The following is a 72,089-nucleotide window of genomic DNA, read 5'->3' on the forward strand; positions in this document are numbered from 1 at the left end:
GCCTTCCAGGCTCCTCCGTCCATGGGATTTTCCAGGCAAGAGTACTGGGGTGGGGTGCCATCGCCTTCTCCGAGGATACAGTACATAGAAAGGCAAAGATCAGAAAGGACTGAAGCAACTGAGCACCCAGACACAAGGTAGTTTTACAAGTTCTGAGGAATTCTGAAATGGGGACATCTGTATTTCTATTGTAAGGGCTCCATTGTATGGATGTGGTTTGATTAAAGAAGCAGCCTCATCCTAAGAATTCTGGTTAGAGGTGTTTTCAGTTGGAAAAATAGTAACAAGTTGATGACTTCCTGTGTGAGAATTCTAACCATTTAAAGAAACTATGATTTCACTAAAATTTTAGTAATAACAGATTTTCTTCTTCTTTCTAGAAGTGCTGAAAATTTGAGTATTTTTATTTTATTTATTTATTTATTTTTATTTTATTTTACTTTACAATACTGTATTGGTTTTGCCACACATCAACGTGAATCTGCCACAGGTGTACACGTGTTCCCAATCCTGAACCCCCCTCCCACCTCCCTCCCCATACCATCTCTCTGGGTCATCCCAGTGCACCAGCCCCAAGCATCCTGTATGCTGCATCGAACCTAGACTGGCGATTTGTTTCTTATATGGTATTATACATTTTTCAATGCCGTTCTCCCAAATCATCCCACCCTTGCCCTCTCCCACCAAGTCCAAAAGACTATTCTATACATCTGTGTCTCTTTTGCTGTCTAGTATATAGGGTTATTGTTACCATCTTTCTAAATTCCATATATATGTGTTAGTATACTGTATTGGTGTTTTTCTTTCTGGCTTACTTCACTCTGTATAATCGGTTCCAGTTTCATCCACCTCATTAGAACTGATTCAAATGTATTCTTTTTAATGACTGAGTAATACTCCATTGTGTATATGTACCACAACTTTCTTATCCATTCATCTGCTGATGGAAATCTAGGTTGCTTCCATGTCCTGGCTATTATAAACAGTGCTGCAGTGAACATTGGAGTACACGTGTCTCTTTCAATTCTGGTTTCCTCGGTGTGTATGCCCAGCAGTGGGATTGCTGGGTCATATGGCAGTTCTACTTACAGTTTTTTAAGGAATCTCTACACTGTTCTCCATAGTGGCTATACTAGTTTGCATTCCCACCAACAATGTAAGAGCATTCCCACCAACAATGTAAGAGCATTCCCTTTTCTCCACACCCTCTCCAGCATTTATTGCTTGTAGACTTTTGGATCGCAGCCATTCTGACTGGTGTGAAATGGTACCTCGTGGTTTTGATTTGCATTTCTCTGATAATGAGTGATGTTGGGCAACTTTTCATGTGTTTTTAAAGTATACATACATACTTCTGATTTGTACATTGTTTCTTTTTCGAACCAGATGATTAAGAATAATGTTACTGACCGTAAACTAAATGTGGAAGCCATAATTAAAAACATTAACACAATTTCTTTGGAGCTAAAGAAACTGAATGGTAAGTAGTAATCACTGAATTAAAATGTTTGCAACTCATTGTTATAAAAAGTAGTCAATTTGTGCTTCTGCTGGGTGTAACTGAATTTTGCCTATTCATTAGGATTTCTCTATTTCTTAAGCCATGTTTACAATGTAGTATGAACTCTGAAGATGCATTATGTTTGAGCACTGACCTGAAAGATAGCAGACTTGAATTTTCATCCCCAACATTTTATAAAAAGCTTCAGTTCAGTCACTCAGTCATGTCCGACTCTGCAACTCCATGGACTGCAGCATGCCAGCCTTCCCTGTCCATCACCAACTCCTGGAGCTTGCTCAAACTCATGTCCATGGAGTTGGTGATGCCATCCAACCATCTCATCCTCAGTGGTCCCATTCTCCTCCTTATAGAAACCTTATGATGTCTAACTAACCCCTTTAAATTTACTCCTCATCCTTCCCTTCAACAAACTATTACACAGTGATGTCACAGTCTGCAAAATTCAGTATCTTTATCCACTAATCATTACTGAGTCTCTAAAGTTCCTTCTAAGTCAAAACTTGTAAGTTTGCTTGATTGTGTGAATTGATGATTCTAGTAGGATTAGGCCTTATAGATCATGATATTTAGACACTCACCTTACAGACATATTCTGTAATTTTATTCCAGGCATGTAGAATTTTTGTGATTGAATATTTCATCTATTCTTGACCAAACATTTCCTGTGTTGAGAAAAACTCTCTCTGTGTTGGAAAACTCTCTCTGTTACCAGTCTATTCTATATTACACAGTGTTTCATCATAGACTAGCTGAAATATTTACCCTATTCCTTTCACCCATTGGTCATTTTTCTAACCATGAAAATCACTTAATATGTAGTTATTCTTATGACAACTCTTGATATATGAAGACAGCCTCTGTGTCAATTAAAAGACCTTTCTACAAGTAACAAAATACCAATTACACTGATTATGCAATAAAGAAATAATAATAAGATTCAAGGTTGGGCAACCCCAAAGTTAATTCAGGGTTTTAAAGGTTCATCAGGTGTTAGGTTTTCATATTTTCTGCTCTGTTATATTCACTCTGTTTATCACTTCTCATGGTCATTACCTGCAAACATGATCATATACAGACATTCTCTCTGCCTGTGTCTCTTAAATAATCCTTTCTCCAGATTCCTCTAGCACATTTTCCCTTTCCTTTCATTGGCCAGATTTGCACCACATGTATATCCTACAGCAGTTACCACCAAGGAGACTAGGACTGCCACAACCAGTTTAGACCAGTCAGAACATACTGCTGAAACTGGGGAGAGGATCACCTCAAGTGCAATCAAGTTGTGCCCCAGGAAGAAGAGGGAAGTGGCTGTTAGTTGGGCACCAAGTAGGGAGTGCCTGTTATGTTTTTCCATGTATTCTCCTAAGCATTTCCCACATTTATGGCAGAAAGTGAACAAAACTAAAGATACTCTTAATGAAAGTGAAAGAGGAGAGTGAAAAAGTTGGCTTAAAACTCAACATTCAGAAAACTAAGATCATGGCATCTGGCCCCATCACTTCATGGCAAATAGATGGGAAAACAATGGAAACAGTGACAGATTTTATTTGGGGGGCTCCAAAATCACTGCAGATGGTGACTACAGCCATGAAATTAAAAGATGCTTGCTCCTCAGAAGAAAAGCTATGACCAACCTAGACAGCATATTAAAAAGTAGAGACATTAGTTTGCCAACAAAGGTCCATCTAGTCAAAGCTATGGTTTTTCTAGTAGTCATGTATGGATGTGAGAGTTGGACTGTGAAGAAAGCTGAGAGCTGAAGAATTGTTGCTTTTGAACTGTGGTGTTGGAGAAGACTCTTGAGAGTCCCTTGGACAACAAGGAGATCCAACTAGTCCATCCTAAAGGAAATCAGTCCTGAATATTCATTGGAAGGACTGATGCTGAAGCTGAAACTCCAGTATTTTGGCCACCTGATACAAAGAACTGACTCATTTGAAAAGATCGTGATGCTGGAAAAGATTGAAGGTGGAGGAGAAGGAGATAACAGAGGATGAGATGGTTGGATGGCATTACCGACTCAATGGACATGTGTTTGAGTAGACTCCGGGATTGATGATGGACAGGGAAGCCTGGCATGCTGCGGTCCATGGGGCCACAAAGAGTCAGACACTACTGAGCGACTGAACTGACTGAAGCATTTCCCAAGCATTTCATGGACTGATCCAGGAATACTGCTGTCTCAGGTGATGTTAATGGATATTATAAATGGAATCAGTGAACTGATGATCAAATAATTTTGGGAAGGGCTTTATGCTAAATAATTCTGTCACAAATTCACAGTACATATTAACAGAGGCTGTGAGGAGTCCAATGTAAAGAAATAGGGTTACCTTTGCTTAATTCATCATCTCTCAAAAGCAATCTCAACAGCAAGGATTACCTTTCTGAAATATAAATCTGCTAAAAATGCTCATTGGCTCATCATTATCCTCAGGACTAAGTCCAGACCTCCTAAAATGGACTATAAGACCTGGAGATCAGACCCTGCCTACCTCTCCTTTCTGTTACCTCATTCTTCATTCCCTACACATTCCAGATTCCAGCCACATTGAACTATCTGCATATCTACATGTTTGCTCTTTTTTTGTGGCTGTGCATTAATTATTACATGCATCTTCTCCTGAAGTGCCCACTCCACCTCCACAGGTTGCCTCCCCACCTCCACCTCACCTGGTTCAGTTCAGTTCAGTCACTCAATCGTGTTCGACTCTTTGCGACCCCATGAATTGCAGCACACCAGGCCTCCCTGTCTATCACCAACTCCCAGAGTTCACTCAAACTCACATCCATCAAGTTGGTGATGCCATCCAGCCATCTCATCCTCTGTCGTCCCCTTCTCCTCCTGACCCCAAACCCACCCAGCATCAGAGTCTTTTTCCAATGAGTCAACTCTTTGCATGAGGTGGCCAAAGTACTGGAGTTTCAGCTTTAGCATCAGTCCTTCCAAAGAATACCCAGGGTTGATCTCCTTCAGAACGGACTCGTTGGATCTCCTTGCAGTCCAAGGGACTCTCAAGAGTCTTCTCCAACTCCACAGTTCAGAAGCATCAGTTCTTCAGTGCTCAGCTCTCTTCACAGTCCAACTCTCACATCCATACATGACTACTGGAAAAACCATAGTCTTGACTAGACAGACCTTTGTTGGCAAAGTAATGTCTCTGCTTTTGAATATACTATCTAGGTTGGTCATAACTTTTCTTCCAAGGAGTAAGTGTCTTTTAATTTCATGGCTGCAGTCACCATCTGCAGTTCTTTTGGAGCCCCCAAAATAAAGTCTGACACTGTTTCCACTGTTTCCCCATCTATTTGCCATGAAGTGATGGGACCAGATGCCATAATCTTAGTTTTCTGAATGTTGAGCTTTAAGCTAACTTTTTCACTCTCCTCTTTCACTTTCATCAAGAGGCTCTTTAGTTCCTCTTCACTTTCTGCCTTAAGTGTGGTATCATCTGTATATCTGAGGTTATTGATATTTCTCCTGGCAATCTTGATTCCAGCTTGTGCTTCTTCCAGCTCAGCGTTTCTCGTGATGTACTCTGCATGTAAGTTAAATAAGCAGGGTGACAATATACATCCTTTACGTACTCCTTTTCCTATTTGGAACCAGTCTGTTGTTCCATGTCCAGTTCTAACTGTTGCTTCCTGACCTGCATATAGGTTTCTCAAGAGGCAGGTCAGGTGGTCTGGTATTCCCATCTCTCTCAGAATTTTCCACAGTTTATTGTGATCCACACAGTCAAAGGCTTTGGCACAGTCAACCAGGTTAACTGCTACTTATAAGTCATAGTTACTTACATTGGAAAACTTTTTTTGAAGCCAGTATGTCATTTCTTCTACTTTTTCATATCACCTATCATACTATATTGTAATTGTATGTTGCTTACTTATCCCATCTCTTAAGGTTATTCCTAGCACTTAACCCAGTGCCTTTATATAATATGCTTTTGGCCAACATTTATTAAATGAATAGTTGATTTTGAGATGCTTGCACTTATTTAAAACAATTAGAGAAGCTTTAGATTCTTCTCAAACTAGATTGGCTGTTCTAGTTTGGCAATTATTCTTTCATGAGGTAAAATAGAATAAATATGATCAATGTTTTCCTGAAAAGTTGTGGGATAGGCAGGCAGTGAAGATACAAAGGACTAATAGAGCCAGACTAGGAAGGTAGACTTCTGGTAAATATGGAAGATTAAACAAACACTCTATTACCCCCACTTTCTCCCAGAAGTATTAATGTCAATAACTAACACTTACAGCATCTACCATAATTCAGATACTCTTCCAAGAGCTCTACATAAATGGACTGAATTGCTGTAACAACCTTATGAGGTTGGAAATATTACCATTGACATTTCAGTTCAGTTGACATTTACAGATATAGAAATAGATATAAAGGGATTAACTAACTTTCCCAGAGTTACACAGCTGGTAGACCTGGGACTTAAAGTCTCACAAGTTGAAGGAAATAGTAGTACTAAAAACAAGGGTCTTAAGACAAAGTTTACATATTGACTTACAAAATCCATAAGACTTTCTTACATAACCCATTGACTTTCTTTCCCCACTTGGCTACAAAACGTTGGCAGCCAGATTTATACACTCAGGCAGATTTTCCTTTCAGGAATCTGATAAGCCTAAGAGAAAAGACCTAAAGATGCTCAGAACTGAGTTTCCTCAACAAAACACCCAGCCAGATCGCCACACAATAATTGCCACGGGAAAGAAATTCTAATTGTCTTTTTGGAACGATAGTCTTAAATATGAAAAGACAACTATGGAAAAAAAGATGTTTGAGGAAAACATCTAATATGAAAAGCAGAGACGGAACCAGTAAGTAGATTCAATCAGTGAGGAGAAAAAGATTACAAGTGAAAATTAAAAACTCTAAGAAACTATCATTAATATCCACAGAGAAGTAAAAGAAGATGCTACATTTATGAAAAAGGAATAGGATACTATAAAAATATTTGGAGAACAAAATTAAAAGTGTGACAATAGAAATAAACTCTAGAGAATGGTTGAAAGATTAAATGAAGAAAATTCCCTTGAGTGTAGAGCAAAAAAAAACAGATGGACAAGGAAGTCTAACATTCTATAAGTAGAGTGTTAGAAAGAAAGAACACAGACAATGAATGAGGAGGAATTCATTAAAGAAATAATCTGAGAAAATTTTCCAGAGCTGAAGGATATTTTTTTACAATGAAAGAGCCCAGCACAGTAGATAAAAATAGTCTTATACTAAAATACAATACTACAAAATTTCAGAACACTGGAAGAACAAAATGATTCTTAAATCTTTTAAAGAGAAACAGTGACTAAGAATTAGAATTGTATGAAATTTGCCCATAGAAACACTGGAAGCTAAGAGAAAGCGCAGCACTGCCTTTGGAAATCTAAAGAAAAGTGATGTCCAGCCTAGATTGCTATAACCAGTCAATCTATTAAGCATTGGTGTAGAGAGAGAAACTTTCAGACATATACATTTCCCTACCTTAGAAAGTTACCTTGGTTGTATTCCACCAAAGGAATAGACCAAAAAAAAAAAAAAAAAAAACAGAGAGACATGAGATTCTGGAAGAAAGATACTCCACACAAGGGAGGGGTGAAAAGAGTCCATTGGATAGTGGTGAAGGGAATTCCCAAGATGTGAACTGTACAGCTTTCTAGAGAGCTGTCAGTCCAAACTAGAGCTGATGAGAAGGCTCTAGGAGAGGAGAGACTTTCAACAGTAGAACAGTAAAAGCTCTGGACTATACAGGGAGGAGATTTACCCAACTGCGGAAACTTGGAATACATCCATGGTAATTAAGCAATGAAAAAAGGAAACAATTATTAACTGTGGTTAGGTGGAAGCTTGCAGGAAGGGAAATGTCCTACAAGACTCAACTGTAGAGAATGTATAATAAAAAAATTAAACATTAAATACTGAGCTAAGAAAAATTATACTCAAATATATTGGATGAATAGTGATAAATGGAAAGAGCTATATTTTATTCTTCTGTGGGCAAAAGCAAATACCTAAAATTGAGAAAAAAACATGACTATCATTTAGAGATATGGAGGTTAAATACCACCCCTCCCAAAATAAACAAAAATGCAACACACACACATACACACACAAAAACCCACAAAAACAAAATGAGCTCCAAAAACATCAAAAGTGGTTGCCTCTGGGAGATAGGAACTGCTCTTTTTGTAACATGCTTTATTTGATTCTTTATACTGTATGCATGTATTGCAGATAAAGCTAGTAATTTAAAAAAATACATAAATTTGCATAAATCAAATTGCAATGTAGTAAAACATCTGACAATTTGAGCTAAAGAGCCCTTCTAGTAAGCTTCTATATCATGTTTATTTTGCAATGTATAAATTTGACTCTAAGTCAAAATTTGGCACATCTAAATTGTGGTTTAAGCAATAATCACTTAAAAATTAAATTAATAATTAGAAATAGCAACTTAAAGCAATAATAGTTGCCTGTGACATATGTGTTACAGTATAGTGACTTATATTATTAATTTTTTTTTCTTTTACACAGAACTCTCCCAGTTACTGCTTTGTGACCTTACCCTACATTTTAGTCATCCTGTGAAGACAGATGACTTAAAGGAAACAGAAAGAAACAGCCCCCACTTTGAAGAGTCTAAAGTGCCAGATGTATCCCTTGCTTCTGATAGTTTTTTAATCTGATCTTTTATTTATTTGTTGTAAATTTGTGAATTTTTATTGTTGAATCAACCCATTTCTAGGAGAATTGAGTTTACTAATATATTCAATTAAAAAAAGAAAAATGTGTTGAATTGTAAATAATCATTTCATGCTCTTGTAGGCTTCTCTTGTTTTAATGTTCTAAGAAATGGCTAATTTATTTCACCAATGGCAAGAGCATTGCATAGGAAGTTGGTCATGGAGCACTGCTCATCCTATCCTCTGTGCTTGAATTTGGCTTAGATTGAAAGAGAGCTACTAAATTATAAATGTATGGTATAGTTAGAGTTAGTGTTATTGTTAGTCGCTCAGTCGTGCCCGACTCTTTGCGACCCCATGGACTGCAGCATACCAGGCTCCTCTGTCCATGAGATTTTCCAGGCAAGGATACTGGAGTGGGTTGCCATTTCCTTCTCCAAAATTATAAATGTATGGTATGGGTTTATATTAATCAGGTGTCTCCTGGTAGCAAGTGTCAAAAACAACTCAAGCTAGCTAAATCATTTATTAGGTCATGTGTCTTGAAAGTCCATGGTTGGGATAGATTTCAGGGCCTTCACTAATTCATCAGATATCTCTGCCCTGGTTCTGTTTCTGTGCACTGGTCTATATCCTTTCCTATTAAAAACTCATCACTTCATGTAACAGGTAGAAGAGAATAGAGGTATGGTGGGTATACAGCATTGTCTTTTGGAGACCCCAGAGAAAAGAGAGAACCTTTGTCTTAGCCTCTGTGTTTAACAATCCAGAGAAGGATCTTGACTGGGCCAGCTTCAGTTAAGATGGGTTCTGAGCAGCTGTGTTTGGTGAGGCTGGGACACAGGCCAGGTCAGTGGAAAAGGAGCACTGCATGCCTGCTCAGTCACGTGTCCGACTCTTTGCGACCTCCATGGATTGTAGCTCACCAGGCTTCTCTGTCCATGGGATTTCCCAGGCAAGAATACTGAAGTGAGTTGCCGTTTCCTCCTCCAGGGGATCTTACCAACCCAGGGGTCGGACCTGCGTCTCCTGCATTGGTAGATTCTCGACCACTGAGCCACCTGGGAAACCCTCTAGAGAAAGAAAGGCCCCACCAAAAGAACAGAGTTGCCATGGGCTGAAGCAGGGGAGGAAGAATGCTTGTCATAAAAACATCAGATCCTCACAACTCATTTCAGTTATTGCAGTGGAATAGGTTTTCTACCCCTTTCCACCAACAGCAACTTAAAATAATAAGCATCTGTTTACCTTGTAAACGTTATTCACTGCAAAATAGTTGCCTTGAAATCTACTGTGTTCTTGATTTTAGAAATTTTTGAACATTAAGTATAGAATACCACAAAGCAAGGCACAAGGTCAGCTCACTTCGTACCAGAACCTGTAGAGTTTTCTATGCTCACTACCCAGCACCCAGCTCAGTGCACAGAATAACCATGAAATAAATGCTCACTGAATATCCTATTGAATAAACATGTTGTAAATGATGCAGGTTTTTCAGTTTTAGAGTTCCTGAGTTCTGGGTCCTGATTTGAGAACTTCTAGTTTGTAAGGATGAAGTTTTGTTAAGCATCTTGTCTATCATCATTGATTAAAAGTCTCCACAGATTCTTTATCTTGGCAAATCATTACTTTTAACTAGATGACTTCCAATATCTCTTCCAGTGGTCCTTCTAGAAGTTCATGAAAATGAAAATATAAGATATTATTTGTGGCTTATAAAACTCATAGATAAAACCAAGAAGACAAAAAAATTTGTTATTAATACAAGCTGTGGAATGACAACCAAGGCCTCAAAAGGGAAAACTTAAGTGAATGTGAAGTTTTTGTCTTGTGAAATTGCTTACCATTTTTTATTAAATGGGATATGTAAGTTGAAGGAAAGAACTGGATTGCTTTGAAGAATTTATAAAGCCTTTGGGGGAAGGGTGAAGATAATGGCTTTATAACAGATGGCAGGGGGGATAAAAATAGAAGAAAGGTATCTAATTGGAAAGTCTGATTAAACTTTTCCATGTATACATAAATTGCTCTTTCATCTTCCCAGGAAGACGTTGGTAAAAATCACATCACTTGATACTTTCAGAGTTGGGGAGAGGTGGAAGAGATAGGATGAGGATGTCAGATGTGGTGAAATTAAATCTGGTGTATTTGATGCCAAAGCCTTATTCTAAATTTAAAATGTTTTCTTTTGGTATTTGTAGCTTAAATTTGCTTTAAAATAGGAAAATAACAGTTAAAAAATTAAGTCAATAAATTGTTTTAGGAATCAAAAAGTGAAGCAGAAGGCAAATTAATTTTAATTCCAGGAAGTTATTCCAACATGCATTTATCTTTTCCATAAAAAAAGTATACAAAAAAAACCCTACTCTCCAGCAAAAACATGAACTAAGAAAGGATGAAATGCTTTTGAAGCTTCTTAAATTATTGCTGCCAAGAAATTCAATTTTAGTAATTTCAAATTATACATATAAAATTGATGATTGCTTTTGACTGACAAAGGATTGGCTAGTTTAAAAATCAGTTTCATGTGTTACCAAAATCTGTTACCATTTCAGTGTTTCTAAACTTGCCCCAAATTGTCTCTATAGGTGTGCAAACTAATGTACTTGGACATGGGTATTCAAAAATACACATGTTTTTAAAATGAATCATTACAGTGCACTGTTAGACTTCAAGTGTGAACATTATTACTCATGCACTTTACAAACATTGAAGAAAAATAAATAAATTATGGGATATTTGACAGTCTTCATTTCAAATACTTTCATAAGTGAAAGGACAAAACCCTTATATTCACGTTGAAGGGGTTCAATTCAGTCCTAAGTGTTTGACTGTTCACCAAGGTTGACTGATCTTCCCATGCTGGGACAGAGGCAGGAGGAAGATTTGTTTGCTTGGCTAACTTGCTAGGGATAACCTGCAGCATACGTTAACGTGCACTGGTATCTGGAACCTCGGTTTTTCCCATCAATAAGCAGAAGCGGCATTTTTCTGAAGTAGTCGATAATATCTGACACAGACAGAAAGTCCTGAAAGATTCAAAATAGGAAGAAAATCAGCATTGGAATGTGTAGCATGAATTTTGCAGTTTTTTTTTTTAATCTGCATAACATCCTACCTCTTGTACTATGGGGATTATCAATCTATATAAAATTTGGCAAAGATTTTAATGATTTCTGCTATGGAACTTTGAAAAAAATTCCTCACCAACATTCAGCAAACTATGGATAAAAGACAAGTATGTATTTATGTATATGTTATTTAACTTCACGTAGGGGGTTATGGCACCCCATTCCGGTACTCTTGCCTGGAAAACCCTATGGACAGAGGAGCCTGGTGGGCTGCAGTCCATGGGGTCACTAAGAGTCGGACACGACTGAGCGACTTCACTTTCACTTTTCACTTTCATGCATTGGAGAAGGAAATGGCAACCCACTCCAGTGTTCTTGCCTGGAGAATCCCAGGGACGGCGGAGCCTGGTGGGCTGCCGTCTATGGGGTCGCACAGAGTCAGACACGACTGAAGCGACTTAGCAGCAGCAGGGGGTAGCAGCAGCAGGGGGTTATATACATTATATACAGTGAGAGATAGAGGGAGAGTCTAATTATGATAGCTTTACCTTAGGATTGTGCTTTTTTATTTTTTATTTAAGAACAGTTGATTTATAATGTTGTGTTAGTTTCTGATGTATAGCAAAGTGATTAAGATATATGTATATCTTTTTCATATTGTTTTCCATTATGGTTTATCATAGGCTACTGAATATGGGGCCTCATCGTTTATCTCCCTCTTTTTGTAAGGACACCAATCATTGGATTTCAGGAGGATTGTTCTATTTGTGACTTGGTTTTGGTTTTTGTGTCCCTCCTCTAAGTCACTAATAATGTTAGGAGACACAAGGAGTCAGGAGGTCAGGCAGCATCTTGCTGTCTGAAGCTATCTGCAGTGTGGCCTAACAGTTCCCTCATGGAGTCTGCTGTGTTCCCACTGCTGCCTCCACACTCACAAGAGCTCTGTAGCGAGTCCTGTCATTCATGACCTGTATTACCCTTTCCCTGAGGGCCAAACTGAGAAACCCCCATCTGCCCATTGAGAAATGAGTCAGATGTTACCGAGGTGCCCCAGACAGAGTTGAGCACCTCCTCCAAGACTGCTCTTCCAGGTGCCTCCCTCCAGGGCAACGGCAATGAGAGGTTTGCAGTTGTGTGCTTCCACACAAGCCCAGTAGAGATCCTGGAGAGCAGACATCTTTGCTTCTACGGGACCAATCAGCTCTGCTGCTGCTGCTGCTAAGTCGCTTCAGTCGTGTCTGACTCTGTGCGACCCCATAGACGGCAGCCCACCAGGCTCCCCCGCCCCTGGGATTCTCCAGGCAAGAACACTGGAGTGGGTTGCCATTTCCTTCTCCAGTGCATGAAAGTGAAAGATGAAAGTGAAGTCGCTCAGTCATGTCCGACTCTTAGTGACCCCATGGACTGCAGCCCACCAGGCTCCTCCGTCCATGGGATTTTCCAGGCAAGAGTACTGGAGTGGGTTGCCATTTCCTTCTCCAATGCATGAAAGTGAAAAGTGAAAGTGAAGTTGTGTCTGACTCAGCGAACCCATGGACTACAGCCCACCAGGCTCCTCCGTCCATGGGATTTTCCAGGCAAGGGCACTGGAGTGGGGTGCCATTGCCTTCTCCGATGCAGCTCTACCCACCCTGAACCAGTGATTCAAACATATGACGAAAATCATGTGTTTTTTCTACTGGTTTACATAATCAGAACTTAAAAATATTTGGAGTGAAGTAGAAGTTATGGGTGAGTTGTGTTTCCTTCTGGAAATGTTTGATACAGCTGATCCTCCTCCTAGAACTTTGAACTTAAAAAAACACATTTGAAGCATTAGGTTTAGCCACAGTTTCCTTTGCAAAAAGCAGCCCTGAAAGGTTTTCTTTCCACCATTCTCATTACTACCCCAAAAGGGACTAATACACACCTTGGGAAAACAGAGGGAAATGTTTTTGGCAATTTGCACAGCTTCATTGGGCTAACCTCTCTTTTTAGGGAGAAGTGACCCAAGTCATTTTTCCAGATGTTTATTTAAGACACGGCCTTATAAATACACTGTACCCTTACATCAAAATCATGTCACAGAGGTGACTTTAACTCACTTCTGTGTCACAGAAAGGACTTGCCTTTGGCACCATCTAATGATATTTTTAATTTACACATTTTTTAAGTTACACATGTGATTTTAGACTAGCTGGAATAAAAGACATAAAAAAGACACTGTGGCAGAGGCAGATGCTGTTAACATTTTATTTCCTCCCAGTAAATGCAGGGTTTCACTAATGCAATTCAGCTCTAAAGTTGCCAGGCAGTGTGGGCCTCCAAAGAAGGCCACAGCCAGGTTCTGTGCAGGTAGGTGTGTAGAGAGGCACACGCAGAAAACTGGGGGAAGTTTGACAACCCTTACCTCTTTCCCTCGGAGTCCAGTTCCCAACAAGTAAACTTGGCTTTCCTCCTGATAACGGATTTGGATGTTGTAAACTTTATCTTTGTACAACACCATGAGAACGTATGGATTGGATATTGTTTTTTTAGAGCTGTCTCGAACCAGGAAAGTGCCGTCCTAAAAGGATAAACTCTTGTTATTTTGGAAGTAGCAAAAGTCAATACTTCTGTTGCCTCTAAGAGCAGCAGACAATCCTCTAGAGATCGTGAAACCTACCAGCTGACAATGTAATGAGCAGTTAGCTCCCCAAACAGCAGTAGTCCCATGTCTCATGGATTTCTTGGTTGTCAAGAAGCAAGCAGCAGAGATTATATCAGAGAAATTCCCAAATTTCAAAGAGATCTCTTTGAAGGCTCTCAATGAAAAAAGAATCTCTTTTACAATAATAAAACAAATAATAGGTGGTTGAGTGGATACAGGGCCAGCAAAATAAGGACTTTAGTGGTTAACTAAAGATATCTCTTCCTGCTCCTGAGAGTTAATTCTATGCACTTTCTTTCCACGGTCAAAATCAGAATACACCCAAATACCTAAGAGATGTACCTATTTTAAAATCTCATGGTGCCCAGATAATGTGTTTCATCATCAAATACCTGAAAAAAAACCCAATGTGGATCATCCTTTTTTCCTGATATTTACCAAAATAGTGTGGTGATCTGACCTATCCTTTAAAATTTCATTTCATAAATTAGCTACATAATATTATAATAATACTATACAGATCTAATATTAAAATAGAATGAATTAAGAAGAACTCCTTTAAATTGCTCCTTCTTCTGTGTATTGAAATCAGGATGATCAATTTGCAATAATGTCTTTGCTTTGTTCTTTTCCATCCTAGGTTGAATGAGTAAATTCTAGTCAGAACATCTCTCTTAGACAAATAGACCTGTAGAGTCATAGCTCTGGCTTCACTTTGGAGTTTCAAGTTTTGAAGATTTCCAGAGCCCACATAGCATCCCTAATTTAATTAAATTAATTAATTAAATTAATTAATTGACTAATTAAATCAGAATCTCTCCAGGTAAAATCAGAACTTTTTTTTAATGCTCCCCAAGTGATTTAAATGTGCAATCTCCTGGTGGTCCAGTGGTTAAGAATGTGCCTACCAGTGCAGGGCACATGGGTTCAGTCCCTGGTCTGGGAAGATCCCACGTGCCTCGGAGCAACTAAGCCCATGTGCCCCAATTATTGAGCCTGTGCTGTAGAGCTGGGGAGTGACAGCTGCTGAGCCTCTACGCCTGGAGCCTGCGATCCGTGGCCAGAGAAGCCTCTGCAGTGGGAAGCCTGCTCACCGCAACTAGAGAAAGCCTGAGCAGCAGCAAAGCCCCAGCACTGCCGAAAATAAAGAATGTTTTTAAAAGATGGGGAGATGAACATTAATCTCTTCATATCATTAAAAAATAAAAAAAGCGCAGCCAAGCTTGAGGCTTGAGGACTTTTGTTGTGGTCTCGAGATGTGAAGAATGTGAAAGATGGAGGATCTTTGATATATAGGTTTAAGATTAGTGTTCAATACCGGAAGACAGGAAATCTGGTTTAAGACCTTTAATATTAAAGGACAATTGGAAATTTCGAGGGAAAAGGACAAAAAGTTGCTGTTGTCTGTCTCAATATGGGTTCCTCCACATTGATATGGACGGCAATTGGGTGTCAGGAGGAAGACACAACTAGTAAGATGTCGGAAATTTGGGGGAAAGAGTTTCCTTTTGATGCTGTGTGATTCCTGTGAAAGATGGACCATTTTCATGAATAAAATCTCCCAAGATTCCTCCAATCAAAGACTACCTTAATTAAAAATTTTTCCCGGGGTCCTAGGAGTCATCACTATGGAGATTAGTAGGTGAGAAGCTGGCACTAATTGGTACCCTTTGGTATAACAGCATGAATGGCACCCAGCAGAATTCCTAGCCCATAATGTACGTTCAGTCTGTCTGACTCTTTGAGACCCCATGGCCTGTAGCCCACCAGGCTCCTCTGTCTATGGGAGCTTCCAGGCAAGAATCCTGGAGTGGGTTGCCATTTCCTCCTCCAGGGGATCTTTCTGACCCAGGGACAGAACCCAAGTCTCTGTGCCTCCCGCATTGGCAGGCAGATTCTTTACCACTGCATCCGCTGGGTTTTGTTTTATTGGATGATACAAACTGTAGGAAGAGAAGTTGTAAAAATAAGAATCTGTCATTAGTTGTTAGCAGCTATGAAAAGCAAGCTTGGAGCCAGTATCTAAAGCCCATCATTGGTACTCAGGAAAAGTCAGTCCCATTTTGTTTCTTCAATCTATACTTAAAAAAATAAACTTGTAGCACAGTACCTGGTTTATCTTTCTAAGAGCTGCTTCTGCCTCTGTGCGGGTAATATAAGAAACATACCAGTCTTCATTTAATGAATTCTGAAAATGCAAATTTTAAAAAATGGAATAAATTTTGTAGTTACATAAGTAAGTGGAAAAAAAAAAAGCCTCCAAGTAATCATTTCCATAAATCACCACCTCAGTTCCATGAAGTTTGAAACACTTGTGTTATTACTTTGAATATAGAATCATTCAGGTAAAGCTAAATAGAAGCTATTTTGTGTGAACTGCTTTTTATCAGAGGCTCATTCTCAAGGTAGAGGTAAATAAGCATTCATAGATAATCGAGTCTCTAATCAGGAAAGATTTAGATGTAATAATTTCTTCAGTTTAGACTAATAATATATTTAATGAGAAACACTGGGTTAATGAGCAGTTAAATGACTTATGCTATGTCATAAACTAAGAAATAGATGAAAAATAGAATTATTTTTCTGTTTAATGTGAAACACACATTTGCCATTGGAAGAGGAACATCAAGGAAAAAGAATATTTTTCAACTGAATTCTCCCCTCAATATTTTTCACTAAAAAAATTAAGAGTAAAAGAAAATAAAAGTATAGGAGACTATTCAGTGGAAGATTCTGATGATTCGTTTGCTGGTGTAGAAATAAAATAGGAACATATGCCTTATTACCTGTTCTTCCCCAGGGGACTGTGGTCTAGGTTTGCTGGGAACTGGCGAGAAGTTCCTGCCTTCCACTCTGGGAAGTGGTCTGTTGACGGGGCCTTTGAAAGTATAGCATTTTGAACGTTAATTTACTTTAAGCAATTTTTCACTAGTCATAGCCCATCACTGCCCGCCCTCCACAATGCCCTTGCAGTTGTTCCCAGCAATTAGCATTTCAAGAAACCACAGCTTCCAAAATAACTTTCACTTGTTCAAAACCACAAGGGCTGTTTCGGGCCCTATTCTGCAGCCATGCCAGTGAAATTCTGAGACACTACACTGCACACTTGATTGGTTGCTTAACTGAGCAAGTTACATATATACCACCAAATGGTAAAATGTGGAGGTCAAGATAATTATGTTCTCATTTTCACAAAAAGAAATGTGACTTACCCAAGATGAGGTGAAATTATCTTGAATATTCTTAGCTTTCAGAGCCAGAGCTTACTACCTGCTTCTCTTGACCAAATTTCTTTTAGAAGTAGAACTGTTAGACTCACATAGAAGGAGGCCCTGACAGTATCTGATCCATCAGGAAGCCTGTGTCGGAGTCTGTAAATTACCCAGCATTTGTGCCTCACCTTCTCGAATGCTTTTTTTTCTTGTTGACAGTTCCATGAAATTTTTCAAGAGAATGTGTTTCCTAATCTCAGGAAAGGTTTGATTGTGTTGATTTGCAATGGCTAACCCTGTCTCTATATGCCAGAACAGCTATTTCAGGCTGGTAAATTCCGCGAGTTGAATGTTCTCTTAACAACTCATGCATGACTCATTTGTTCATTCAACAGATATTTTTTCAGCACTGCTGTGTCCAGGCCCTGAGTAAGGCACCTGTGTGCATGACCTTTCATCCTCACAGCAACTCCACAAGGTGGGTATTGTCTTCTTTTTGAATATCATGAAACAAAGGTTCAGAGAGTCTAAACAAATCATGTGTCTTAGTGGCAGGGCCAGAACTTGAACTTGTGATTCCCAAATATGACTGTGTGTAAAAGAGAATTCCAGGGGGACCCTGAATCACCCAGGCTCAAGAGTCTGCATTTAACAAGCACTCCAGGTGGTTCTGCACCAGCTCTGTTACTTCATCTAATACATCTAATACACCACAGAGGGTAAATCGCCTGCCCCAGGGCCCCTGAGAGGGGAGAGTTACTTGATGAGTCCAAGTCTTCCTAGTCAGGATTATTCGAGATGCAGATGGGGCTAGCCTGAGCTGCTGATCTTCCTTCTTAAGGCTCCCAGTACCTGAGCAGACCTTCCGCATGACAACCTTTGCAGTGCAACATGCAGACACTTGTATAATGTTTGTTGAGTGAATGAAATTTAGCTATGTGAGAAAGTCATGTAATGAAGGTCTACAGTGCATGGCTGTCTTAGAATTGAGGAATTATTCTCCATCTGCATCTGCAGGTCAGCACCACAAAGTCACTGTTCATGACAGACAATATATTACTTTTCATTGCAGTCACTCTCCACCCATAATAAATAGATCCTCAAGGGAACTGGGACAGGTTTTTGGCCAATTTAAAGCACATGCTTTATCTTCCTGACCTTGGGGCAACAAGTGGGTTAGACTGAGGACCAGGTGTCCTGGCACTCTTAGGAGAAAAGAGATCAATTTTGATTAAGGTAGTAGAGTAAGCCCTCTGCGTTCATGGCTTCCACATCGGTGAATTCAGCCGACTACAGACTGGTTCAACCAATGAGTTAGCCAGGTCTGTGGATGTGGAGCTGTGGATGTGAAGGGCCAACTGTGCGACATCATTTTATACAGAGAACTTGAACATCTTTGGATTTTGTTATCGGTGGGGGGTCCTGGAACCAATCCCCTCTCCTGTATTAGAGGGATGATTATATTCAAAAAAAATAATAAAAGCCAACTGTTTATATTAATAATCTCTGTCACCAACTCATAGAAGCAGGGGTCTATGGAATTTACTTTGGCAGATACTGCTATAAGTGAAGTGTCTCAAGCTCAGATGCCTGGACGGACCAGGCAAGGGACACAAAGTAGGTTTACAAAATAATGAGTTGTGGCCACTGAGGGGTGGGGGGAGTTGTGGAAGCCATGTAGTGAATAAGGACACTATATCCTAAAATGCTTAGGAAACATTGAAAATACAGTGGGTTTCACTGGTGTCAGCAGTAGAATCTCATACATATATGGCATGATGTACCCAACTGAATGTAATAGACATGCCCCTGAAAGAAAGAGTCGACTCTTAAGTTAAACTTTAAACTTATTAGTTTTCTGTTTATAACACATACTAATGTTCCTGCATGTGTACATGACTACAAAAAAAAAGTGTTTTATTTTTTCCTCACAGAATTTTTAAATCTTAAGTCAATCTTTAAAAATTAGGTAATTTCACATTAAAAGCCATATTTCTATGTTTTCTTGAAAAATAAATCAGAAAATCTGGTAACACAAGATGTGTTTCCTAGCATGAGAAAAAAAAATTGTTTACTAGAGTTGGGTGACTCTCCATAGTCATTTGACAGTCATTCAACAAATGTTTTAAAGTGCTTACCATGTACTAGTCACTTGCAAGTCCTTAAGGATAGAAAATAAACACAGCTAGTCCTACTGGGTAGGCCTTTGTTTCTACTTGAAGTGGTCCATGAACCAGCAATACCAGCTGGGAACTTGGAACTTGGGAATCACATGGAAACTTGCTGGAAATGCAGAACCCTGGGTCCCATCCAAGACCCACTGATTAGAATCTGCATTTTAACATAGCTCCCAGGGGATTTGCGTGCCTTTTAAAGTTTGAGGACTCTCTCAAGAAATACTTACCATCCACACCCAAAGGAGGTATTATTAGAAAATACAGGTCTTCAGCCAGACTTACTGTATCAGAATCCTGGGGGTGGGGTCCCTTAATCTGTATTTTAAACATGTTCCTCAACTAGCACTCCAGGTTAGATTCATTATAGAAATCTAAACTACAGAGAAAGCTAGCACCATCCTAAGCATCATATAAAAACAGCCGGGAAGAAAAGTTCCGCCTGGGAAGATAAAGCCAAGGGCGCCTTCCTGCGGAGGAGTGTGTGCATCTGTGTGTTGTTTTTGTTGTTGTGTGGAGTATCCTATCACTACAGCAACCTTTGGTACACTTCAGAAACCGAAGCGCTGAATAAGGAAGTCAGATGCTTTTAGGAAACAACAAAACTTTTGCCAAAAGGCTTTGGGATGACGGCATATTGGCTAGAGTCGGTCACTAGAGCGCAGAGAACAAACCTTGAGAGAAGTATGGCGGCAGGGAGGCACTCTGCGAAAAGTTAGGGTTACTGTGGAGACAAAAAAGAACAGATGTTAAGTTGGGTCGGGGTTAAGGGGCCAGAGAGGGACCTGAATGGGGGAAATGCTGCGTCTCTGACTATTCTCACCCCCTCCCTGCAACCACGGGGCCAGGGCCAAAAGAAGGAACTTGCTGGACACACTCCACTCCTGTCTCAGGAGGACCAGGCCGGAGTCTAACGAGCTTCTCAAGATGAAGAACAAAAGCAACAAGAGAACAGTGTAAAGAGCCTCAAAAGCTGCTTTAAACAGGCAGCAGCAGTCTGAGGACCTCGAGTCTGGAGCACGACAGCAGTTCTCTGGGAGAACGCTTCTCTCTCTGTTAGGGAAATATCCTCCATGCGCGTGCTGTTTGGGATGGTGACTGCCCAGAGCCTAGTGGTCTACAAGGAGAGGGGAGGGCGTGAGAAACAGAGGGCTCGCTGGTGCCACAGCAGACAGAAATTGCATCTGCGGGGACAGTGGGGGAGGAGGGCCAGTGGGAGGCCCTGAAAGTCTGTCTGCTCCACACTGAGCAGCAGTTTCCCCACCCTTTAGGCCAAGCTTCCGATAAAGGCCTGCTTTGTTCAGAAATCTCGTGTGAGTGGTGTTTTGAAAGAATGAAGGAAAGGGCTGGGCTCAGGGTGGGATGAGGCGGCACAAGAAAGTGGCAGATGTGGCAGAAGAAAAACACCTGGAAGAATGAGAAAAAAAGCAGCAGAAAATCAGAGCAAGAGGCACCTGGGGAAAATGAAATTGAGAACCCTTCTAGATACCTAGCAGAGAGGAAGGACTTTACTGGTGGGTGAGTTTCCCTCCATCCTTAGGGTAGGGACTAGGCCTCTCTCTTTGGATAGTAAAGGAGAAGAGGAGCCGAAAAGGCTGGTGGGTGAACCGTCGGGGGTGCCAGGAGACAGCCCGAGGGCTTATCTATGAGGAATGCCCTGAGTCTTCCTCCTGTCTGTGCCTCTCCTGGAAAGCCTGCCTCCTCATGGGTCCTAAGAAACACTCTTGCTGCTGAGAAACCAGACCTGCTGGGGACAGAGCCCGTCCAGTGAGCATTCCATGCCTGCCAGTGCACGGTGCGTTGGATGGGCATTCCCACCCAAGATGGAGGGTGAACTCCAAGTAATTAATTGAGCTTCTTGACTGTTTGCTTGTTTTTAACCTACAGAGTTAAAAACATTTCCCGTTTCCTGCCAAAGAGTCCATTCTGTCTGGGGCCATGGCAGGGCAGTCAATTCTGTACCTCTCTTCTCCCCAAGCACAGCACTCAGAAGACAGCAGTGAGTTAATATGCACATTTGTGCATTCTTTATGCTCAGCTTGGTTTTCTTTCCTAAGACCCAAAATATTCTGACCCTGTGACTGGTGACTTCTTTCTTTCTCCCTCAACCCACCTGATATTAGCTCAGTATCAGTGGCCCCAGACGTTATGCTAGGTCAGAACTGAGTGATTCAGCACACACCTTTCTGAGAAGGCTCCAGATGAGTGAGTTAATGGGAGGGAGTTCTTGGGTGATGGCTTGGTAGATCTTGAAGGGAAGGTGTTGCAGGTCATGGGGAGAGGTGATGGCTGGGGCGGAAGTCTTTGATGTACTTCAGAGGAAAAGAAAAAGGAAAGATTGTCAGAATCCCAGTGGCACAGGAACATCCATCCCCAAACTGCTCCCTGGTTAAAAACAGCTAGTATAAAGTGAGATACAAAAACTGGAAAGATCAAATGTCATCAGGAAGTGGTGGGGTGGACGCCCACCCACAGGGGTTTCTCGATGGTTACCACCTCAACACAGTTTCAAACGCTGCCATTCTCCATCATTCTTCATAGCACTTTTTTTTTCATTTTTGAAATGTTAACTTGTCAGAAAATTGTCAGTTAGAAACCATATGAATTTCAGAAATGATTCACAAGTTTTTTTTTTTAATGAAAGACAAATTTTATGCCATGTCATTCATATATAGTTAGTAATCCTTTACCCAAATGCATTAGAGAGCTTCAATACTGGAATGCTGTCTATCATACTGTATGTGTGATTTTCAATTTTGCTGTTCTAGTAAGTATTAATAATTTGCACTGTTATACATGAACTTAGCAGTTCTTTTTGGTAATCCAGCCAAGTAATTCCATTTTATTATAGTTATACAGTATACCAACTGCCATACATATGCTCAATACTAATTGTAAAGTTATAATGGATTCTACAGTTTCTAGATTAACTAATTAATTCCATCTGAACACAGAAAACTAAAGGAAAGGTTACAAGTTGTAAGAAAGTCTTTCTAAACATACCATCATCTTCATCCTGGTAAGGGGAAGAAAAAAAAAAGATATTAATTTATCATCAAAGCACAACTTCTCAAAGAAAAATGTATTTCTCAAACATAGAAACGCCTCTGTTTTCTTTCTTTAGCGGTTGTGTGTCTCCACAATAAAGGTACTGTGGAGAACAGTAGAACTTGCTAAATATTGTATGATTTCTTAATACAAATAATCATTTAAAGACATTCCAATCTGAAACACTGTTTATATACTTAAAATAGGTTCTGAAGTGTCTAAACAGCCCTAGAGATACTAATAATGATGATATCTACTATGTCTCCCAGACTCATATGCAATATTTCATCCAATTCTTCAAGCAACTCTTCAAGAATTTAACATTTTCATTTTACAAATGAAAACACGCTGCCCAAGAAGCACTCCTACCTTGCCAAGGGTTACAGAAATTGATTCACACCTAATCTCTCTGACCCAAAGCCTAACCTTCTCCGGGTCTTGGCTTTGCACTGACCACTCTGGTTCAAAGCACCACGGCCTTGTTGTTTCTCTGTCACCAAGTCATGTCTGACTCCTTGCGACAACCGTGGACTGCAGCACTCCAGGAGTCCCTGTCCCTCACTGTCTCCTGGAGTTCGCCCAAGTTCATACAGCCTTATGGTTTGAAAATAGCTTTCAAGGCGTGCCCACTTGGTGCAGCACATCTGTCTTTAGGACAGCCTTCTGAAATAGGTAAGGAAGGGGCTCTATGTTCTACTCCTTAGATAGGAAATGATGTTCAGAGAGGCAAAAATAATTTTGCCATTGACTAGTAGACCAGAATTGTCAACTCGGACTTGTTTTGTTAGGCTAGGGCAGTAGTGATGAACGAGCACCTTCCTCAAGTGCTGTTGTGAGGATTAAGTTAGTTACTACTTGTGCCTGGTATGTTTGAGTGCTCAATAGAAGTTTGTTATCCTTAGTCCTACCACTGAGATGAGGCAAGGTGGATCATAGCCAGAATCACTCATCCAGGTTGGCCAGCTGGGGAGGAATCCTAACAAAGGGCTGCACAGATAAATACACACAGACTATGGGATCCCCAAAATGAAATTGGTCTTTGACTCTGCTGCAGCCATGTCTCCTCTGGTCCAAAACATAAGATTTTTAGATTCTCATGACAGCCAGTGTCAATCCTTCCAGAGATAGGGATCCTTGGGAATGTGATATTGCCCTCATGTTCAACCTTCTCTCCTCTTTGCCCCTGTGGCTCTGAAACCAACCTGCTGTCCTCACTCTTCCCACAGGCTCCACGGGCACTGCCCATGCCTGCCTTAGTCAGGACACTCCTGAGGCTGAAGGGCGCTGAGCTTTGCCTTGGAGTGACTATCCTGTGTCTCCCCATCATTCAATGACCACAGCGCTAAGAAGTCACACTTAGCTCTTCAGTCCTTATACATCACTTTCTTCACTCCCCCTCTGTAGCGCATCCTGTGATCAGATGTCCCTTAGCACACTGGAGCATGTCCATTACATCTTATATCTCAGCACTTCATCAGAATAAGCACACCGTTTGGCATAGAGCTATGGCACGCCAGGCGCCTATGGACGGAGCCCTTGAGCATGGCACGGGTGTGACGGCCTTCTTCAGGCAGTTTACAGTGCGAGGAAGTCAGGCAGACCTGGGTTTCAACCCTGGCTATCTCCCAGCTCTGCAGCTTGCAATGAGTATCTTACCCTTCTGAGCTTCAAGTTCTTATTAGTGAAAGGGAAACAATGACTCCTCCTAGGGACAGTCAATGCAAATAAAATGCGAAGTTGGAATGACTAACTGTCTTGGTCCTCATTTGCCTAACACTGATGAAGTTCTTGGGACATGAGACTTTCATTGCTAAAACTGAGCAGTCCTAGGCATGTTTGCTAGGTTGGCAACATGTACACAACATACATTCCTTAAATGCCATTTCCTCTCTTTCTTAGGCCATAGAGATATTTAAGGGGAAAACAGAGGCCTACGAGACTTTCTGGGAGGCCAGACTCTAGAGCATGCCTTACTTTAGCCTCCCTTCTACCTCCTTGCCAATCCCCTTGCTCACTACCACCTGGTAATGGGGTTGCAATTAACCCAACCTCCCTGGGAACCTTCAGAGGGACAGGAGCTAAGCCATGCAGCATTCTGGGCAGGAGGGAAAGATGGAGACCCCAGACACCGGTGTTCAGGAGCCTACTGTGTGTAGGCCTGGCTTCCAGCACTGGACTTCACTGAAGGCTGAGACAGAGCCTCGACATCTGCAGAGTCTGTGCTGGTTTCCCTGGGCCAAGCATTCACCAGATGATGTTCTGTACTTACATTCTCTCTTCTCTCTGGTCCCCGCATATGCCTGAAATGAATCAGGGCAAAGAAAAAGAACTGAGCATAAAGAGTTTCAAAGAATATAGATAGTTTCACTTAATCTAATATCGAGAAATCAAACCCACTGAGCCGTAATAAAATGGAAAGCAAAAAAAAAAAAAAAAAAACCAGAAGAAAAGCAGGGGAGATGGAGGCTTGATGACTCAATATTCTGTCATTATTGTGAGCTGAGCTAGGCAAGCCTCTATTCTGTTTAGCAACTGCAGCAAATAATTACATTAAAGAAAAATAGTTTTGTCAACAAACTCTTTAGTAGCTATTAAATTTCCCTGAGTGGCTGCTTCTCTAAGCAAATAAAAGCATTTGAGGAAACATGCTCCTTTGCTGATGTTTGAGAACAGCCGACTTGGGGCTCACCCTTGGTGTGAAGGAAAGACAGCTGGGAAGAGCTGCTGCTTTGGTCCCTTTTTCCAGATGCACAAACTGGCCAAGCAGATTTGGTGGTGGCGGCCTTAGACCCGCGGTGGGCAGCAGCCTTCATGGGCTCACGTCGTGTCCTCACAGAGAGGGCCCGAGGAGGACAGTTTGCTGGCAGTTTGCCTCCTGATCAGTGATTCACATGATCTCATCTTGTTGTTTATTTAAAACTTCGCTATTTTTTTCACTATGCTATTTTTGGCATTCGTTTTGATTTTTTAGAATATTCCATTAAAACATTAACTCAGTTACTAAGGCTTTACCAGTGCACTCTGGACCTGGCCCTGATTTCATCCTCACATTAGCCAAGCAAGGATCATAATTTTGAATCCTGGTTGCACAGATGAGGTTGATGGAAGCCTTGGTTTTGTCCTTAGTAAGGAGCAGAGCTGGGCCTAGCCCAGCAATGTTTGTGCCATTTGGTTAATGGGTCCCTGGAGACTGCATAGTAAAGTTAGAAATGTTAGAGCTGACGGGTGCTCTGCCACTATAAAATGTGGTTGAGCGGTGAGGAAGCCGGGCACAGAGATGTCCTCTCCACCACCTGCGTGGTTACAAAATTGTAGGTGCAGTGCTGTGCCTTGTGGTGGAAGGAAAATGCAACCAGAAATCAGACTGGCTGAGAAGGCCTCCACAAACGGTGCTGCTCCCGTGCTCCAGAGGAACCATCTGTTCACGCCTCTCTGTGGGAACCGCCTCGTCCTGTAAAGTGATCCAGGCACTCTGCATCCAACCTGAGAAGCCTGAACATCCCTCAAGCCCCAGCGGCAAAACGAGCCCCCACCCCTCCAGGAGCACCATGGTCTTGGGTCCCCATGTGGAGCTAACTGATCCAAGGCAGGAGTTCTGTGCCACAACCCAAGCAACAGAAGACACTTACCTTGGCACGGGTGGCTTCTTCCCCTGCAGGGGGCTGCCTCTGTCATGCCTTTCCGTGGCTGGCGGTAATGGGGGCTTTGGTATCTTGGGCAAATGCTCCCCAGGAGGCCTGCAGTGTTGAGAGAAAGGATGGGTGAGAAACAAGCTAGAGTCATTCAGCACATGCCCTGTAGCAACGCACAGGCACCCAGAGTCACTCACCTTCCCCCTAGGACCGAGGGCTGCAAGGCAGGAGGGAAGATAGGTGAGTATTCTCGGCACTTTTCACAGAACGAAGGCAAGATACAAAACAGAGCAAAAACAAACAAAACAAAACAAGGAGGAAACTCACCTTGTCAGAAATCGCTGGCTTCTTTCCTGTAAATTACAAACAGCTGATAAGCCTTGCATGTAACAGCTAAGCTTTGAAACTTTTGATGAAACTGAATCCCAGCCCCTAAGAGGGATAATTGGGTTTAAGCAGTGAGGAATCATGGGCTTCCCCGGTGGTGCTAGTGGTAAAGAACCTGCCTGCCAACGCAGGAGACCTAAGAGACTTGGGTTCGATCCCTGGGTCAGAAAGATCACCTGTAGCAGGGAATGGCAACCCACTCCAGTGTTCTTGCCTGGAGAATCCCATGGACAGATAAATCCAGAGAAATCCTACAGTCCATAGGTCACAAAGAGCTGGGCACAACTGAAGTGACTTAACACACACAACACATTGAGGAATCATAGGCTTTAGACCTGGAGGGTCCCTTACAAGAGCACCTAATTTTACAGTCTCAGACAAATTAAGTGACTTCACCCAAGGGTCACACAGCGTTGTGTACATGCAAGCAGTACTGTGAATTCTGAGCTTCTTTCCAAAATGTCTTAATATAATTGATGCTGAAAAGGATTAATGCCTTCTTGAAACTTTGTGCCTCTTTCATTGGCCAAGAGCTGCTTTGTACAGCCTAAGTTTATCTGCATATCTGAAATAAACTCATTTGCCACGGAGGGATCAATCTTCCTTCAGTCCTGTGGCACACTTGCCATTGCATAAGGTATTGCATTTAGTTCCTGAAAAAAATTTAATTTGGGGTTCAGAGTTTCAGGAGATTCCTCCAGTGGGCTGCAAATCATTTTGCTTTGACTTTTGTTTTTCTCTCTTACTTTCTTCTCTCCCTCTCTTTCCTTCTCACCCTCCCTTCCTTTTCTTTTCTTTTACTTGTCTTTTGTAACAGACGACATGTAGGCTTCCTGAAGAAATGGTAGGTGTACCTGAGAACCGTGCATTGCAAAGTCATTCAAAACAATGTATTTTTTCTTCTGTCTGAAATTCCCCAGAGTAATACCCTATGTCTTCAATGTAACAAAAGCATTAGTTAACTGGATTCAGCCAGGCTTAGATGCAAATCTTATATGATTTTGAGCAAGTTACTTAAAATTTTTGAGTCTCAATTTCTTCACCTGTAAAATGGGAATTATGTGTCAAACTGCATAGATTTGCTCTAAGGATCAGGTGACAATTTATACACAAGGCCAGCACTGACCCGTGGGTGCTGAGAGTTGTTAGATGGCTCCTCTTTCTTCCCCTCCGTCCACCTCCCAGCTCAGTCAACACCCTGTAAGAGTGGAGCTGCATTTTTGAGACACAATTTATTCCTCAAAGACTGAATACATGTCCAGCCCATAATACGTCCTAAGAATCTTGTCTCACTGTGAAGAGCTGACTACTTATGAGTAGGTTGGATGGTATAAAAATGTTCATTACTTATAAAATTTTGGTTTGATATGGAAACCCTACTTTAGAGGGATACCCAGGAAACAGATTTATATCATTAGAGCTGAAGAGATTTTCTGAAAAACGTCTGCCGGTTTATGCATATTCCCAGGGCATGTTAGGAGCCTCCTGATAAAAGTCTGAGCATTTTAAGAGGTTAATTCTCCCAAAGCATCATGGATAAGGGGTTCAAGGGTAGAGCTAGTGCTGTCAAGAAAAGGTGTCTTTCAAAAGAAAACTAAATAAAAACAAAAATATTTTTAAAGGGTAACTTTTGTACAGGAAGTGACCCTGAAAGATTCGACATCAGTATTACAATTTTCTGACCCTTTGGCTCATGGCAGTAAGCAGGGCTGGAGTCTGAAGCCCAGTCTCTCTCTTCACGTTCATAGACTGTGTCCAGCCCTCTGCCACAGGCCATTTTGAACTCGGATAGTTGACATGGCTTGGCACGAACTAGCAGACCTATGAGGCAGTTCAGGGAAACTGAAGCGAGCACAGCGTCAAATCCGAGAACTGACATTTTGCTGACCAAAGAGGGGACAGAGGCCACAAGGGCTAAATGCTTTGCTCACTAGGTAGCTAAAGAAGGGCTAGGGTGGGGCTGGATTCCAGGTTCCTTATCCCTCAAGGCTCAGAACTCCTTCCCCAGAGCTCCCCAGCAAGGAAAATCCAGGGCCTCCAACTGCAGCAAGACGTGGGAGAACAGGGCATCCACTTTGAAGTCAGAAAGACTTGGGTTCAGATACAAGTCGAATTCAAATCCTGCACCTAGTTCTGCAATTTGGGGAAATTAACTCAACCTCTCTGAACCTCAGGTTTATCATCTGCTAAGTGGGGATGATAATGCACCCCCCTTTGTGGGCCTGGGGTGACGACTAGCGACGATGTGGAAGTAGCTCTCCATGTCCATGGGCTCCGTACCCACGATCTACCAACCTTAGATCAAAAACATTTGGAAAAAATAACTCCAGAAAGGTCTAAAAAGCAAAACTTGAATTTGCCATGCACTGGCAACCTTGTATGTGTATTTATATTGTATTTACAATTACATACATAGAATTTATATTGTATTGGGTATTATGAGTAATCTAGAGATGATTTAAAGTTCATGAAAGGATACACAGAAGTTATATGAAAACACCATTTTATATAAGGGACTTGAGTATCCCTGGATTTTCATATCCACAAGGATCCTGGAACTGGTCCCCCTGGAGATACCCAGAGATGACTATAACTTATTTGTGGTGGCTGAAGCACTTACCCCATAATAAGTGCTCAGCACCCTGTAGCTAAGTTTTAGAAATGAATTAAAGATAGCTTTAAGTAGAGGTAGCTGCCATCCAAGAATACTCTGAATCCATTCCGGAGGAAAGGACTGTAGTATACCCACAGCTTGGTCAATGATACACACAACGAAAGACAACTCTGACATCTGAATAGCACCTTAGGGTTTCACTAAGTATTTTCTCATTATAGAGCATCCACCTTATAAGTAAGGAGACAGCTCTGAAAAAGCAACGTCCCTGTGGTCAGTGAGCTGCTCAGTTAGCAGCAAAGGCAGCCAGCAACAGCTCTCCCTGGCCTCTGCCTCCTAGCCCAATGCTTGCCCGTCATCCTTCAGGAGGACCATGTGATGGGTGTGTGTGCACAGAGGGTGCCCGTGGAGAAGCAGGCCCAGCACAGGGCGCAGGACAGGAGCTCTGAGCTTGGGTCTCCACTCCCATCACCTGGCATCTGAGTGACCTTGGGAAGTTACCTCTTCGTGTCTCGGTTTCCTCCTCTGTACAACGAGGATGATTCTAACAGACCCCTCTCCACAGGACTGTAGCGACAGTTAAACGAGGTGGTGCCCACGAAAAGCACGCAGTAAGCATGCATTGATATCGGCCACTATAGTTGCTTTTGTGTTGTTAGTCTCTTGACCGTGTCCAACTCTTTGCGACCCAATGGACCATAGCCCACCAGGCTCCTCTGTCCATGCGATTTCCCAGGCAAGAATACTGGAGTGGGTAGTCATTCCCTTCTCCAGGGGATCTTCCTGACCCAGGGATGGCACCCAGGTCTCCTGTGGTGCAGGCAGCTTCTTTACCAGCTGAGTCACCAGTCAGCCACTGTTGTGTTGCTGTTGTTCAGCTGCCAACCCGTGTCCAGCTCTTCTTGGCCACTATTACTGAGCAACAAATATGAAAGATACCAACCTAGTGTGAAGGGCTCTCTGTCAAACGGAACTAACGAACGATCTAGGGCTGGTTTCGTGCTTCTGTCTATGGAAGGAGCAGGGACTGGAAGGGAAAGAGACTGAAGTCAATTCACAGAAAAGAGCATGGGCTGGGGGAGGAGGGCAGGTGGGCAAGAGAGGGTGGCCCCGTACTCACGCTTGGCCGTTTTGTGGTTTCTGCTTCTGCTAGGCTCTTCGTGGTTGGGCTGGGGTGGGGGTAGTGGCTGCTGTAACAGAAATCCACATGTTAGGAAGCATTTCCAACCCGTCAGCAAGCCCTGAGAGCTTCACACCCCCAAATAGGTCTGAATCTGTTCACTTTTCTCCATCCCATGGACAGGTACACACCTGTCCATTTCTCACGTGAACTGAGCTCCCTGTTCCACACTCTGGGAGAGCATTTTCTGCATGTCACTCCTCCGCCAAGCTTTCTAGTGGCTCCTATCACATTAGGAACAAAACTAAACCCACCATGGTCTGCAAGGCCCTGCCTGGGCTGACTCCTGTCCACCCTTCCACCACCTTTGTGCACTCCTCTCTCCAGGGCCCACTGGGCTCTCACCCTAAGTACCTTCTTGCGGTTCATGCAAAATCTCGTGCTTGTGCATCTTCGGAATCTCCATGCTTGTATCTCCCCTGCCTGCAATATTCTTTTCCCAGCTCTCCCCACAGCTGGCTCACGCTGTCCAGCTCAATGTCACCTCTCCACCCACCGTCGCCTTCCCTGGTCTCCTATCTCCCTAACTATACATTACTACGCAAATTACCTTGTTTATGGTCTCTTCACTTGCTGATCATTCATCTCCCCCAACCCAAATGAAAATTTCATGAAACCAGGGACCTTATTTGTCTTGTTCATGCTCGGTTCCCAGAACACTGCTGGGTGCTGCTGCTCAGTAAGTATCTGTAGACTGAATGAATGAAATTCTGCATCCCAAGAGTGAGCTGCAGATTTCAAGAGCAAAACCCATGTGTAGATAAATTCAGCTCCATGAGCTCCCTTTGTAATAAAACTGCAAAAGCAGGAGGAAGCCATCTGTTCTTAGACTGTCCCAGTGGTGGTGTGGTCTGGATTTCGAGCTTTGGGGAAAACGCGTCCTCTGTGGCCCTTAGCTCTGACGCCTGGCATTCACCACGGCTGTCCGAGCGCTGCAGTCCTTGTGGAGAGAGCACATTTCCAGCTGTGGACTCCTGAGCCTGAACTTCTCTGGGTCTCTTTGGATACAAGCAGACCTCGGAGATATTGGGGGTTTGGTTCCAGACCACCACAATGAAGCAAGGCTAGTGAATGGGAAAATCATAAATTTCTCTCTGGCAGGATAATCAGACCGACTCAGAACTGAAACACACATAGTACGTGCCCATCTGTGACGGGCCTTTCCTACTGTGCAATATACATCTGCACTAACCAGACCTCCTCAAGGCAAGAGGATATAAACAGACTTGGGGGGAAATGGTCCCTTCCTTCTGACACCACCACTGTGATTTTTAAGTTTAGCATTTCTTTCTCATCCTGTCAGGGGGTTGCACTGACCTAAAGGCTTACTCTGGACACCTGACCAAAACAGCTCTGGTGAACTTTCTGTATAATGTTAACTTGTGAGTATGACACATGAGTCTTTCTCTCAAAAATGTATGAAACTGAATCTCTAGCTCCTGACTAAAGGAGCAGTTCTCAGCGCTTCTGAGAGTCTGCCCCCCATGTTAGAATAAAATTATCTTTTAATCTTCTTAGTTTGATTGCTAATTGGATTTTCATCAACACTAGTCACACATTTTTTTAATTTCCCCTGTATATAAAAGCTACATTTATACTATATTGGAATCTATTAAGTGTGTGATAGTATTATGTGTAAGAAAGCAACATATATATTTTAATTGTAAAATATTGCTTAAAAATGCTGAACATCGTCTGACAAGGCAGGGTTGTCACAAATATTCAATTTATTAAAAACACAGTATCTGTGAAGTGCAGTAAAGCAGATGCAACAAAATGAGGTGTGCCTGTTGCTTAATTGATCCATGGAATCTGGAACTGTAAGCTTGAAGAAAGAGGAACAGGGATTTGCTGCCCCTGTCTCCCTGGATTCAACACATCGCACTCCTTGGTCCTAAGCTTTCTGTCCATGGAATTTCAGGTGCTGGCCAGCAGGTGGGGCCAGTCTTTTCTCAGGAGAGAGAAGGCCTGGGACCACCATTTGCTTGTTCCTCCTAGATTTTATTTTACAGTTTCCACTTATTTCAAAAGTGGGAAATAATAGCACAATGAATATTAGAAGGAAACTTTTTATTATACAAACAACTTATATTGTTTATGGTAAAGAGAAAATACCAGTGATAAAAAGCATTATGCTGTGTATAAAAATCACTAGTATTTCATCCCCCACAAAAGCCCACTGTACTTGGGTATGAATTCCCCAGCCTGCATATAATTTTTCCTTCCTGGCTGCAGTTGGATAGAGGTGTCTACAGTCTGTTCTGTCCACAGAGGAAGTCATTGAGTTGACACGAGGTAGCATAAGAGAAAGGATGGCGCCTACCTGGTGAATCCGGCCGCCCGTGGGCAAAGGAGGGAGGGTGGGCATCGGCCTTTGTGGGGGCACAGGCGGCTGCTGCACTTTCCCAGTTGGGGGGCGGTCTGTGGGAATAAAGGCATTCAAATGGAAGGAGAAATTCTGCATCCAGGTGAGTGGGGCCACCGGCCTGGTGCATCACCCAATGCGTGGCCAAGATGTGCCCACACCTGGGCCGTACACGGTGGGGCATCCTTGGCCCCTTGCCTTCTCTGTGCCTGCCCAGTTCATCTTACTCTTATACTTGGAAGTAACTCTCCCCTCACCTCTGGGGACTGAGTATTTATCAGAGGTTTTGTTGATGAAGGCATTTAAACAACAAAAAAAGCCTCTTGATAATGAACTCAGCCAGTACCACGAGGGAGTGTTTTCAGACACAATTGTAAAGTAGACATACATTCCCCTACATATGCAGGCAAGTGTAGGTGCACACACGTGTGTATACACGTGTACGTGACATGCAGAACCACACGCACAGGCACACCCGGCTGCCTGGGCAGGGTCAAGTCCACCATCGCGGCTCACGAGGCTCCTGCTCTAGGTCCCTCTCCTTCCCTCACGCGTGCTCTGCGTGGTCCTCCCCTCCCACTTCCTCCTTCCTTAAAGGGAGGAGTCAGTCAGCAGCTCCGGTTACCAAACCACAGGCTCCACACAGCAACTCACATTTCTCTGATCATCACAGAAGCATCCCCAGGCCAGGCTGACAGACTAACAGTGTTCCGCCTCTTTGACGGCGAAAGGCCAGGCCAGGACTGTGAGTAATTCCTGCATTTTGTGCCCTGACCTATTTTGCCTCAGCCAGTCTCAGCCCTGGGGAGGCAACGCTCCTCCACAGGGAATGGGGCTCAGAGCTTAGGCAAGCCTGGCCTAACCTCACACCTCACCCACCCTAGCCATCTCTCAGCCCCTCTGACCTTCTTCGAGCCTCAGTGCCTTTGCACGGCCATTTCTATGGCTCAGAGTGCTTTCCCATTACACCTCTACCCCCACTTAGACAACTCCTGCTCATCCTTTAAACTGAAACTGAAATATCATGTCCTCAGGGTAGCAAGCCCGGACTAGGAATAGCATCAGGCTCATCTCCCACATGTGTCTTCCTAAGTATATATCATGGTTTAATTCCATCATTTTGTTGCCTCACCCATTGAACTATGAATTCTTTAGGGTAAGGACCGTCTGCTGTCTCATTCATTCTGTGTGCTCATAACTGGCGTGTATGGGACACTCAATGACAGTTACCTATTTCTTCTCTGGACCTCAGCTTCCCTAAATATGAAACAGGCTTGGTAATTGTCATCTGTATCATACAGGGTACTTCAAAACATGAAATTCTGACAAAATTTGAAATGACTTTAAAATTGCCAAGTGTTCTACAGCCTAAAGGATTCGTAGTATTAATTTTTGTGGTGCTGATCATCAACTGTCTGGCTTACTCCTTGATAGTACGCACGTGTGTATGTGGCTATTTCTGTTACCACCACTGGGAGGATGTAAGCCCTATCTTCTTTCCAGATAATTTTGAATTTCAACATTTAAAATGATTCCTGGATAACAGGAGACCAGTAATTTTTGTTGAATGGATGAATGTGCTGACAGGAACAGGCGGACAATGAAAATCTTAAATACTATTGAAAACGTTTAGAGTTATGGTCAAAGCACATTCAGTATTGCTGCTTTTATCCTGACGACCTGTGGGTATCAGTGCCACATGATCATGAATTGGTCCGAGACGGGGAGGAGCAGGAAAGTACTTGAGTACAAAGGAACACACCAAATAAGCCGTTCCTTCCAAATGCCCTCAAGCAGCAGTTCAGTCCTGACATCAGCTACCACCAGCAATGGTTTGGCTGCAAATCATAAATATTAAACTTCACAGCAAACTTATATGGCCTGTATTATTATTGTCCTATTTCGCAGATAAGGAAACTGAGGCCCAGAGAGGTGGAGTCACTTGCCCAAAGCCACACAGCCGGTCAGCTGGCATCAGCACGCAATGCTCTCTGCTGCATGGGTGTTGGCCTCCGTGCATCAATGGGGGCTGGGGCTTGGCTCCAGGGCCCTTACCTATGTACATGGAGTTGGGGTTGGACAAAGGCTTGGCAGGCAGGATGGAGTTCTGCAGAGCTTCTTCATCGTTGGAGGGCGGTGGCTCGTAGTCCGCATCGTCTTCCGCAGGCGCCTCCTCCTCTTCGTTGGGGGACTCATAGTCACCGTCGTCCTCCACGTCCGCATCGTCAGTGGGACTCTCATAGTCGTCTTCTTCCTGCCGGTGTGGCGGGGGCAATGTGGTGTGTAGAGGCTCCTTGGCAGTGGGTGTGCGCACATCTGCTCTCTCTCTGCCAAGCCTCACAGTGGTCCTCACTTGGCTCCTCCCACTTTCCAGATGAGGACACTGAGCTCAGGGAGCACAATTCATGTGGCCAGCAAGCTGTCGTCTTAGGACCCACTCAAGGTCCTTAGACTCCCCAGGCAAGTGCATTTTTTCCCTGTATGTCTTTGCACAGCAGACACAAGCAGAAGAAATGAGGTGGACACAGCAACAGAGGGATGGGCGAGCCTGCTGTTTTGAATAAACACATTTTGCACTTCCAGCATCACCAAGAGTTAGACTAAACCCGAGGAGCATTTATGATGCCCCTGGCTAACCGCTAGTTCTGTTCTCAGGGTGTGCGCTCAGTCACTCAGTCGTGTCTGACTCTTTGCAACCCCAGGGACTGGGGCCCGCCACAGGATTGTCCCAGCAAGAATACTGGAGTGGGTTGCCATCCCCTTCTCCAGGGGATCTTCCAGACTCAGGGATAGAACCCACGTCTCCTGAGGCTCCTGCATTGGCAGGCGGGTTCTTTATCACTGTGCTGCTTGGGAAGCCCCGTTCTCGGGGTGCCTATACTCAAAACTTTCCTCTCATCATAACTTGGCACAGCCTCCAAGGCCATGCTGATGGGAAAATCAGACAAACAAAACCCCTCAACTGAAGGCAGATTAAGTTGTGCCTGAGATGGGGTAGTCAGGGTTGGGCTAGTCTCTGCTGGGGGTCGAGTGTACGGAGACAACAGCTTATTTTTCGCAACAGCTAACTCTCTTGGAAGAGACTCTCTAAACTTTAAGTTTTTTTTTCAATTGTATTTTATATTTGTTTCTCTGTAGGTCTCAGGGAAAGTAAGCTCTAGGGCCTGGGTGATTGCCTTTGAAGCAGCCCATGAAAGTGGACAGTTATAGTCCTGATTTCCCAGGCACAGGTGACACCATCAGCTGCCGAGCAATGACGGGCTTATCACGCTCAGGCCAAAGTCACGTGGGTCCTCACTGAGCCCTGGGCATTTCTCTAAAGTCAAAGGGGTGCAGAGAGAAGCAGCAGGAGGTTGCACCTTGATGAGGAAAGGTGCGCACTAGAACCTAGAAATCCTGATAGCATTGCCGGGTGGCTTAAGGAAGACTGTCTAAGGAGCTTAACTGAAACATGTGTGTGTTCAGTCACTCAGGCATGTCCGACTCTGCGACACTATGGACTGTGGCACCCCAGACTGCTCTGTCCATGGAATTTTCTGGGCGAGAATACAGCCTTTTTTGACATACATATCCTATGGGCTTCCCTGGTACCTCAGCTGGTAAAGAATCCGCCTGCAATGCAGGAGACCCCAGTTTGATTTCTGGGTCAGAAAGTTCCCCTGGAGAAGGGATAAGCTACCCACTCCAGTATTCTTGGGCTTCCTTAGTGGTTCAGATGGTAAAGAATCTGCCTGCAATGCGGGAGACCTGGGTTCGAACCCTGGGTTGGGAAGATTCCCCGGAGGAGGGCACTGCAACCCACTCCAGTCTTCTTGCCTGGACAATCCCCATGAACAGAGGAGCCTGGTGGGCTACAGTCCATGGGGTCGCGAAGAGTCGGACTTGACTGGGTGACTAAGCATAGCACAGCACCTATATCATATGTGTATATATAATATATACATATTCCTGTGCATATATATATTCCAAAACATATACACATTGGAAGCCAAGCTGAGGCTGAGCTCATCTTCCTGAACACAAAAAAGACTTCGTCCTGCTATCAGTGTCACTGCAACTTGAGACCAGAAGACGATGAGTGGGAGGGACTTAAGAAACACAGCCTCAGCACCTTTCCAGGCCTTGCTGACTGCCCCTTAGACCTGCAGGGCCTCCCTGCCATCTCTCAGCCTGCATACCTAGCCCCACGGCTCCTGACTTTCCACCAGGCCTTTACCTTATCAGCCTTTCTCAACAATAGACTTTTCCTCTTTGCTTCTAGAACAACTAGTTTCTCCAGGGATTCGGCTCATATATTCCCATGTGTGTGTTTTTGTTCCAAATCACATTCTGATCTGTGTGTGTGTTCTGCAAGCTATAAAATGGTCATAGGGTCATTTCTCCTTGCCCCCCGAGTGCCCTGAGCAGTGCTGGGCACTCCATGGAAGCCCGGGTGTCATAGCAGCAGCTGGTGGGGAGTCCCTGTTTAAAGACAAGGTGGAGGAGGCCAGCCTTAGACTGAGCTCACAGGAGGAACTGCATGGCAAGCTGTGGCTAAGGTACAGTTTCTATGTGGAAATGTAAATATTTGGGAGGAAACGCTGGTCAAGTATCCCTTGGGAACAAAATTAATCTGTTACATTCCTTTGTTCTCATGCAAAAAGCACAGACTTAACTAGCAGGTTTTTTGTTGTTGTTTTTTTTTCAAATTCAATGCTTGCTTTTACCAGAATCCCAGTAGAACAGGGGCGTTTAGTGTCTGCTACCTAAAGGCACTAGAGGCAGCCGCTTACCGGAAGGACCCCTGGACTAAGGGTGGGCGAGCTGCACCCTCAGCCTGCCTCTAACTGGCCATGGGGCTTTACGTAAGTCACATGCTGCAGTGGGCTCAGCCGCTGCCTCTGTAAAAAGAACAGACTGGGCTACAAGCCATAACAGAGTTCTAAGCCTGAGTCTGGCTTCAAGTGTGGTGATGCAGTTTTCTGGGGAGAGGCTGTACAGAATTCATCAGACTCTCAAAGGGGTCATCACGACCCCTCAGGTATAAAAGCCAATTGGGCCATCCCATCCCTGAGGTGTTTCGAGGGCGGATAGTTCATTCTAAGCTCCCTTTCCCTCTGTGTCACCAGTGGGGACTTAAGCCCACGAGAAAAGCTGCTTTAATGCTGCTTTAGCGTAGTCTGTGTGAGGAGGGCTTGGGCGCGGGCCCTGCTGTGGGGGCTCCTGGTGAACAGCGGCGGGTCAGCACCCCGCAGGCCTCAGCCGAGCCCAGCTCGCCACCAGCATTCGTCACAAAGTGGCTCACGCCAAGCCTTTCCTGCAGGTGTCCTCCACCACTGCTCCTGTGCCCCGAGGGCAAGAGGGCCGGAGGAGACCAGCGACCGTGAGGACTGGAAAGTCAGAGAGTCACGCTCTGATCGCCACACACGCCGGAGCCCCGCGGGGCTCCATCAGGGCCTCGCTCCCCCGGCATCACACCAGTGCCTCACTACAAAGGACCTCCGGACTCTGCCCTAAGCTGGGAGGACCCGCACCATACTCACAAAGGACGACCAGCCTCCGTTGTCTTCCTCGTGGCTCTCTGTGGAGGAAGGCAACACCGTTATTAGTGCTGATTGAAGCCACAGAGGGGAAGTCGGCGCTTCCCAGCCCGGTGCCCTCCTCCACCCTCGCCTTCATCCTGCGCACCTGGGGGTCAGCAACTCAGTGTCAGCTCTCCACTTCCTACCTGAGGGGCTCATTCTACCAGACAGAGGCGGTGGTTCTTAACCTTTCATGTGTGTGAAAGTCACTTGAGAGAGCTTCAAAATATGCAGATTCCCTGGGCCTATCCTTAGAGCTTCTGATTCTGCAGGAACTCGGTGGGGGGGGGGGGGGGGGGGGGACCCAGGAATCTGCGTTTTAACAAGATGTGGAATTTAGCAGCTGAATAATTGCTTTAAAGACTCAGAAGCAGGAGGACTGGCTGTGCTCGGGTGCTCAGTCAAAACCCAGGTTGTTCCAGGCACCACCTGCAGAGTCCCTCCCTGTGTCTGTGCAGAGGGCCTCCGTTGGAAGGGGATCATGGCCAGGTGCCTGGCATAGTGATATCTCTCCTCCCCCTCCACCTGGACCGGCAGCCAGAAGAACCGAAATGCCTCCCATCTCCAAAGCAATCGTTCTCAACCCCAGAGACCTTTACCTGTCTCCTCCGGAAACCGCTGGACTTGGGGTCTGCAAAGGCAAGCAACATGGCATTAACAGCCCTACTGACTTGGGGAGATATCCCTCTTAGTCCAGCCCTGCAAGAGGAGCCCCCAGGGGAGGCTATGTCTCACCACCCAGGACTCTTGTCCTTGTTGCTTTGAAACTCAGGCCAGGCTACCTGAAAATTCTGGAAACCACTGAAATCACATTGGTGGTACAACTGGGAGCTCATGACTGCCTGCCTTTCTAGGGGAAGCTCCCCTGATGCAGGGGCAGGATGCAGGACAGAGAGGGGGAACCCCTGGACTGGAGGATTACTGCAGATCAAAAATGAGGGAAAAACCACTCCCATTTAGACTTGAGTTTGAAAATTTTTTGCATCTCATTAAAGTGACCCTGGGCACTTGGCTGCCCTACTCACTTGCGTGTGAAAATGCTCCTTCTCTCTTCATTCTTGTTGATTTCTTGACTTAACTTACTCAGAATCCTATAAGACAAAGGGACGGGTGAGGTGATAAAAGCATTCTCTCCCTCCACCTTCAGCCTTCCTTCCCTGGGTCCTGAAGCCCCCCGGTCTGTGTGACCTCAGGCACTTGGGCCAGTCCTAGCCGGCCTCTTCCTTTGGCTCCAGCTGGCCCTCTCCCTCTTCTCCTCACTTTCTTGCCACCTCCACCCCCTTGATCCTGCCCAGGAAGCTCTCTGCGTGGGCTCAGCCTCCTGTCTAGCTCAGAGTCCCTCCGCGGGGACTGGCCGGCTCACACCGGCTCCTCCTCCTCTGAAATCCAGCAACCTTCAGATCAGGACATGACCGCAGTGTATTTTATTGTGCTGGTGTTCGCAGGGCTGAGCTCCCCTGACTTGGTTTGACATCCCTGTAGCGATGTCTAACAGGAATCCTCAATCCACCTCTGAGACCTGGAGGAATCGGCCGCTCGTTGCAGAACTCTTGACAAGAGCTTCAGTGCGCTTTCTGGGCCTGAAATCTCCTTCCATCCTCCGCTCCCTCCTTGGTGACATGAATTCTTATAAACACTTGGTGAAGTATTCCCCATCTAGGCACAGCCTGCAAAGTGGAGACTCCCTGATTCACCCATGCGCAGAGGCCTTGGCCAGGACCCTCTCATTCCTTGGATGTTGTAAACCAGCAAATCTCTAAATCCCAGGGCAGGAAGGGCAGAGTGGGACGGCAGCTCTGGCAGGCACGCCCTCTGCAGTGAACTCCAGCCTCCCTTAGCACCGCTGAGGAGACCCAGGGTCTGTCAGCTGACAGGCTCGTGTTCCCGTGAGATCTGGGGCAGCTGGAGGAGGCTCAGAGGTGGTCTCACCCTGCATTATTTCACACGTGGGGCCACAGGGGCCCAGAGAGGAAGAGACAGCTGCACAGCGGCCCCTCTCCCAGCGATGCACAGCAGCCTCAGAAGCCAGGCCCCCTCATTTCCAGAGCAGCACACTATCAGCACACCAAATCAACACCCCTGATGCCAGAAGCCCCTTGGGAATAGCTCTATGGAGCCTGTTGCCCTCTGGGAAGGGCCGAGTCTACCTTCCTTGGTCACAAGTTTGGTCTAAAACAAAATTGCTAAGTTAGCGAAGTAGTCTTGGCCCCCACCACGTCTTGCTTCCCTCATCATCCCCCAGGCCCCCGCCCCCCACCCCCCCAGTTCTGAGCAGGTTTCCCGGGAACCTGCTCAGAACCTCTCAGCTCATTCGAGTGAGAGGATGTGCTGTGCTGTGCTTAAGTGGCTCAGTCGTGTCCAACTCTTCGCAACCCCATGGACTGTAGCCCACCAGGGTCCTCTGTCCACGGGGACTCTCCAGGCAAGAATACTAGAGTGGATTGCCATACCCTCCTCCAGGGAATCTTCCCAACCCAGGGATGGAACCCAGGTCTCCCACACGGCAGGCGGATTCTTTACCATCTGAGCCAGCAGGGAAGCCCAAGAGACAGGATGAACAAACTTCACGAACGAGCGGGGCCGTCGGGGGAGAGAGAGAGGAGCCTGTAACCCTTCCTCCGGTGTCACTGCTGGGGTGTCACACGCCACAGGGAGATGCTTTAAAGCGGAGTGGGGAGCTTCCCAGTGGAAGCTCCAATCACACCGTCAGATTGCTGGTTTCTGGTTCCTCTGTTTCCTTTAAGCGGCTGTTCAAGAGGCTGATGAGCGTCCCTCTGCTCCCTCCTCTGACAGAGCGTAAATCAGGGCACCGTCACCCCCATCCAGTCGTACCTTCACTGAGCAGTGCGCACTCCAGGCTACCTAAGCGCCAGGAGCCCTGCTGGAGTTCAGGGCACCTCGGTGAACAAAACAAAGATCTCTGCTCTCGAGGAGCTTACTTGCTAGCGGAGACAAACAGATGACAAATAGTGAACACTGGAGGAAGTGAAATTCAAGGTGAGAGCTGTGTGGACACGCAGGCAGCAGAGGTGCGGGCTGGGCGAGGGGGGGGGGAGTACAGGAGCGGGGTGTGGTTACAATTGAAAAACCACCCAGCGGGCCTCTGGGAGGAGGTGACATTTCTGCAGGACCTGAAGTAGGGGGTGCTGGGGAGCGGGTCCCCGCCCAGTGAGGGCAGTAAGGGAGGGCACAGGGAGAAGCGGGGTGGCCCTGACCGGCTGGCACAGTGGCTTCGATCCTGAAAAGACCTGCTGCTCTAGGCAACTCCTTAGGGCATCTTCAGCAGCCGGGCGGGAGCTGCTGGGGCTCTAACTGGCGAAGGAAGGAAATGGCAAACCACAGCCCCACAGAGGAGCAGCGCGAGCTGAGAGCAGCAGGGCTGGAGAGGGGCCGGCAGCCCAGCCCGTGGCGGACGTGGGGCCCCCGGGCCCCCTGCTTTGAGGCCTCAGAACACCGCCTCCCCGCAGCTGGGGCTGCTGGCTGTGGGGGCGCGTGTGCAGGGCAGCGGTGCTGGGGATCAGAGCACGAGGTTCTTGCACCTCTGCCTGCAAACTCTTGTGGCTGTCCCCCACTCACTCCCACGCCCCCAGAGGACCAAGCGACAGTGAGCGGCCGGAGGTGACTCATTCTCCCTCCTTCCCACAAACCCCAGGCCACACTCAGCCCCAGGAGAGACCGACGCCCTCGGGTAGACACCACTCTCTCTGCTCGTCTTCAGCCGCAGAAGCGGAGCGGACCTTTCCGCAGGAAGCCAGGCCGTGGCAGCCGAGACCCCTAGCTCGCTGTGTGATGGGGGTGGGCCTCTGACTTCTCAGGTAGAGGCCTCCTCCGATCATGCTGGACGATACAGAGGTTGGGAGGGGGGTCCTGCTGAGTGTGACTGCAGCCTCCTGCCCCCGGACAGTGCCCACGGCCTGACCTCAGGCCGGGTATTGCCCTTCCTGTTCCTCCCTGCCTCATCAGTGAAACAGGAGGGTTGGCCCTGCTGGAGAATCCCTGACCAGCCAGACCATAGCCACAAACACTGATGGCCAGGCCCACTGGAGACTTAACCCATCAGAGCGTCCAGGAGAGGCTGGGAGCCGCTGGACGCAGTCACAACAAGTGCCCCAGAGACATGGGTGGGTCCTATGGGCTGAAAGCTTGTGAAATCACTCCTGTGATCTGGTCTTCTTGGACTTGCTTTCGAAAGAATCGAAACGGAGGAAGCGGAGTGAGGTGGGGGAGTAGAAGCAGGACTCAGGGTCTCTGCGTGTTGTGGCCCCTGTAGGGCTCTCCCGGGACACGGGGGGCTCCCTTTCCATGGCTCTTGTGTTCTGCTAACAGGGGTGGAGGCTCACAAGGGCGTCTTGAAATCAACTTTGCTGGTCACACAGAAGTAAGAAGGAAACTGGGAAAGAAAGGCAGGCAGGGAGGAAGGGAGGATGAAGGCAGAGCAGCGTGGAAAGTGTCAGAGCCCACAGTGCAAGTAAGCGTCAGTGTTATTTCCGAACACTGCTCTGCTGCCTGTGTGGTCGTGTGCCTCGTGCACAGCTGAAATGTTCTTCTTGCTGACGGCCGCATAGCGTGAGCTGTAGATGAGTTTCCCTGTCTCCTAGAGGGCTTGTGGGGACGGGGAGCTGCTTCCTTGACCCCCAGTTTCAGAGGCACACTGGCCTGCCCCTCGCCCAGAGGCCCTCCTCCACCCCTCACCCCCTCCCTGCTCTCTGACACCACCCTGACCCCTGTCCCACCTCCCAGCCCATGTTCTTACACCCAATCTGGCTTTCACTCGCATTTCACCTTTCTTTAAAGGAACAAAATTCCTCCTTAAAGGCAAGTCTTCTGTGAACCAAGAGTCAAACCTTCCAAAATCCTCTCCTGTCACCTGAGGAGCCAGGGAGAAGCCAGGACATCGCTCTCAAGACTCAGGCCTCCAGGGGCAACCGGGCACGTGAGCAGGAAGCAAGAATCTGAGGGTCTCCCACTTCTCAGCCATGCCCTCCCCCTGACAGATTTACAAGTTACTTGTGCTCCAGTCATTTTGTGTGGTAGCCAGGGAGAGCTATCCTGTTTACCAGCAAGGACAGCAGGGTGCTGGGGGAGGTGTTTGTCAAAGGCCCCATGTGGGTTTTTCACATGGAGCTGAGCGGAAGTTAAGTGCCCTGGGCTCCCACTGAGGAGGAGGAGCGCGGCAGTCAGTGGGATGGGGGCACTTTCCGTGCAGGGAGGACGGGGCACCTGGACAGGGCTTTGGCCAGTGAACGAGATGGGGAGCCACACGTCGGAGAGGGGCCTGGCACTGTCCCCAGTCTGCTGGGAGCTGAGCGCGTGTCATGAACACAGTGCTGAGTTCCGCTCTGCGCCCTCCCTCCATCCTGCCCGCCATCCTTTGCTGTCTTTATATCTTAGGTAGGCGCTGAGCAGATGAGACAGGGAGCTGTCTCTGAGGTTAGGAGACGACGCCTTTTCAGAAGACAGACTGATCAACAGGCACGACTGCCTTGTCTCTCCAACTGGATCTTAGCTTTTCCCATCCTAATTCCACCATGGATGATGGGGACAGTGATCACTGATGTTATAAAGAGAATCATCCAATACCTATCTGTTGCCTACATTACCACAACATCCCTGCCCTCTTCTTCCATTTTTTTTTAAAGTTACACTGTATTATTTTAAACATAAAATTTATAGCACTGGACTTCCCTGGTTGTACACTGGATAAGAGTCTGCCTGCCAATGCAGGGGACGTGGGTTCAATCCCTGCTCTGGGAGGATCCCACATGCTGTGGGCAACTTAATCTCATGCACCATTAACTTCTGAGCCCTTGCACCCTAGAGCCTGTGCTGTGCAACAAGAGAAGCCACAAAAAGTGAGGTCCCCACACTGCAACTAGAGGGTACCCCCCCGCCACCCCTCTCAGCATGATTAAAGAAAGCCCTCGAGCAACAACAAAGACCCAGTGCAGAAATAGCAACAAAAATTTACCACATTTAAAAAAAAAGACTGCAGATGACCATCAGAAGATTTTATCATGTGTTCTATCGATTTAACCAGATCATGCTCAGTGCTACCACAGGCGCTAGGCTCAGTCCTCCAAAAGGACGTTACACTGTTTTACTTTGAAACTCTCCCCCATCACATTGTCTGTGAGGCCTCTGGGAGAGACTAGGCCTGAGACAGTCCTCTGTCTGCAGACAGAGAACACTTTTCCCACCAGAAACTGCCTTCTTACAAAATCCATTTAGTACTGACTTTTTACAGCAAATTTAAGGAGACTGAGCTATTCAGAGGAGTGTAATCTTGTTTTGGTCCACTGTACATAAACACAATTTCTTTTCTATAGCTCTTTAGGGAAATGGTCTAGGGCAAATGGACCTGTGTACAAAGGAATGGAGCAAATGAGCCCGGAACATCTATACACACAGGCAGCTTATGTGGGCTCTCTCCCACTTACCCACTTACCCATATACACTGCCCTCTCTGAGTTCCTTCTTTCCTCTCCTCTAGATGAGGAACCTGAGGCTCAGACTTGAAATGACTTGCCTGAGTCCCACAGCTGGTAGGAGGCAGAGCCTGCTAGAACCTGGCTTTGCCTCGCTCCAAAGCCCATGCCTTTCTATGCTTTCATCCTCCCCAGTTAGTAGGATAAAATCATTAGTAAAAATCTGAAATGGTGCTCATTGGGATTTTGCATAAAGTGGCTGGAATAGTTAATGCCTCTTCAGTACATTTTATTATATCCCCATTGTTTCTTCTAACTCTCTCATTGATCCTTTGAGACAGGGTCTGTAATTGTCCCCATTTTACAGATGAGGAAGCTGAGGCTTAGGGAACTCCAATAACTTGTCCATAGACTCATAGCTAATGAATGGGAGAACTGGGTCTCAACTAGTCTGATCTCAGAGCCTGCATTTTACTCTCCTGTCTGCCTGTTCAGATCTGAAATAATATCTTTTAAAAGAATGTGTTCATGAAGTTCATGTAACCCATTCCTTCATTTTATACACTTGGAAACTCAGAGTACTCTAGGACTCATCCCAGGCACAGAGCTCACAGAGGTATAGCTGAAAATTGATACTTTTTATACCAATGCTCACACTCAGAATCACCTGATCAGGGCAGCCGCACCTTCCCTGGATGCCTCCCCCACCAGTTGGCCTTTCATGCTCCGCGGACAGCCCTCGTGCCTTGCCTTGGGGGGCAAACCCACTGGAGGGTGGTTTTTACTGCAGGCCAAGTTGTTGTTTTAGTTTTTATATAACTGAAGAAATATCCCACCTCCACCTCACGTTGAACTGCAGACATCAGCTCCTTAATCTAAGGAGGTGGGTCTAAGGCCTTAAGATTGAAAAAAGGATCCTCCCAGTTAAAGTGCCTTCCTCATCCCCTTCCGTCTATTGCTCTGATTGAATCCCCTGCTCCGAGAAGCTGCCATCTCACAGTGGGGTCATAGCCATCATTCCTAACCAGGCTCCATGCCTCCAGCTGAGCCCTCCTCTCCATCATGTTTTACACACCCTGGAGAGAGTCAACATGCAGGGTTTACCTCAGTGTTCCCCCTGGTGAACTCACTTCACCAACACTCTCAGACTCATAACAGCTCGAAGCATCCTTCACAACTGTAACCAGTTACTGTGGTCTTTTCACTGCGCACTCCCCCACGTACGCCTCAACTGCTCTGACCTACTTGCAGTTCCAATAAACGCACTGGTATCATGCCTTCGCAATATAGTCCCCATTTCTAGAATGTCTTTCAATCATTTTTCATCTGACCACTCTCGGTATATTTCAAGATCCAAGTTAGGTTCCCTTCTTCCCCAGAGTCTTTCCTGATGCCACTTCCTGATTTTAAAACACTATGTGGATCCAACTTAACGTGTCTACAGGCTGACTCTAGCCCACCAGCCACCAGTTCTCACTGCTATATGCTAAGTTCTCTCCTTGGCCTAGAACTGTGGCCTTTTTCTAGGGCATCACATCTATAATGTCCAATATAATCGTCACCACTGTATCTAGCTACTGAGCCCTTGAAATGTGGCTAGTGCCTCTGACGGGCTGAATGTTTTGTTATTTTTTGAGTCTTTATTTTTAGTTATTTGGCTGCACTGGTTCATAGTTATGGCACGCGAGATCTTTTAGTGTGGCAGGTAAGATTTTTAGGTGCAGCATGGGAACCCTTGGCTGTAGCACACAGGATCTCGTCCCCTGACCAGGCATTGAACCCAGGCCCCCTGCATTGGGAGCATGGAGTGTTAGATCACTGAACCACCAGGAAAGTCCCTGAATTTTTAATTTAACTAGATTTAAATAGCCATTTTGGACTAGGGAAAAAAACTCCTAAGATCAATTATTCTTCAACAATAGTGGCCCCTGGAGACAGGCAGTACCAAAGGCAAATCCTTACTCCCTTCTTTTGATCACCCTTCCAGATGAGGGAAACCTGAGAGTCACATTTTTCTTATCTGAGCTACTCTGGCAGCTCTACCTATTCACGAAACTTTTCACCTCCTACTTCATTGACCTACTTCCCTTTCATCATTGTGAGCTCTAAGATGTTTAGAGAAAGAAAAAGGACCCCGGAGCGTGTCTGGAGGGGAGATCTCAGATTAGGGTCCCCCACACTAAATCTAGCCCATAAGGGTGCTAACTTTGGCATTTACAATATTAAAAAATATTTGAGCAACATTTAAAAATTGAGATATATTGCATAAAACTTGTATTGCTAGCTGCTTGATAAATTCAAAGATTGAGCATTGAGACTTTCCTAGAGGTACAGTGGTTAAGAATCTATCTTACAAAGCAGGGGAAGCAGGGTTGATCCCTCATCAGGGATCCCACATGCCTCAGGGCAACCAAGTCCATACACCGCAACAACTGAGCCCAGGCACCACAACTAGGGAATCCATGCACCATAACAACTAGAAAGTCCACACACCACAACTAGAGAGTCCACGCACAACAACTAGGGAATCCACGCACCACAACTAGGGAATCCACGCACCACAACTAGGGAATCCACGCACCACAACTAGGGAATCCATGCACCACAACTAGCGAATCCACGCACCACAACTAGGGAATCCACGCACCACAACTAGAGAATCCACACACCATAACAACTAGGGAATCCACGCACCACAACTAGGGAATCCAGGCACCACAACTAGGGAATCCAGGCACCACAACAACTAGGGAATCCAGGCACCACAACTAGAGAATCCACGCACCACAACTACGGAGTCCACACACCACAACTAGAGAGTCCATGCACAACAACTAGGGAATCCATGCACCACAACTGGAGAATCCACACACCATAACAACTAGGGAATCCACGCACCACAACTAGGGAATCCAGGCATCACAACTAGGGAATCCAGGCACCACAACTAGGGAATCCAGGCACCACAACTACGGAGTCCACACACCACAACTAGGGAATCCAGGCACCACAACAACTAGGGAATCCACGCACCATAAAAACTAGGGAATCCAGGCACCACAACTACAGAGTCCACACACCACAACTAGGGAATCCACGCACCACAACTAGGGAGTCCAAGCACCATAACAACTAGAGAATCCAGGCACCACAACTACAGAGTCCACACACCACAACTAGGGAATCCACGCACCACAACTACAGAGTCCACGCACCACAACTAGGGAATCCACGCACCACAACTACAGAGTCCACACACCACAACTAGGGAATCCATGCACCATAACAACTAGGGAATCCACGCACCACAACTAGGGAGTCCAAGCACCATAACAACTAGAGAATCCACACACCACAACTAGGGAATCCACGCACCACAACTAGGGAATCCACGCACCACAACTAGGGAATCCATGCACCATAACAACTAGGGAATCCACGCACCACAACTAGGGAATCCAGGCACCACAACAACTAGGGAATCCACGCACCATAACAACTAGGGAATCCACGCACCACAACTAGGGAATCCACGCACCATAACAACTAGGGAATCCACGCACCATAACAACTAGGGAATCCACGCACCATAACAACTAGAGAATCCACACACCACAACTAGAGAATCCACACACCATAACTAGGGAATCCACACACCACAACTAGGGAATCCATGCACCATAACAACTAGGGAATCCACGCACCACAACTAGGGAATCCAGGCACCACAACAACTAGGGAATCCACACACCATAACAACTAGAGAGTCCACACACCACAACTAGAGAGTCCATGCACAACAACTAGGGAATCCATGCACCACAACTAGGGAATCCATACACCACAACTGGAGAATCCACACACCATAACAACTAGGGAATCCACGCACCACAACTAGGGAATCCAGGCATCACAACTAGGGAATCCAGGCACCACAACTAGGGAATCCAGGCACCACAACAACTAGGGAATCCACGCACCACAACTAGAGAATCCACGCACCACAACTACGGAGTCCACACACCACAACTAGGGAATCCAGGCACCACAACAACTAGGGAATCCACGCACCACAACAACTAGAGAATCCAGGCACCACAACTACAGAGTCCACACACCATAACAACTAGGGAATCCACGCACCACAACTAGGGAATCCAGGCACCATAACAACTAGGGAATCCACGCACCACAACTAGGGAATCCAGGCATCACAACTAGGGAATCCAGGCACCACAACTAGGGAATCCAGGCACCACAACAACTAGGGAATCCACGGACCACAACTAGAGAATCCACGCACCACAACTACGGAGTCCACACACCACAACTAGGGAATCCAGGCACCACAACAACTAGGGAATCCACGCACCACAACAACTAGAGAATCCAGGCACCACAACTACAGAGTCCACACACCATAACAACTAGGGAATCCACGCACCACAACTAGGGAATCCAGGCACCACAACAACTAGGGAATCCACGCACCATAAAAACTAGGGAATCCAGGCACCACAACTACAGAGTCCACACACCACAACTAGGGAATCCACGCACCACAACTAGGGAGTCCAAGCACCATAACAACTAGAGAATCCAGGCACCACAACTACAGAGTCCACACACCACAACTAGGGAATCCACGCACCACAACTACAGAGTCCACGCACCACAACTAGGGAATCCACGCACCACAACTAGAGAATCCGCGCACCACAACTAGGGAATCCACGCAGCACAACTAGGGAATCCATGCACCACAACTAGAGAATCCGCGCACCACAACTAGGGAATCCACGCAGCACAACTAGGGAATCCACGCAGCACAACTAGGGAATCCACGCACCACAACTAGGGAATCCACACACCACAAGTAGGGAATCCACGCACCACAGCGAAATACCCCACTATCCAAGCAAGATCCCGCGTGCTGCAACTAAGGCCCTATCGTCTTTCTTACAGCAGAAAAATATTTCTCCATATTCAAGCTTTATTCAACGGTGGTAAATGACTGGACTTTGTATTTTTCAGCCTGGCCCATTGCACACATTTCTCCCTGGCTCCTCAAGCATCAGAGTGTGAGACTTCTGCAAGAAGGGCAGGAAACATGGCCCAATACGCACACTGCAACTTCGCATTTCAGCACCCACGTCAGACCTCAGAATCGGCCCCCTTCTCGGAATTCCTCTCAACACGATGCCCGTGGCAGCCACCCAAACGGTCATCACTGACAGACCAAATGGAGTCCATTGCCTGACTCATCTGGTCCAATGCTCTCATTTTACCAAGGTCCAAAAAACTGAAGCAATTACTGAGTTGATGATGAAACCACGATGAAATCTCAGATCTCTTGATTTTCAAAGGCCAGCCCACCCCACTGGGGAGAGAGGAGATGAGAACATGGGCCAGAATCAGGCTGATCTTTGGCAAGAGCAGCCAAGTACCAGCCGGACTAGAACCGTTGCTTCTTTTTCTCAACACATTATGTAACTTCTCTTCCCCGAACACTGCTCTTGCCTGCTCTCTTCCTGATTGCTTTCCTATTTTAAGCTGACAGTGACAGAAAAGTAGCTCAGCTTCCCGGGTCTACTCCCCACCCCACCCCAGTCATCGGGCCGGTACTCACGGCACGCGGAGCTTAGGGAACTTCTGGATGTCGTTCTCTGCCAGGTTCTGCAATGGAGACAGTGGTAGTTACAACCCGCAGAAGGGGCTCCAGGCCAGGTGAGCAGAGTCAGGTGTGAAAGGACAGGGGACAGCGGGCCTGCAGCCAGCGGGAGAGGAGGCTGCATCCACCCGACCGAGCAGGCAGCTTCTAGATGGGGCACTGGAGCCTGCGGGCCCTGGACGGCCACATCGGGTCACAGGGAGCCCGAAACTCGGATTTTATGTGGACTTGGCCAGGCTGTAACAGCTTTCCTAGCCTCCCGCCCCAGACCTCAGGCCCTCAGCTGCCGTGGAACGGCTGTGAGCAGCCGGCCTGGAGAGGGAGTCTGTGCTCTGCAGCCTCATCACAGCCCAGCTGCCTCCTTCACGGGAGGTGTTGGTAGGATTCTCTAGATGCAAGGGAGCAATCAAGAGGCTGTCCTGAGGGAACCGAGAGTGGAAAGAAGAAAGAGACCCGTGTTTCTAAAGAACTGACTGCCTCCTTACAGCACCTCGATTAATCCTCGCATCAGCCCTGTGAGGGAGAAACTGTCAGCGTTGTCTCATTTTAGTGAGAAAGTGGGGCCCCAAGGTGTAAGGGATTTCAGCTTTTAGGCAATGGAGCTGGGGCTAGGACCCTGCTCTGTGGCTTTTGTGGGCGATTTCCTTCCTATGGGCTTCCTCCTACCACGTCTAAGCCCTCTGGAGCCTTAGTGGCCTGTGGTGGAAAAGAGGAGTGGAGGGAGAGAGAAGAGGGAAGCAAAGAGGTTGGGCACATGCTCCATGGAACCAAAGCCAAGGCAAGAAGGGCCTCCTTAACAGTCTAATTGAGACCAGAGCCCCAGCGGTCAGGGTGGGGGAGCTGGAGTCGGACAGGGTGGTTTAGAATCTTGGTTCCCTCACTTAGCAGTTCCCTGACTTGGGACAGACACTTAATCTCTCTAGGCCTCAGTTTCCTTCTCTGTATAATGGGAACCTTGATAATATGAACAGCTCTGTTTCAGGGGCTGTGAGGACTGAATGAGATGGAGTGTGTCCTGTGCTTGGCACAGTGCCTGACAGACCCTTTGAGAGCGATGAATGGGGTTTAGGTGAGCAATTTCTGTCCCAGGGCAGAGCAGCTGGGGTCTGGATGGTTGTTGGAGGTTAGTTAGTGTTTTTGCTTCTTCCGCTCCGGGCTGGGAGCTGCCTGGCAGGATTTTGGCTGCCTTCTGAGATGAGCTGGGCAAACTTCCCATTAAGCCCAGCTGGCACTGGGGCTGGGGCCTCTTAAAATGTGCTATGGCCTCCCACTTCAGCTCTTAGGAACGGAGTCTGATCCAGCCCCCATATCAGACCTGGCGACAGGGCTAGGAAGGAGGCTTTGGCAAGAGTCCTGAGACAATCAAGACTTTCTTCAAACTTATTAACTTCTTTCTCTAGCATCACTGAGCCGTGGCGTCCCTGCCCCTGGAACCACTCCCTTCTTAGGGAAGATACCAAGGCTCATGTTAGCAGTGTGGCATGAGGGTCGGAGGGCTTCCTTGGAGTGACCAGAGGGATGCATGCTGAGAACTAGGTGGTGGGCTGTTGCCTTCCCTTCTCCTGAGTCAGAGACGTAAGCTGAGGGAATTTCAGGGAGCAGGTGAAGGAAAAGGTAAGCATGTGAGTGTGGCTGGAAATACAGAGAAAGGCCTTAGAAGCAGGGATAGGAACTAGGAGGAAAGATGGAAGGTGGTGAACGTGTCTGGGCTTCCCTGATGGCCCAAGCTGTCAAGAATCTGCCTGCAGTCCAGGAGATGCAGGTTTGATCCCTGGGTTGGGAAGATCCCCTGTGGGAAGAAATGGCTACCAACTCCAGTATTCTTACCTGGAGAATCCCACGGACAGAGGAGCCTAGCAGGCTACAGTCCACGGGGTCACAAAGAATCAGGCAGGACTGAGCAACTGAGCACACACACGATGTTTGGAGAATTCTTCTATGTGACATAACAGTGTAAAGCCCCCTCCGCAACCTTCTTCAAAGACCTTCAGCAAAGTCTGGAAACTCTGAGTTACTTGTACAGTGACTTGGAGTCAGACTAGTGGCTTTACAGGAATATGATTATGTGCTGAGTGTGTCCTTAAGAGGGACAAGAGAGCAAGAAAAGCAGAGAACTGGACCCGGCCAGGAGAGGCGTTGTAGCCGACGCTGTCGCTTGCCTACCCAATATCCACTCTCTTGCTCCCTTACTGATGGGGTCTGGGTTTTGTTCAAGGCAGTAAATGTGTCCAGTTCAAAATATTTAACACACTAAGTTCTCTTGCATGTGACCAAGGTCACGGGACTCCATTGTGGCTGGTGAGACATAATCTGAAGTCTAACTGAATCAGGCTTTTGGGAAAGTACCCCTGAAAATAAAGGGGAATGCAATCCCCATGCACTTTGAGTGTTTTACTCTTTGCCCTCCCCCTCTTCCTCCTGCTTGGATTGCAGATGTAATGCCTGGAGATGGAATGGCCATCTCATAGCCATTAGGACAGAAGCCACAGAGAGCTTCCATTGGCTAGGTGAGGCCTGAGTTCTCGACGACTTCCTTTAGCATCTCTCCAGCCACGAGTGCCCACCTCTAGACTTCTTGTCACTTGAGAAAGATAAGCCCCTCTTTGGTTAAGCCACTGTGCTTCAGTTTCTCTTTCATGCAGCCGCACACCTTTCTAACTGACAGGGCTTCCAAGCACGTGGCCTCCTCTTTCTTAGCCTTTCGGGAGCATAGAACCCCCGTTCCCTCACCAGACTTCTCAGTGGAAAACAAAATGCTGGCAGTATAGATTCCAGGGGGCTGCTGGCTCCTGCATGGAAGAAAGGGAAAGGAAGGCAGGGAGGGAGGGGGAAAGGACGGGGGAAGGGAGAGGATGGAGAGAAACGGAGGGGTGGAGGGGTAAAGACGGCTGGGTCTTCCATTTTCACCCTTAAAGCAGAATGGCTCTGGACACCTTAAAGCTGGAAAGGGTGATAGCTGAGAGCTCAGAGCTCAGATCAAAGCCCAGATCATACCCAGAGCAGCTGGCATGGAAGGCGGTTTTAGCAGAAGCTGCCAGGGCAGGGCTGGGCTCCGCTCCCTACTCACCTGGCTTCTTGAGCCCCTCTTTCCACTTCTTGCTGTTCACACAGTAATGGGAGTGAGCAGCGTTCTCTGAGGGCCTGGCATGTCCCAGACATCGGGGTAGAGAAGGCAAAGCTCCTCAACCAAGGCAACAACCCTGTCTCAACGGGCCTGAAGCTCACAAGAGGGGGAGGGGGGGACCCCCCCAGAGCTAGGCTGGACTGTCACCCACTATCACTCAGTCCACTGTGCTCCATTACAGAGGGAGGAACAAGAAGTTCAGAGAGGACATGTGCTTATTAGAGGTCACCCAGGGCTATGACCAGGACCATCTTCAAGAAAGAGGTCTTACTCCCTTTTGATTCAGCCCTGAGGAATCTCAGTTCTCAGTTCTAAAAGCATCTTTTAGCTAAAAGCTAAAAGAATGAAATATTCAGATTTAGCGGTAAGTTGCAAGAAGAATAACAATTAAATGCTCAAAGTCTAGTGGCTTAAAGCCCAGTGCAAAGAAGTGGCACTGTTCAAAACTCAAGCAGTGTAAAATTAAATTAAATGTATGCTTTAGTCCAGTAACTAGGTGTGTGACAGAGTAAATCACATCACATTTCTGTACATGTTTCTCTAATTGCAACTGAGGTGGTGGCTAGAGCCTTCCTGGAGATAACTTTCCACTATAAAACAAGCTTCTGGGAGGCAGAAATCACATCTTAATCATCTCTACATTCCTAGCACATGGCATGGTCTGGTATATAAAAGGAGCCCAGGAAAGTCCTTGTTAAGTGAATGGCAGGGTGAATGACTGAATGATTTACGTGGAACAGTGAATGAAGATGCCTTATACGGCCCATGAAAGCAAAGGGGGCATAAGTTTGGTCTCAGTGTGAGACTTAAGTACTGCCCAGACAGGAATAGATGACTGTGTATGGTAGTGAGCTCAGTATCAGTGAAGGAATTCAAGAAGCTCTTGGTAGCAGAGATGCTATACAGGAAACGGATTGGTGTACTGGGTGGAAAACTAGAGCATGTACCCTCTATGGCCCCTTCCATCCCTGAAGCCCCATAGCCCAGTTTCCTCAGTACTGCTGACCAGGTCTTGCCAGGAAACAGTCTGACTTATCCACTGAGTCCAAATCTAAATTGGGAACATTGACCCCATGAGACCTTTGAAGGCTTGTTCCTGCTTCGTTTCTGAACAATGAAGAAACACAACCAAAACGGCTGGATCGGTGCAGTCAGGGTCTCCATTACCCACTGGCAAAAGTGTCATTCCAGGGGAAATGCTCACACCACCTCCGCAGCCACTGCCCAGTGGCTCAAACTCCACCTAGAGCAGCAGTCCCTTCTCTGTAATGGCTTAGTACTTAGTAGAGAGCTGCCTCTTAGTGTTGCACTGGAAACTTCTTGCCATATAAAGGAGCAGAGAAAGCCATAGCACATGTGTGTTAATTGGCACAAAACCAATGGTGTGAATTTCGTAAAGAGAAAGAGGGACATAATTGAAATAAGGAGGGCGATTCTACCGTTTATTCTAGTCAGCGAGTATGTTCCCTGGAGTGACAAATAAGAAAAGAGAGTCTTCCATTCTCCCATGTGGCTGGTTTTCCCCGTTGAACTTCTCAGAGTATGAGTGCTATTTGAATAGATTTTCAAGAGGGGTATGTGTGTGTGTTAACTGTAATTTGATTCCTACTTACACTTTGACTTCAGAATGTACCTTAGTGTCAGTGAAAGATCTGGGAGGTATACTAAATAGGAGGATCCTGAGAGGTGAAGAGAGAGGCGCTCATACAAAACCCCGAGGAAGGCCTTGGGTTGTACGTGATCCTGAAGACAGGCAATGCCCCTGCGCAGCCTCAGAGACAGGGTAGAAAGTTGGCTTTGCAGCCGTTGGTTAAAGTTACAGAATAGTTTTGGTCACAATGCGTTGGACTAGCAGCCAGCACTCACCAGAAACCGTGGCCCATCGATGTGATGCTTCTTCACGACCTTTTCACAGTCCTTGTAGTTTAGCTGAAACAGAGGAGAGGAGGTGTAACAGTGCAGTCGGGTTCATGCCACTGGTTCCCCTTCCTTGCCTGCCCCAGGAGCTCAGCAATCTGTGGTGCTTGTGGCTAGCCAGGCTCCCCGCTCCCCCGCTGTCTATCAGAGGGGCCCTATCCTTGCATCAGCCCTGTTTTCACTAACTAATCCCTTGGGACTGTAAAATGGAGAAATTGCCTGTCGAAGGCTTTGAGGCCAACCCCTAAGAAGCTGCTAGGGCTGCCAAGGGCTGGCCATACTCTCCTCCGGCAAATGGAAAAGAGTTGAAAAAAGAAAACAAATAGTAGGCATCATCTGGTCACCCAAAGACAACCTGGGTGAACATGGCAATGTGTTTCCTTCAGTGGTTTTTCCAAAGCATCTTTCTAAACACAATCAGTGTTATCATTCATATTCAATCTCCTTATCTTGTCTTTTTCTCTTGAAAAATAAAGGCACTGACTCATGTTATTACAAAGTGATTTTGAACATTATTTTAATTTGCTCTATTGCTGAATATTTAGTTATTTCCCCAAACTGCTGCTGTAACAATGATAATTGAAACTTCTAATAATTCCTGAATACTTGCCATATGGTAGGCACCATTCTAAGTGCTTAAACCAATTTTAATCATTTAAGCTTCACATTTTTCAAATGGAGAGTCAAAGGCACAAAGAGTCAAGTAACTTATACAAGGTTCCATGGATAGGCAGGTGGCAGAAGTGACAGCTGGGCTTCAGAGCAAGGCTTTAATATCTCTATCAGGAGTATTCTCCTTTTAGTTACTAACAGTAAAACTTACAAACGGTAAGTGAACAGACTTAAGTGCAGCTTAACCTACAAGATCAAACAACATCATAGATATTCTTTTGCATAAAATTTTTTCTTCTGTTTTAAATAGTTGAAGTTAGAGTCTCAGAATAGGTTTACCGCCTCAACAGGAATGATCATTTTTAGAACCTGCTGCTTTCCTAGAGTCACACCAATTGGCAATTGAAGCAGGTGTCTCTTTGACCTAGTCCTCAACAGCGTAAGCATTTACCTTTGAAATATCTCTAAATTTGAGGTTTCTAGCTAGAGAATTTAAGGTAAAATGTTTGTCCTTGAGAATCTCAGCTTCTCCTCGCAAGTATGGATTTCACAGTTTGTGAACGCCTTCTTTTGGTAACTTAAAATCATAACCTTTTCTTATGGCCAAGAAATTGAAAGAGTGAGGGCAATTGTTGTGAACCTCATGGTGTGACAGAGTAGGGTGAATATTAGAAAGTTCGGAAAAAATGATTTAGTGGTCCTTGGGAAGAAACCAGCTTCTGCATAGCCCCAAACATCCCTTTTATCCATGTTGCAAATGGTGAAATTGTTCTTGGAATGTTCAACTGCCTTTAATTCATCAATTTCACCACCAGCGTTATGAGCTGAATCTCTGATTTTTGCAGAGTTCTGACTTGGACTCTAGATAGACAGACAGTCCCGCAGACTGGGGCCTGCCTGGAAATTTGGTTCTGAGTCAGTAATAGTAGGCCTGAGTGTAAGACTTCTGTCCTTTTAGCATGCATGCATGCATACTCAGTCCTTAAGTAGTATCCTACTCTTTGTGACTCTGTGAACTGTAGCTCACCAGGCTCCTCTGTCCATGGGATTTTTCAGGCAAGAATACTGGGAAATCCAGGGGATTTCCTTCTCCAGGGGATCCTCCTGACCCAGGGATCGAACCCATGTCTCCTGCGTTGCAGGCAGATCCTTTACCAACTGAGCTCCCAGGGAAGCCCTGTCTTTTTAGCATATACCCAGATAATTCTTATGAGTGACAAGCTCTGGTTGGCACTGCTCTGAGCAGGTACCTGGTGTTGTGGACAGGACAACTAAGGCCCAGAGAGGGGAAGGGACTGGCTGAAGGTCACACAGTGAGTTGGGGACGCAGCTAGGATTAGAACTCATGGCCCTGATCCAGAGTCTTCTCCATTGCATGGTCCAAGGATCCCTTTCTGCTAAATCAAAAGGAATCAGAGGACTTAAAGAAATAGAAAACAACACCTCAATCCTCAAGGGCTTAAGTTCTGGACAGAGGATGAGCTGCACATGTCTGAGACAGTAAGACACAAAAGCCTGCTGGTCTGCATGGAGTCCCCAGGCAGGGTCCGGTGAATAGAATAGGAGAAAGGGAAGCTCGAACGTGAATCGGACCCCTCTCTGCTGGAGGCCTCACACATGTATCTCCTCTATTTATCCCGACAATCCCATGAGCTAGTCACTATGAATATCTCTGTTTTACCAACGAGGAAGCCGAGGCACAGAGAGGTATAGTAACTAAGGGAGGGTCAGCAAGTTAGCAGGTGGCAGAGTCAGGATTCAAGCCAAGGTGTGGCTGACTCCAGAGCTGGTTGGGGAGGTGCCTCCAAGGGGGACCTGACCCTAGTGCTTCGTTACAAAGTAAACCTTCTGGGATTTCCCTGGGGGTCCAGTGGCTGACTCCAAATACAGGATGCTTGGGTTCACGCCACAGCTGAGAGATCCAGCATGGCACAACACAGATCCTGCACACCACAACTAAAACCCAGCACAGTCAAATAATGAAACAAAAATTAATTAAAAGGCAGAAAAAGAAAATGGCATGCCTAAATCAGAAACATGACACACTCCTTAATTTAAAAAAAAGAGAGAGAGAAATTGCATCTGCCAGTAGGACTTTGGTGGCTAAGATCCAATCCCAAATGACGCCATGGTCAGTTCACTTAGCATTTTCTCTCTGGGGGAAGTGAGATGCTCAGCATTTAAAGGGTGTCTATCTGGGTCTGTAGAAGGGCTAGAACTTCCTAGATCACAAACACCCTTCAGTCTCCTCGTTCCTTCCTTCATGCTGGGAAGGGAACCTGTTCAGTTTCTGTGGACCTGATCTGGAGTCTAGGGTCTGTAAGAAAATTCTCTCTTCCCTCAACTGAGGCAGAGAGCATCTACGTGAGTCATCCTGACCTGCAGGCCATCTCCCTGTCCTGAACGGAACTTGGATTCTTCCGTTGCTGACCTGGGTTGTGCAGTTCTCTTTCTCATATTGGAGACTGGGCCTCTGGCCCATCAGCCTGTCCCCAGAAGTGCCCTTGATAATTCTCAATTCTTTTCTCCTTTCTGTATTGATCTAATATGCCCCTTCATAGCATCTTAGTAAATTTCACTGTGGCCCTCAGTTATTTGGTCTAAATTTAAGAAAAGCATTTAGAATAAATACTTTTGACTCTTTCAAAAGTCAGCTGTCTCAACGATCTTTGCACCCACTGTGCTGAAACCTGTTTATTATGACTTCCAGTGAGGGAAAAATAACCGAAATGAGATGAACAGCAGGCAGCAAATAACAGGATCTGTGGGTTGCGCCTCTACCATGCCACACCCAATTCAACATTTTCACATTTTTCTTAGGGCAGAATAGTTGTGGCACTAAATACTTTGGCACCATGTAGACCCCAGGTTTGGGTATGTGTTACAGGGAGCCTACCCCATACCAGGAAAAATAATAAGTTAACTTAGAAAACCTCTAAGGTCATGACTTAAAACCATATCCTTGTGATAATCTGGAGTATCCACTGAATTGGATGCCAGCCTCCAGAAATGGGAGTGTTAAGAGCTCAGAGGTCCCTCACAAGACAACGTATCCCTTGGACAGTCACAGAGGGTCACATGACTTGGGATCTGCCCTAGCAAGCCTGTGACCCATGGCCCCACCAGCAGATGACCAAACGCAAGGATCCTTGAGCTCCTTCCAGACGAGAAGGCGGGACAGCAACACTCTGGTCTCAGCTCTGCCACAAGCTTGGCCCCTGACCCTTCCCAGCAAATATCTTCCTTTTCAGAGGCCTCGGTATCTGAAGGCCTGAGGCTCGTGTCATTTCCCAGCCTGCATCTTAAGACCCTCATGAAGTTCCCATGAGACTCTGTTCTAGGTAAGCAATGACTTGCTCAGACGCCATCTCCAGCATCGTTCATCACAGTCTTCCACCCTGCCTTTCCTCTCTCCTACCCCTCAAGACCCCATGTTTCCCTTTCAAGCAAGAAGCCTTGATCTCACTAGCTGTTATAGCGGTCCTGAGTCTCAGGGCACGGACTCTGAAACTGGACAGGTGTGACCGGAATTCTGCCTCCATCACATGCAGTCCCTGGGGTTTGGGTCCAGCTAGCTTCCTTTAGCTTATTTCGCAGCTGAGCCAGTAGGACAGCAATCCTAGAGCAAGTTAGATGCGTCCGTGCCTGAAGAGGACAAACTCAAATCCTAGTGTGTAGTAGGCACTTGCCCCTTGAGGGCTTCCCTTCTCCCCAGAACGTATTGCCAGAGAGCTCAGTGTTGCTCCGTCAACCAGAGAGACTGCCCAAGGCTGGAAGCTCCGCTGCTGTCTTTCATGCCTCTCTCATTCTGCCTGCACTCCCTCTTCAAGCCTCTGCCCAGCCCCCCAGCCACTAAAGAGCAAGGCTCACCTTTTTGAAATAGTCTGCAAGGGTGTCAGGGTCCCAATTCAGGACCTCAGAGCGAAAGGGCACGTTCTTGAATGCCATGGCTGCTCACTCAGGATGAAGCTCACCAGCTGAGCCTGGGTGCTGCACCCATGGACAGAGAACCCCAAATCCAGAGTCTGGAGGTGTCTTCAGCTCTTCCAACTCCCGGGTACTTTCTGGAAAAGTCTTGTTGGAGCCGATGTCCTTTCTGTTGCAGCCAGATCCCAGAAAGCAACAGCTTCCTCTGCGAACAAATATGGTCTCTTCTCAGAAAACGACTCAGCAAGTTTCCTTTACCACTTCCTCTGCTGGGCTCTAAATAAGTAAACAAGGAAGCCCAGCTCTGGGGACTCAAGAGGCAGAAAGAGCTACAGGCTGGTAAATCCCCACTGGGCCCCATCTGCCCCAGCCCAGTAGGAGGAGCGATGAAGGGAACTTAGACACCCAAGTATGTTTCCATTGAAATCCCTGGCATCCATATGTTTAATATTTAAACCACATTCCTGCTTGGGTGGGTCTTTACAGATGAAAAATCTAATTTGACGGTTCACCTAAAATATAGACAATCTCCCACATCAGTGAAGGGGAAGGAACATGACCTTTCAATGCTTTCCAACCACGGCTCAGTTTCTCTCAAAAGCGTAAGGTTGAGCTTCTTTAGCTGCCCCTTAAAGTTATTACAAGTGGATCCTCTGAGTCAGCGAGTTGGGATCCAGAACTGAGAAAGGAGCACCACTGGGAAGACCTGGGCTTCGTTTCTTTCTTCCTTTCTTTCATCTTCTTCTTCATCTGTTTATTTGGCGGCACCAGGTCTTGGCTGCAGCACACAGGATCTTTAGGTACAGCACATGGGCTATAGTTCCGTGACCAGGGACGGAACCCAGGCCCCTGCTGTGCGAGCATGGAGTCTTAACCACTGGACCAGCAGGGCAATCCCCAGGCTTCATTTCAGATATACTTGTTTCCATGCTGGGCAACCTCAGGCAAAGGCTTAAACTCTAGGAAGCTCAGTTTCCATAGGTGTAAAACAGGAACAGAAAAATCGCTTCATATGCACATAAAACTATAGATGTGTTTAACTAGACAAACTTAGGGAAGGAAAAAAATAACAATTGCTACTGATGTTGCCATACAGTCTAGTCACTCTTGTCCCCCTAGACATTCTATCTACTATTTATTCGTCCACATTTCTATCTAAAGAGCACATCCCTGGAGACAGCAGGTGGGTGTCTGGGTTCTCTCTGTCAGTTTCTCAGACCCTGTGCACTTCTCGTAGCTGAGCATCTCCTTGACTGAGGGTGAACCCAGTGTCAAAAGCAAACATATCCGTGGAACACCACAGGCTCCAAGTTCACCATTCTATCTTGCGCTCCCCAGGAACACACAAACGACTGTCTGTCCTGACGTTTGAGTCTGTTGCGTTTACTGAGTTGGCCCCTGAAGTGATGGCTTCCTGAAGCTTTTTCAAAGATCGCTTTGGCCATGCAGGTTCCATCTTATACACAACCTCAGGAGCCCCACCCTCATTGTTATGCACCAGCCTCCCCACGTCTTCATGTAAATAAGATCTGCCCTTTATCCCAGACTAAGCATCTTAATGGATGTGGTCCATGAATCTGAGTTAATGTCATCTTTACCTCCAAGGGCGCCAGAGGCATCAGCTGAGGCAGCCCAGGCCGAGCACTTCTCACAGGGCTGGAACCTCAGTGCTCTCTGCAACTGACCATGCCCTAGGAAGCATGGCCTGCTGCTCAAAAGTTCTACCACGGATGGGAGAGGCCCCTTCACTTTTTAAATCCCCAGAAGAGCAGCAAATGATAAAAAGTCCATTTAAAAAGAGAGGAAGAGAGATAAGTGGCCTCCACATAAAGAAGTCAAAGAAGATATCATGGAATTAGCTGGGATTTAAGCAGGGCCTTGGAAGAGGCAGCTGAGGGAAGGCATTCTGAACCTGTGTGTGATATGTGACGTGGCATGGTCTGGAGTGTGTGTGTCTTGGGCTATGCTTCATGAGCAAACAAAACATTCCACACCTGTGCACCCCTGTGGAAAGGAACATTCAAGATCATCCTCAGAAAGAGAAGCAATTTTTTAAATGACGTTTACCATACTCACAAGAATCCAAATCTACAGAAAATCAGAAGTTGGAATTAACTTACAGCTAAACATGAGGTTCTTTTGGAAGAATTATCCAATGAATGTGGCCGAGATGGACAATCTCTAGACCCACATAAAAGAGAGACATAGCGGTTAAGAAACCTGGATGACAGTGATGACAACGGGAATCACCAAGAATCACTGTGCAAAGGAGTAGCCTGAGGACTCTGCACTAATTGTGGGCACTGTATCACTCCTGCTCACAGAAGGGAAAACTCAGGCTCCGGCAGGTAAAGCTTCTTGCCACCCTTGCACCCAGCAGGTAGGTGGTGCTGCAGGTCTTGTCTGGAACTGTCTCTGAGTCCAGAGCCCCTGCCCTTGACCTCTGTACCACCTTGGGACTCTGAGATGTTCCATAAATTGCACAAGGTGGAGCAGAGGTTCAAACCCGGCTGGCTCTCCAGAGCCTATGCAGCATCCTCTCTATCAGTCTGCCTTCCACGAAAAGCAGGCAAGGCTGGCGACCAGGGCTGGTTAAGAAGAGGACGCAGCACTTTCTCCAGGGCAGTTCTTCGGTGCCCCCTTCCCCACAGCGTCATAGACCCACTCCCCGAAAAGGGGAGCTGGGCCAGGAGTGCAGGTGGCGCAAGGGGAAGTGGGCTGCTTCAGGCTGGAGCCTTCCCACTTCCCCAGTCCTCGGTGATTTCCCGACACTCACGAGTTTCACAGCTCCTATCCCTGGCTGGAGAATTCCAGAAGTTCCAGGGGCGGGGCTAGCTGGACCCCAAGAGAGGCTAAGGATACCAGGAAGGCCAGAGCAACCTGGGGCAGCTCAGCTCACTTGGCCTGGCCTCAAGTTCCACACCTATAAAATGGGCAGTCGTGAGAGCAGAGGAGATGCTGGGGCGAGGAAGGCTGGGGCCAGCTCACAGTGGGCTTGACTTCAAGCACGAAGTAGAGCAGAGAGGGAGCAGGTAAGGCTAGGTGAGGTAGAGCCGCGGCTTGGGTGTGGACACCCTCTCCCATCGCTCTGTCCTCCAGCAAGAGGGAAAGCAGAACTCATGAGGGGTTTTGCTCAAACTGAAAGGTTATGAAGGCCTTCTAAGGCTTTGTAATCTCTTTCTCCAGGTTAGGGCGATGGCCAATGGTCTGTGCACAATAACAGCAATTCATATCAGTACACGGGGATGGGGGCTCTTGGGGTAGGGATCTTAAATGCACACCCAATAGAGCCTGTGGACAAGGCAGCAAATCCTGCAGGGAGCAACATGTCAGATTTTTAGGCCTTAGAGACAAAAGGTGGCTATGGGAGCAGTGCACGCTGCAACCCAGAGTGAGAGGAGGATCTCCTAATGTGCCCCTACCCCACCCTGCCCGGTCCAGACTTGAAGCTCTTTTTCCTACTAACCCACAAAAGAATTTGATGAGGAGATAACTGCCTTTCTTCACAGCTAATTTTAGAAGTGAGAAAAACGCAATTTGCTAGAAGAGGCTTGTGGGTTGCAGCCTGGGGGTGGGGGTGGGGGGCGGGGTTGGGGGCCAGGGATGGGAGCTGTCGCTTGAGGACCGGGGGGGAATGGAAACATAAGAGACCATGAAGGAGAGCCCGTGTTGATGCGTTCAGGAGAGGGGCCCACGGAGCTGGAAAGTGGAAGGGAGGACATGCTTATTCTGATGTGATTTGGACAGAGGGTATTGGCTGGGGAAAAGAGACCAGGTGGTGGCCTGTGGCCCAGAGACAGTGGCACCTCGGGGCACTGCGGGCCATGGAGAGAGCGCCCTCACAGGGGTTCACTCCAGTTTCACCTCCACCAACCTGTTAAGGCTCCATGCATCCCCTGGGGCCAAGGCGAATCGCTCCTGGAAGTTTTCCTTGGGGCCTGTCCATGTTTGTCAATAGGGGGAAGAAGAGCTGTAGCTGAGCCCATTCTCTGCCCTGCTCTCCGAGGCTGGCGCTGGAAGCACTCTGTGTGCAATCCCTCTGGATACTGAGGGCTCCACCCACACAGGAGGTTCCAAACGGGCGCACAGGACGGGGTCCTGGCCGTTCGGTGAGCTGGCCGTCCTCTGCACCACGCAGCGTACACTAGACAGAGCGGGCCCTGCCTGGGGCGTGTGTTCCGGGAGGGTCAGGCCTGCAGCAGCCATCCCGTGTGCGGGGACGCTCCTCCCCATGCTCCTGGAGGCTGGAGCGGGAGTGCGCGGAGCGGCTCAGGGAGCCCCAGGGCAGCGCTTCTCCAGGCCGCCCTGCGGTTTGTGTCCTGGCGACCACCCCTGTCTGGACACAGTCACCACCCCCCACCCATCCCTGGATACGCAGCAGGAAAGCACGAACCAGCTGCTGCTTGTGAGGTGATGAGCGGCAATAGTTTCCACTTCCTCACAACTGAGCAATTTCATTCTTTTCAAAAAATGTGTATTTTTCATCCTCTCTCTGTGTCTCTCTTTCTCGGCTGTTTTGGCTGAGGTGCGTCAGAATGTGGAAGGGGGGTGGGAGGAAGTGCTTATTTGGACTTCCTGTCAAGCCTGTCTTCCTCATCTGCCCTATATTTCACGGTGGGCAGCCTATCCCCAGAGAGCTCTGCCGCGAAAGGAAACTCCCCAAGTGCCCGCAAGGGTGGGTGGGCTGTGGGCAGGGAGCCAGAGAGGGGAAGGCAGGCTTCTCAGCTTGATAGAGGAGAAAAAAAACCTTGCCTCCTCCTCCTCCCCCTCCCCAGGCTAGCTGGAGAAAGGCGATGGAGGAGGGGTAGAGTGCACGCAGGAAAAGCAATGTTCCCCAAAGCCCCACAAAAGTGACTGCGCCCACTCTAGCCCACCCTCCCAGGGAGAGCATACCCACCCCTATGTGCTCAGCCGCTTCAGCTGTGTCCCACCCTTTGTGACCCCATGCACTGTAGCCCACCAGGCTCTTCTGTCCACGGCGATTCTCCAGGCAGGAATACTGGAGTGGGTTGCCGTGTCTTCCTCCAGGGGATCTTCCCAGCCCAGAAATGGAACCTACTCTTCCATCTCTTGCATTGGCAGGTGAGTTCTTGACCATTAGTGCCATCTGGGAAGCTCCACATGCCCCTAAGATGAAGAGATTTGCAGCCGACAAGCCCAGCAGCCCGGCATGGATCAAATCTGTTATAGCTCTCAGCACATTTCATCCTCACGAAAGACCTATGAGTAAGTAGATAAGCAATTTTATAGACCCTGAGAGACCAGAATTCACGTGCCCAAGTTTCCATGGCGAGTCAGTATGGAGGGCGAGAGCCAACTCAGGGCCAGGCAGACTTCCGCCTGCTCTTCTCTCACTTGTCTCTCGCGTCTGGACAAGTCACTTAGCTGTTGGTGTTCACTCTGAATGTTCCTGCCTCAGTGTAGCCCTGGTGCTTGTGGCCACCATGCTATTTCTAGAGCCCCTGATGTTGGCTTCCTTGACCATATCAGGGCCCTGACCATCAGTTTGTATCTGACCTTCCAGATTTTTGACCCAGAGTGCGCCTTCCAAATAGCAGAGGCACCTTGTTTGGTCTCTTCAGTCCTTTACACCTTCGTATGGGTGAAGGTCAGAGTTTCCCACGACTGTGTTCCTACAGACAATGGATCCCTTAGAAGCAGTGGATTAGGGTTTTGGAGCAAAGAGGATGCATCGAGAAAACAGGTAATTTGTCGATCCAGCCCTTCTGTGAAACCTCACAGGTTTGGAGAAAAATTCTAGAATCTTCTTCTATAATATTATGTGATCTATTTGACTGCTCTTTGCAAAAGAAAGATAGAGGCATATGTGCGCATTTTACAGATTGTAAGAAAGAGCGAATGCTTGTCCAAGGCCTCACAGATAGCTAGAAGGATTTGAAACCAAACCTGTCTGATGCTATGACTCTTTCCGCTGAGAGATGTTGTTTCCAAAGATGGACGTTTTACCTGGTGAATAACCAGTATTTATCTAGAAGAGTTTGTGTGTGCACGTCTGTTCAGTCACTCAGTTGTATCTGACTCTTTGTGACCCTGTGAACTATAGCCCACCAGGCTTCTCTGTCCATGAGATTCCCCAGGCAAGAATACTGGAGTGGGTTGCCATTTCCTACTCCAGGGGATCTTCTCGACCCAGGCTTGGAACATGCGTCTTCTGCATTTCCTTCATTGGCAGGAGGATTTTTAACCCCTGAGCCACCTGGGAAGCCCTAGAACAATTTGTACCAACCATATTCTTTAGGCTATGAAAGAAGGATCTTTTGCCTTTGAGTTCTCAAATCTTTTGTCATTTTGACAATTTTTGGTGTTTTGCCTTCTCTGATACAAACCCTCCAATACAAACCCTATACAAAATATAATTTCGATCTCAAATTAACTTGAAAATCTCAAAGGATTTGTTATTTCATAATACAAAGAGAGAGATGCCAAAAATTATTAGGGTTGAATCAAAAATTATTTGATGTTGAATTGCATGAGAAACATTGTTTAGTTCAGTGGCTCAGTTGTGTCCGACTCTTTGCGACCCCATGAATCGCAGCACGCCAGGCCTCCCTGTCCATCACCAACACCTGGAGTCTACCCAAACCCATGTCCACTGAGTTGGTGATGCCATCCAACCATCTCATCCTCTGTCGTCCCCTTCTCCTCCTGCCCTCAATCTTTCTCAGCATCAGAGTCTTTTCAAATGAGTCAGCACTTCACATCAGGTGGCCAAAGTATTGGAATTTCAGCTTCAACATCAGTCCTTCCAATGAACACCCAGGACTGATCTCCTTTAGGATGGACTGGTTGGATCTCCTTGCAGTCCAAGGGACTCTCAGAAGTCTTCTCCAACACCACAGTTCAAAAGCATCAGTTCTTCTGTGCTTATCTTTCTTTATAGTCCAACTCTCATATCCATACATGACTACTGGAAAAACCATAGCCTTGACTAGACAGACCTTTGTCAGCAAAGTAATGGCTCTGCTTTTTAATATGCTGTCTAGGTTGGTCATAACTTTCCTTCTAAGGAGTAAGCGTCTTTTTATTTCATGGCTGCAATCACCATCTGCAGTGATTTTGGAGCCCAGAAAAATAAAGTCAACCACTGTTTTCACTGTTTCCCCATCTATTTCCCATGAAGTGATGGGACCAGATGCCATGATCATAGTTTTCTGAATGTTGAGCTTTAAGCCAAATTTTTCACTCTCCTCTTTCACTTTCATCAAGAGGCTCTTTAGTTCTTCTTCACTTTCTGCCATAAGGGTGGTGTTGTCTGCATATCTGAGGTTATTGATATTTCTCCCGGCAATCTTGATTCCAGCTTGTGCTTCTTCCAGCCCAGCATTTCACATGACATACTCTGCATATAAGTTAAATAAGCAGGGTGACAATATACAGCCTTGACATACTCCTTTTCCTATTTGGAACCAGTCTGTTTTTCCATGTCCAGTTCTAACTGTTGCTTCCTGACCTGCATACAGATTTCTCAAGAGGCAGGTCAGGTGGTCTGGTATTCCCATCTCTTTCAGAATTTTCCACAGTTTGTTGTGATCCACACAGTCAAAGGCTTTGGCATAGTCAGTAAAGCAGAAATAGATCTTTTTCTGGAACTCTCTTGCTTTTTCCGTGATCCAGCGGATGTTGGCAATTGGATCTCTGGTTCCTCTGCCTCTTCTAAAACCAGCTTGGACATCTGGAAGTTCACAGTTCACATATTGCTGAAGCCTGGCTTGGAGAATTTTGAGCATTACTTTACTAGCGTGTGAGGTGAGTGCAACTGTGAGGTAGTTTGAGCATTCTTTGGCATTGCCTTTCTTTGGGATTGGAATGAAAGCTGACCTTTTCCAGTCCTGTGGCCTCTGCTGAGTTTTCCAAATTGGCTGGCATATTGAGTGCAGCACTTTCACAGCATCATCTTTCAGGATTTGAAACAGCTCAACTGGAATTCCATCACCTCCACTAGCTTTGTTCATAGTGATGCTTCCTAAGGCCCACTTGACTTCACATTCCAGGATGTCTGGCTCTAGGTGAGTGATCACACCGTCATGATTATCTGGGTGGTGAAGATCTTTTTTGTACAGTTCTTCTGTGTATTCTTGCCACCTCTTCTTAATATCTTCTGCTTCTGTTAGGTCTATACCATTTCTGTCCTTTATTGAGCCCATCTTTGCATGAAATGTTCCCTTGGTATCTCTAATTTTCTTGAAGAGATCTCTAGTCTTTCCCATTCTATTGTTTTCCTCAATTTCTTTGCACTGATCACTGAAGAAGGCTTTCTTATCTCTCCTTGCTATTCTTTGGAACTCTGCATTCAAATTGGTATATCTTTCCTTTTCTCCTTTGCTTTTCGCTTCCCTTCTTTTCACAGCTATTTGTAAGGGCTTCTCAGACAGCCATTTTGCTTTTTTGTGTCTGTTTTTCTTGGAGATGGTCTTGATCCCTGTCTCCTGTACAATGTCACGAACCTCCATCCATAGTTCATCAGGCACTCTGTCTATCAGATCTAGGCCCTTAAATCTATTTCTCACTTCCACTGTATAGTCATAAGGGATTTGATTTAGGTCATACCTGAATGGTCTAGTGGTTTTCTCCACTTTCTTCAATTTCAGTTTGAATTTGGCAATATGGAGCTCATGATCTGAGCCACAGTCAGCTCCCAGGCTTGTTTTTGCCAGCTGTATAGAGCTTCTCCATCTTTGGCTGCAAATAATATAATCAACCTGATTTTGGAGAAACATTGTTAAATGGGAGGAAATGTTTAACCTTGCATAGGTTGTGCTGACATAGGTAAGATATTTTAGGGAGTGTTTTTTATTTTTCTTTATATCTTCCAGTTTTATTGAGGTATGTTTGACATATCTATATAATTTAAGTATATAGCTCCTTGAAATATGTTAATGCCCCCACTGTCCATGAAATGTCCAGCTGTTGCTTTTCCTGATAATAGGCGATAATATAATTTATCAGCCATAATTCCACTTGTTATTTTAAAATGTTAAAAGCCACGGAAACAACCACATTTCCTTCTCAGTTTTATTATTTTTATGATAAGCTCTCATTTCATTGAAAGTGAAAGTGAAGTCACTTAGTCGTGTCCGACTCTTTGCGACCCCATGGACTGTAGCCTACCAGGTTCCTCAGTCCATGGAATTTTCCAGGCAAGAGTGCTGGAGTGGCTTGGCATTTGCTTCTCCAGGGGATCTTCCTGACCCAGGAATTGAACCCCGGTCTCCCGCATTGCAGACAGACGCTTTACCGTCTGAGCCCCCAGGGAAGCCCATCTCATTTCATTAGATCTTTAAAAATAAATAAATGATTCTCAGTGTACCTACATTTTTCGCTAATTAAAAAAAAAAAAAAGGTTAGCAATGCTAATGCGGGGTTAGTAGCTGACGCTCACTGACTCTCCTGACAGTGGCCACAGGTAAGGGGACACTGACCTGGGATGACAGGCTCAGGCTGAGTGGGGATGGGATGGGGGCCCAGGAGAGGAGTAAAGCAGGGGAGAGAGTGACCAGCCCTCATTCATTTTATCCTGAGACCCTGAAGAAATCTATGTCCCTTTGCTGTGGAGACCCCTGGAGTTGTCCGGCATCTTTGTGCTCAAGTCTGGTTCTTAAACCATCCTTTTGAATAATATGAGTTACCCTGTATCCTTCTAATAAACTACTCTGTTGCTCAGATAGCACGAAGTTGGGTTCTGTTGCTTGCAACCTGTCTTAGTTCGGGCTGCTGAAACAAAACACTGCAGACTCAGTGGCTTAAAACAACAGAAATTTTCTCTCACAGTTCTGGGGCCTGGAAGTTCAAGATCAAGGCGCCAGCATGGTTGTGTTCTGATGAGAGCCCACTTCCCGGCTCATAACACATGCTCACTGTGTCCTCGTGTGGCAGAAGGGGAGAGGGAACTCTCTAGGGTATCTTTTATTAGGGCATTAATCCTATTTGCAAGAGGCTTTGATCTAAGCCTTTCCTAACAGCCCCACCTCCCAAGGCCAGCACGCTGGGGGTTAGGATTTCAGTATGTCAGCTTTAGGGGGCAAGAACATTCAGATCATAGCACAACAACAGCAAAACATCCATAACTCTTCCAAGGTACCTATGTATTCCTCTTCCATTTGTCCCCAAAATGTCAAGGGGAAGAAAAAGAGGAGGCCTGGGGGTAAGGAAGAGATTGTGGGGTCCAGAGATGGAGAATTCCTGGCTTAGATTCTAATCAGAGGCATACCATCAACTGGGTGTCTGGCCTTGAGCCCTGTATGGAGTTCCCTCATCTTTGGCAGAAACTGGTAATGCTCAGTGTCTCTCTGGGCAATCGTGTGGCAAATGAAATTGCGCGTGTCTTGTGCCTGAACCGTGTCTGGCATAAAGTACAGCTGTCACGGGTTTGTTCCCTTTCTCCAGAAAATTTCTAGAGTTTCCTTTCAGCTCTAACTTTCTATGATGCTCTCAGTCACTGATTAATTTTGTCAGTTTCTCTTGGAATCAAAACAAAAAAGACAAATGCAGGCAGACCTCAGAGGTATAGCAGGTTTGGTTTCAGACCACCACAATAAATTAAATTTCACAATAAAGCAAGTCACATGAATTTTTTGGTTTCCTGGTGCACATAAAAGTTATGTTTACATTTAAACTGTAGTCTATTAAGTGTGCAATAACCTTATGTTTAAAAAGAAAGAATGTACATACCTTGATTTTTAAAAGTTTTATTGCTAAAAATGCTAATCTGAGACTGCAGTGTGTCATTGTAAGAGCCCAGATCACCATAACAAATATAATCAAGCTTTGAAATATTATGAGAACTCCCAAAATATGATACAGAGACATGAAGTGAACAAATGCTGTTGGGAAGATGGTACCATTAGATTTGCTCAACACAGGGTTTCCACAAACCTTCAATTTAAAAAATGCAATATCTACAAAGCACAATAAAATGAGATATGCCTATAACATGATATCAAGTATTTATTCTGAAACTTATTTATTCACAGAGATTATTTTAAGTTTATTTTTAACTGGAGGATAATTGCTTTACGATGTTGTGTTGGTTTCTGTTGTACAGCAACATGAATTGGCTATATGTATACTTATATCCCATCCTTTTGAATCTCCTTTGCACCCCAAAGACCACCTGACCCGCCTCTTGAGAAATCTGTATGCAGGTCAGGAAGCAACAGTTAGAACTGGACATGGAACAACAGACTGGTTCCAAATAGGAAAAGGAGTACGTCAAGGCTATATATTGTCACCCTGCTTATTTAACTTATATGCAGAGTATATCATGCGAAACGCTGGGCTGGAAGAACCACAAGCTAGAATCAAGATTGCCAGGAGAAATATCAATAACCTCAGATATGCAGACAACACCACCCTTATGGCAGAAAGTGAAGAGGAACTAAAAAGCCTCTTGATGAAAGTGAAAGAGGAGAGTGAAAAAGTTGGCTTAAAGTTCAACATTCAGAAAATGAAGATCATGGCATCTGGTTCCATCACTTCATGGGAAATAGATAGGAAAACAGTGGAAACAGTGCCAGACTTTATTTTTCTGGGCTCCAAAATCACTGCAGATGGTGATTGCAGCCATGAAATTAAAAGACGCTTACTCCTTGGAAGAAAGGTTATGACCAGCCTAGATAGCATATTCAAAAGCAGAGACATTACTTTGCCAACAAAGGTCTGTCTAGTCAAGGCTATGGTTTTTCCTGTGGTCATGTATGGATGTGAGAGTTGGACTTTGAAGAAAGCTGAGTGCCGAAGAATTGATGCTTTTGAACTGTGGTGTTGGAGAAGACTCTTGAGAGTCCCTTGGACTGCAATGAGATCCAACCAGTCCATTCTGAAGATCAGCCCTGGGATTTCTTTGGAAGGAATAATGCTGACGCTGAAACTCCAGTACTTTGGCCACCTCACGCGAAGAGCTGACTCATTGGAAAAGACTCTGATGCTGGGAGGGATTGGGGGCAGGAGGAGAAGGGGACAACCGAGGATGAGATGGCTGGATGGCATCACTGACTCAGTGGACGTGAGTCTGAGTGAACTCCGGGAGTTGGTGATGGACAGGGAGGCCTGGCGTGCTGCGATTCATGGGGTCGCAAAGAGTCGGACACGACTGAGCGACTGAACTGAACTGAACTGAACTGCACCCCAAGCCCTATGCCACCCCCTAGGCCATCGCAGAGCACTGAGCTGCACCCCCGGTGCTACACAGCAGCCTCCCGCTCGCTATCGATTTTACACGTGCTAGTGCACATATGTCGATGCTGCTTATTCATTGGAGGGTGATCATGTATGGTATTGAAGCTGGAAGTTTCTGGAAGGGGAA

At 46.1% G+C, this 72,089-nt stretch overlaps 1 protein-coding gene across 1 annotated transcript; it reads right to left on the reverse strand.

Annotated features, from left to right (window-relative positions):
• Positions 1–11,124: 11,124 nt before the first annotated feature.
• Positions 11,125–59,788, reverse strand: LCP2 (lymphocyte cytosolic protein 2). The gene is made up of 21 exons (XM_052659260.1): positions 59,711–59,788; positions 55,178–55,240; positions 50,146–50,192; positions 39,117–39,182; positions 38,691–38,722; positions 38,053–38,090; positions 34,586–34,784; positions 32,489–32,586; positions 30,106–30,175; positions 29,929–30,012; positions 26,312–26,337; positions 26,182–26,201; positions 25,982–26,089; positions 24,622–24,652; positions 22,308–22,320; positions 21,487–21,616; positions 19,979–20,028; positions 16,705–16,796; positions 16,029–16,106; positions 13,679–13,834; positions 11,125–11,247 (listed from the first exon to the last, which is right to left on the reverse strand). The coding sequence occupies exons 1-21, from the start codon at positions 59,786–59,788 to the stop codon at positions 11,125–11,127; spliced, it is 1,602 nt and encodes a 533-aa protein (XP_052515220.1).
• Between the last annotated feature and the right edge of the window lie 12,301 nt (positions 59,789–72,089).

The sequence above is a fragment of the Budorcas taxicolor genome, chromosome 20, assembly GCF_023091745.1.
Source record: "Budorcas taxicolor isolate Tak-1 chromosome 20, Takin1.1, whole genome shotgun sequence".
In the NCBI taxonomy this organism is placed as follows: domain Eukaryota; kingdom Metazoa; phylum Chordata; class Mammalia; order Artiodactyla; family Bovidae; genus Budorcas; species Budorcas taxicolor.

Excerpts from the sequence above, each read along its gene's own strand:
- LCP2 (XM_052659260.1), bottom strand. The coding sequence starts at position 59,788 with ATGGCATTCAAGAACGTGCCCTTTCGCTCTGAGGTCCTGAATTGGGAC. Across the intron at positions 55,241-59,710 it reads TTGCAGACTATTTCAAAAAG|CTAAACTACAAGGACTGTGA; the intron begins GTGAGCCTTGCT and ends CCTCTGTTTCAG. Across the intron at positions 38,091-38,690 it reads GCGGTTTCCGGAGGAGACAG|AGAGCCACGAGGAAGACAAC; the intron begins GTAAAGGTCTCT and ends CTTCCTCCACAG.